Source organism: Vigna unguiculata, chromosome 1, assembly GCF_004118075.2.
Source record: "Vigna unguiculata cultivar IT97K-499-35 chromosome 1, ASM411807v1, whole genome shotgun sequence".
NCBI classification, from domain to species: Eukaryota; Viridiplantae; Streptophyta; class Magnoliopsida; order Fabales; family Fabaceae; genus Vigna; species Vigna unguiculata.
In genome coordinates, this window is record NC_040279.1 from 28,596,481 (window position 1) to 28,668,569 (window position 72,089).

General features: G+C 32.3%; 4 protein-coding genes, 1 long non-coding RNA gene and 1 other non-coding gene across 10 annotated transcripts; 3 read left to right on the top strand and 3 right to left on the bottom strand.

Annotated features, from left to right (window-relative positions):
- The first annotated feature begins 1,459 nt into the window (after positions 1-1,459).
- Positions 1,460-12,389, top strand: LOC114189016 (chromatin-remodeling ATPase INO80). The gene is made up of 23 exons (XM_028077749.1): positions 1,460-1,774; positions 1,979-2,066; positions 2,246-2,642; positions 2,729-3,161; positions 3,251-3,451; positions 3,616-3,726; positions 4,368-4,795; positions 4,963-5,071; positions 5,145-5,225; positions 5,290-5,462; positions 5,871-5,996; positions 6,226-6,387; positions 6,474-6,531; positions 6,907-7,137; positions 7,281-7,427; positions 8,152-8,697; positions 8,826-9,083; positions 9,190-9,297; positions 9,778-9,872; positions 9,988-10,144; positions 10,382-10,579; positions 10,733-10,891; positions 11,704-12,389. Exons 1-23 carry the CDS (start codon positions 1,715-1,717, stop codon positions 11,962-11,964), a joined length of 4,587 nt encoding a protein of 1,528 aa, XP_027933550.1. The 5' UTR covers positions 1,460-1,714; the 3' UTR covers positions 11,965-12,389.
- Positions 12,390-16,912: 4,523 nt separating this feature from the next.
- LOC114178031 (glycerol-3-phosphate dehydrogenase [NAD(+)] GPDHC1, cytosolic) lies at positions 16,913-21,017 on the top strand. Its single transcript, XM_028063744.1, has 5 exons — positions 16,913-18,105; positions 19,185-19,406; positions 19,545-19,792; positions 20,219-20,358; positions 20,526-21,017. The coding sequence occupies exons 1-5, from the start codon at positions 17,457-17,459 to the stop codon at positions 20,647-20,649; spliced, it is 1,383 nt and encodes a 460-aa protein (XP_027919545.1). The 5' UTR covers positions 16,913-17,456; the 3' UTR covers positions 20,650-21,017.
- A 731-nt stretch (positions 21,018-21,748) lies between these two features.
- LOC114173899 lies at positions 21,749-27,791 on the bottom strand. Of its 5 annotated transcripts, none has more exons than XM_028058682.1 (8): positions 27,642-27,791; positions 27,093-27,149; positions 26,078-26,143; positions 25,691-25,989; positions 24,208-24,384; positions 23,279-23,473; positions 22,868-23,177; positions 21,749-22,785 (listed from the first exon to the last, which is right to left on the bottom strand). In XM_028058682.1, exons 2-8 carry the CDS (start codon positions 27,127-27,129, stop codon positions 22,091-22,093), a joined length of 1,779 nt encoding a protein of 592 aa, XP_027914483.1. In that variant the 5' UTR covers positions 27,130-27,149; positions 27,642-27,791; the 3' UTR covers positions 21,749-22,090. The 5 variants fall into 5 exon arrangements, with proteins under 5 accessions (XP_027914483.1, XP_027914565.1, XP_027914407.1 ...); XM_028058764.1 differs by lacking the exon at positions 27,642-27,791 and adding an exon at positions 27,424-27,631; XM_028058606.1 differs by lacking the exon at positions 27,642-27,791 and adding an exon at positions 27,292-27,410.
- A 3,922-nt stretch (positions 27,792-31,713) lies between these two features.
- LOC114183410 lies at positions 31,714-46,546 on the bottom strand. Its single transcript, XR_003604367.1, has 4 exons — positions 46,418-46,546; positions 46,234-46,304; positions 31,890-31,969; positions 31,714-31,788 (listed from the first exon to the last, which is right to left on the bottom strand). It is a non-coding gene; the product is annotated as an uncharacterized LOC114183410 (long non-coding RNA).
- A 671-nt stretch (positions 46,547-47,217) lies between these two features.
- LOC114177561 (UDP-URONIC ACID TRANSPORTER 1-like) lies at positions 47,218-50,863 on the top strand. Its single transcript, XM_028062991.1, has 5 exons — positions 47,218-47,685; positions 47,822-48,301; positions 49,068-49,171; positions 50,220-50,448; positions 50,544-50,863. The coding sequence occupies exons 1-5, from the start codon at positions 47,605-47,607 to the stop codon at positions 50,688-50,690; spliced, it is 1,041 nt and encodes a 346-aa protein (XP_027918792.1). The 5' UTR covers positions 47,218-47,604; the 3' UTR covers positions 50,691-50,863.
- A 14,013-nt stretch (positions 50,864-64,876) lies between these two features.
- Positions 64,877-64,983, bottom strand: LOC114165583. Its single transcript, XR_003599735.1, has one exon. It is a non-coding gene; the product is annotated as a small nucleolar RNA R71 (small nucleolar RNA).
- Between the last annotated feature and the right edge of the window lie 7,106 nt (positions 64,984-72,089).

Consider the following 72,089-nt stretch of genomic DNA (forward strand, 5'->3'; position numbering starts at 1 on the left):
GAACTGTCACAATGTTGATCAAGTTAAGATAATTGATTTTTTATAAATTATTTTTTATTCTTTTAAAACTTACTTTTCTTTTTCAATTTCACCAATTAAAAAATAATTATTTACTTTTGACAAGGAGCAAGTCCATGTAAAACAATACAGTTATAATTTTATATATAAGGACATCTTTTTATCTAATATAAGATATCATTTATATCGAATTTTGTAATGTCCAACATAAATGACCTAATTTATTTATTTTTTATTTTGTGAAAATAGCAAAAACATTACAACGGTTTGGATAGATTATAATTTGACTTTAATATTATATTTAGATGTAAACTTTGAATTTAATTCAATTCTGAAATTGACTTATAAAATATGGTTTATATTTATTTATAAAATTTAAATTATTGGTCTTATATTTAGTTGATGTAAGACTTTCAACACCTCTCATACAAGACATATATATTTTATGTATAAGATTAAATATTAATAAATTGTACGATAGTGGTCCGATCGTAAATAAACAATAGACTTTAATTCATAATTATAATATTATCTTAATAATCAAATATATGTAATAAAATTTATCTTATTGTATTGAAACTTACTGGATTGTATATTACAAACAAAGTACATATAATCGTGTAGAATAAAAATAACAAGAACAAAACAAACCAGTCAATTACATATACATATATGCAAAAGCTACAACCATATTCTATACACAAGAAAACTTATATGCTAATAACTTCACAATTCAAGTTTTGATAATCTTTCCATTTTCAATTGTTACCATATATATATATATATATATATATATATATATATATTTAAGAAACAATTGAACATATGATTTGGTGACCGAAAAAAAGTTGAAATTTTATGAAATAATTGTAATGGTTTATTACTTATTTATGATAAATTAGCAAAATTTAGTCGCTGGATCAAGGAAAGTGCATTTGTTATGATTAAAGAAGTTACATAATGTTGATTTATTTTCTCTTGGTTAAAATTTATTATTATTATTATTTTTATTTTATAACAAATATATATATATATATATATATATATGTTCTGATTGAATTAATTAACTAACCAACCAATATTTTACTATCCAATTTTAGTTTATATTATATTTTAAATTTGTAACTCAATTAAATAAGTTTCCATAAGTTTGTGACTATTATATGCATAAAAAATGGTAAATATTTTAAAATACATAATTGAAATAATTATTATTACGCTGTTGTTATTATTTTTATATTAGGTTACTCATATATTAAAATATATTAAAAAATAATTAGTTTATTGATATCGCAAATTAAAGATTGAATTTCACAAAGAAAATACTAACGGTTAATGTTGTTACTATAAGATTTTTTTTTTTTTTTTACATTCGAAAAAAGATAATTCCATCTCCCTTTCGTTTCATCTCGCCGTCTACACACGGGAAATCCCACCGTCAATCGTAACACACAGGGAAGCGCATTTTAGCGTTAGTGTCACCTGTCCAGCGCACGTTAGTCAACGTCAGTGCTTCCATTCTCGATACTCTTTCTCGTCTCTTTCCTTCGCCTTATCCTGCGCACCACTCCGTTCCCCTTTTTTCTTTTAGGGTTACGCTTCTTCTTCTTCTTCTACTTCATCTTCTTCTTCTTCTTCTCATGCTTCGTCCAAAAACTAGGGTTCCTTCGTTCTCGAAGTAGTCGCGTCGCACCACATGGATCACAGACCGAAATCGAAGGATTCACTCCCTTACTCCACTCTTTTCAATCTCGAGGTCCGTGCCAGTTATCTTCTTCGACGAAACCTTTGCGCTTCTTCTCACCGTTTCTGTCCTAATTACCTTTTCCGGGGTTTCTTATGATTTACTTGTGGAATTTATTTGAATTTAATTTTAACAGTTTGCATTTTCTTTTGAAAAAAGAAATTTGAGGATTTTGCTATTTTTTCTTCTGCTTTTTCTGACTGCATTGTTTTGTAGTCTTTGGTGAACTTTCAACTTCCACAACACGATGATGATTTTGATTATTATGGGAATAGTAGTCAGGATGAGAGCAGAGGCAGCCAAGGTAGACACTATTTCCATATATAATTTTTTTTTTTTTTTCTGTATGAGACACTATTACTTGAATTTTCACTATTGTATATATTACTGTTTGGCTAGTGAGTGGTTGTTTTGTTTGTTGGTTTGAGATTTGGGACTTGAATATAAGTGTGTTCTGTATCTTTGTGATACTTCCATGAGTAGGTGGGGGGATTACAAATCACAGTAATGGGAATGTGCATGGAAGGGAGGCGAGTTTGTTGAAGAAGAGGAGGTGGTCTCTGAACCGTGACAGTGAGGATAGGAGCGGTTTTTATGAGACACACATGACAGAGGACCGATATCGATCAATGTTGGGAGAGCATATTCAGAAATACAAGAGGAGGTTAAAGGATACAATGAGTAGTCCTGCCCAAAATCAAGCTGCTGTTCCACCTGTGAAAAGTAGCACAGGGTTGAAAGCTCGGAAGTCAGGGAATGAGCGCAGGGGAGCATTACATGCTGTGGAGACTACATCAGAATGGATGAATGATTCGAGTTCCCAGAAACCAGGAAACTACCGTGATGCAGATTTCACCCCACAATATGGCACTGCTGATAGGTTTGCCTCTTAATGGTGTTGAAGTTTTTGGAATCACGAATCATTGTTTAACTTGAATTTGCCTTGCGTTTGTGAACTACTTTCAGGATTATGTATGAACCTGCATCTTTGGATATTGGGGATGGAATCATTTACAAGATTCCTCCAATCTATGATAAGTTGGCTGCAGCTCTGAACCTCCCAAGCTTCTCAGATATCCATGTTGAGGATTTTTACTTAAAGGGCACCTTGGATTTGGGTTCATTGGCTGAAATGATGGCAGCTGATAAAAGATTTGGGAATAGAAACCGAGCCGGCATGGGTGAAGCATTACCCCAATATGAATCACTACAGGCACGGCTGAAGATCATGGGAGCTTCAAATTCTGCTCATAAATTCAGTCTGAAAGTGTCTGATGCTGATTTGAATTCCTCAATTCCAGAGGGGGCAGCGGGAAGCATAAGGCGATCTATTTTGTCCGAGGGTGGTGTATTGCAGGTTTATTATGTGAAGGTTTTGGAGAAAGGTGACACCTATGAGGTATCTATCATATATTATGAATATGTTTTTCCCTTTACACTCTCCGTCTATTTCTTTTTATCATTTAGCTTTGTTTTGGATTGTTTTAGATCATTGAAAGAAGCCTACCTAAGAAACAAAAAGTGAAAAAAGATCCTGCTTTGATAGAGAAGGAGGAAATAGAACGATGTGGTAAGATTTGGGTAAATATTGTCAGAAGGGACATACCAAAGCATCATAGGAACTTCACTACTTTTCATCGAAAGCAGCTCATTGATGCCAAGAGAGTCTCAGAGACTTGTCAAAGAGAGGCACGGTCCCTTATTTCACTTCTTTAATACATTTTCTGTTTGTTATATTTTTGTGTTGATTTGTGGTATACCTTGAGTGTTGCTGTCTAGTAAAGATTTTGATGGTAGGCTTTCTACATGACACTTTGTCTACACTAACTTATCTGGACCTTTTGCTCTTTCAGGTTAGAATGAAAGTTAGTAGATCCCTTAAATGGACGAGGGCTGCCGGAATGCGCACCCGGAAACTAGCTAGAGACATGTTGCTGTTCTGGAAACGAATAGATAAAGAGATGGTATATTTTAATTCCTTCCTGAAATTTATTGATTTTACGATGCTGAATATTGAACACTGGAAGCACATGGGTGTCAAGAGATAATATTTTAGTCTGATTGTGGGAACTTTTGTGTGTCATGATGGCTGCATACCTGCCTTGCACACTACCTTCACCTTTGAGGATAGGATTTTGTGGATGATAGTCAAGACTAGTTTTTACCCAATTGTGTATCTCTGCTTGTAATTGAGAGATGCGTGTTTTTGTCTAATGGATAATAATAGTCTTGTAGTCTCTTGCCATTGGAATGATGTCACTGTATTTTACATGTAGTGGTAATGATTGTTGAAGGTGGCAGTATTGTACACTTCTTTCAAACCAAATTATTTAATTTTGGCTCTAAGATACTGAATTTAGATGTTTTTGGTTCATCTGAGATACAGAAGATGAATTGGGATGTTTTTCAATAGATATCAATCAGACCACGTTGTTGGTCTTGACACTTGATATAAAATGGGTGGTCCATTTGGTGGAGACATGCAGATATGGCAACATTTACCTGTATTTATTTTTCGAATCCTAATATGTTGTGCTAGTGTACATTTGTAACTCGTACATTAGACTTGGATTTGCTGTAAATATTTTATTTCTTTATTTGGCAGGCAGAAGTAAGGAAGAGGGAGGAAAAAGAAGCTGCAGAAGCTTTGAGACGCGAACAGGAGCTACGAGAGGCAAAGAGGCAACAACAAAGGCTTAACTTTCTTATACAACAAACTGAGCTGTACAGTCACTTTATGCAGAACAAGTCAAACTTGATACCTTCAGAAACTTTACCCACAGTAGATGAAGATGCAAATGACCAAGATGCAATGATTGATGACTCTTCAGATGCTAAGCCTGATGAGGAGGAAGATCCTGAAGAGGCTGAATTGAAGAAGGAAGCTTTGAAGGCTGCACAAGAAGCAGTTTTTAAGCAGAGAAGTTTGACAAGTGCTTTTGACACTGAATGCTTGAGGCTGCGCCAAGCTGGTGAAACAGATTCACTTCCACCAGATGTTGCTGGAGCGAGTAATATTGATTTGCAAACCCCGTGAGTTTCTTCTCTCTTTATCTGTTGCCATTTAAATGTACTTCTAAAGTGCATGTACATTTAACTGTACATGCAAATTTTTCTTGATGTTCATTTGGATAATATTAGGTATGTGTTAAGCATTATTGTATTCATTTGAATTGAGGTTTTGAATTGTTGTGTTGCAGCTCTACCATGCCGGTGGCATCCACAGTTCGGACACCTGAATTGTTTAAAGGGGTTCTTAAAGAATATCAGCTAAAGGGTCTTCAGTGGCTTGTAAATTGTTACGAACAGGTTCGACCAATCCTTAATAAAGTATGATTTATTTCATTTGGTTGTGAATTTGAAGGATTTTGGTTACTTTCAGGGTTTAAATGGTATTCTAGCAGATGAAATGGGACTTGGAAAGACTATTCAGGCCATGGCATTCTTGGCCCATTTAGCTGAGGTAGCTATTCACCACCTTTTTTCTGTACATTTTTGTGACTTTATTGTAACCTTGTCCTTATCAGGAAAAAAACATATGGGGACCTTTTCTGGTTGTTGCACCTGCTTCAGTATTAAATAATTGGAATGAGGAACTTGAACGCTTCTGCCCGGAACTGAAAAGACTTCCGTACTGGGGCGGACTCTCAGAGCGGACAGTACTTAGGAAAAGTATTAACCCAAAGGATCTTTACCGTAGGTAATGTTAATTTCTTATGCCGAAATTTACCAATCTTTAATTTAAAAATTGAAATCTGAAAATAAAAGCTGGTGTAAAACTGCAAAATAGTTTGTAAATTTTGAAGTTCATTAAAATTTGAGCTTTATGGAATGGGTGATATTTTGTGATTGACATGGAATAATGGTTCTCACTTTTAAGTTATTGTTAAAAAAACAATTGGTTTTTAACAAGGTAAAAAAAAAAAGGATGTCAATGGTGAAATTCCTTTTTATTTTAGTAAGTATAATCATCTTGTTTTTCAACCTTTGGGACTGTGTGATTGATCTAATCTATATTTTGTCCCTCATCTACCATTATAAGCTCCATTTTAATTTATTTGCTTGGTCTTTAATTTTCATTTTTTTTGTATTGTAATTGTTTTACCAGGGAAGCTAAATTTCACATTCTCATCACAAGCTACCAGCTATTAGTATCTGATGAGAAGTATTTTCGTCGAGTAAAATGGCAGTATATGGTTTTAGATGAAGCCCAGGCAATCAAAAGTTCGACAAGGTTTGTTGATATCTTGTTTCTGTGGTGCATTAGTTAGTGAAATCTATTGTTAATTGATCATTATTCCATCCTTTTAACCGAAAAATAGATCTGATTAATTGTTTTATATTTTGCATTTTTAGGGATTGTATCTTCACCAGTTTTGCATGTATTGTGTTGATTATGTAGTCAGTGAAGAAGTTATATTAACATCTTATGATTTCCCCTTTAATTTTCTTTTATTTCACAGTATAAGATGGAAGACACTTCTCAGTTTTAATTGTCGGAATCGCCTACTGCTGACTGGTACCCCCATTCAGAATAACATGGCTGAGTTATGGGCTCTTCTTCACTTCATCATGCCAACTTTATTTGACAGCCATGAGCAGTTTAATGAGTGGTTTTCTAAAGGGTATATATTCCACCTTAAAGTCCTTGGATATGTTAGGTAGTTATTTAACTATGGTCTAACAATCTTTTATGATCTACCCATGTCAGAATTGAGAACCATGCCGAACATGGAGGTACTTTGAATGAGCACCAACTTAATCGATTGGTAAGTTTCTTGTTGATTGCACTACGAAATGACCAGGACGTGTATTATAATTTACATTATACTGGATTTTTTGTACAAGAAATTTTATGGGCATTTAAATAGCCTATTTTTTGGAATGTAGGTTAATTGCTTGGTGTTTCACAATAGGGGAAGTTGTTGGTGCCATTCATCAAGTTCTTATTTTAATTGTTGTAGGAATTGTATGTTATATTCACAACTTATAGAATTCTGTCTGGATATAATAATTAAAATTACAACAAGATTTGTTATGTGGTGACTATTATTTTATTATTGTGCTCACTGCCTCTCATTAACTTATTTTTTTATCATTTTAAATCCTTATCTTAGAGCTCTAATTATTGCTTCTCCTCACAGCATTCGATTCTAAAGCCTTTCATGCTGCGGCGTGTTAAAAAGGATGTGGTTTCTGAGCTGACAAGAAAAACTGAGGTTACTGTGCACTGTAAGCTCAGTTCTCGGCAGCAGGCTTTTTATCAAGCAATTAAGAACAAGATCTCTCTTTCCGAATTGTTTGACAGTAATCGTGGGCAGCTCAATGAGAAGAGAATTCTGAATTTAATGAACATTGTTATTCAACTAAGGAAGGTAGACAATCCATAATATTTCTGGCTTTCTTTTCTTTTGTTCATAATTTTTATTGTGAGTTTTGTATTAATTCATTTTGAAATAAGGATTGCTTTTCCACCAAGAGAGCCTGTAAAAAATATTGCTCTTTGCACATATGATAGGTTTGCAACCATCCAGAGTTGTTTGAAAGGAGCGAGGGAAGCACATACCTTTACTTTGCAGAGATTCCGAATTCCCTTCCACCTCCTCCATTTGGGGAATTGGAGGATATTTATTATTCTGGTGGTCACAACCCCATATCATATGAGGTATTTCCTCATCATGCTTTATTCATTATGCCAAAACTTTCAATTTTATTTGGTTGTGTTTTGTACTGCTTAAACTATCCTTGATGCTATAGTAGTTTAGACCAAAAAAGCTAATGTGATCCATGAATACATGCAAGTTCGTTTAGGACTCTGGACAATGTTGAAATGTTGCAGTTCAGTTTCCTATTCATTTAGAAGGCTACCAATTAAAATTTTAGTGTGTTTTGTAGTTTATACACTTGAGTTGGTAACTTTTATGGTCTATAATAAGTGGTTGTTGTAAAGAAGGTTTTCAATGGTATTGGAGACTGTAACACTGACACTTGTTGACTCAAGGTTGAGATTTGAGATGAACGAAAGAGGATATGGAAGGATAAAGTGATGCTATATCTTTTTAATGTGAGAGCTGATATATAGAAAGAAACAAATAATTTAAAACTGAGGGAAGATAGAGGGTCAATTAATGCTGTAACGAAAAGGTTAGTGGGTTCCATGTGTTTTGAGTTGCTGCCTTAATGGTAAAAATATGATATTGCATGGGACCTGTTGCATTTTTATTGTGAAAGGAAAGTATTTTCAATATTCCATGTCATGCTGATATTTGTTTTTCTTTGGATTAGGGCTTTTTCTTTTCCCTATTAAGTTGCTTCTCTACTATCTAATGTGAACTATGCTTCCTTTAATTCCTTTTACTGCTTTTGTCAATTTCCCTATGATCTTTCAGATGCCAAAACTTGTCTATGAAGAAATTGTACAAAGTTCAGAGATTTTTGGATCAGCTGTTGGTCGTGGTGTCTCCAGAGAATCTTTTCAGAAACATTTTAGTATTTTTAGACCAGAAAACGTTTTTCGATCTGTATTCTCAGAAGACACGTACAGTACAAGCGGAAACCTAGGTTTTACCCATTTGATGGATTTGTCTCCACAAGAGGTGATGTTTCTGGCTACTGCTTCTTTTGTGGAGCGACTACTATTTTCTATTACGAGATGGGAACGTAAATTCATTGATGAAGCTGTAAACTTTCTAACGGAGACCATAGATGATGATCCAGAATGTAGTTACCTTGGGAAAGAAAAAGTCAGAACGGTTACAAGAATGTTATTGGTGCCAACGAAATCCGAGGCTCAGTTTCTGCAGGAAAGATTGCAGACTGGACCCAGCCATGCTCCTTTTGAGGCCTTGATTGTCCCACATGAAGATAGGTTGTTATCAAACGCCAGGCTTGTTCACTCTGCTTACACATATATCCCACAAAGTAGAGCTCCTCCTGTATGTTATGTTTTTCTATTATCTGCTTTTCATTTATGATTTTCCAAAACTTGTTGCCTCGTTTTTAGTTCCTTTTTAAATAGAATGATAATTTATCATTGACCATTTTCTTCTTTTCGTTTTCATAGATTGGTCTTCACTGCTCAAATAGAAACTTCTACTATAAAATGATTGAAGAATTACATGATCCCACGGTTAAAAGGTTATTTGTGGGATTTGCACGTACATCTGATTATAATGGACCTAGAAAGCCGGATGCTCCTCACCATTTAATTCAAGAGATAGATTCTGAATTACCTGTTTCTCACCCTGCGCTTCAGTTAACACATAGCATTTTTGGAACTTCTCCACCAATGCGCAATTTTGACCCTTCGAAGTTGCTCACTGTAAGTGTTGTTTTTAGTTTTGTTGATTCCCTCGCTCATGGAATGTCCTCTCTTCTCTCAACCTTCATGTTGAATAGATAATCTAATTTACATAATTTTCATACAGGACTCCGGAAAGCTCCAAACACTTGATATATTATTAAAACGCTTAAGAGCAGGAAATCATCGTGTACTCTTGTTTGCTCAGATGACCAAAATGTTGAATATTTTGGAGGTACTTTCAACATTTCATAATGTTCAACTTATTGATATTGATTGTGTGCAAATAAATATAAAAATCCAGGATTGTATTTTCTGAGATGTCCAAATCAAAGATGTGAAACATGGTTAAATAATGAATGAACAAAATTAGTTCCTTACTGCTAGAACCCTTTAGCATGAGTTTATTTGCCTTAAATGTAGTGATTACTACTCAAATGAAATCGACATATGAGGAGACCTAGAAGTTGCATGTTTTGTGTGTATACATGTATGTTTTTGTTTTCCTGAAGGTATTAGATGAGTTCGGTTTAATTATGTTTTGAAGAAGTTGGGAACTTGGGATTTCTGGGTAAAGTTCAAATTTTCAGTGATTTGGAATTGGAAACCTTCCTGCCAAGACAGTATACAGAGAACGGGGCAAAATAAGTGTTCAACTTGTCTTTTTTTAACACTCTTTTCTATATATTCTGACTTGTAATTCAATCATATTCAGGACTACATGAACTATAGAAAATATAAATATTTTAGGCTTGATGGATCATCCACTATCCAGGATCGTAGAGATATGGTCAGAGACTTTCAGCATAGGTAATGTCTTCTAGTTTCTTTGTAATCTTTTCATATTGTATTCTAGTTCAACTATTGATCATTACTTATTTTATTATACGTATGTTTTTTAATATTTCTTATTAATTTGTTGCAGGAATGATATTTTTGTGTTCTTATTGAGTACAAGAGCTGGTGGGTTAGGTATCAACTTGACGGCTGCTGACACAGTCATATTTTATGAGAGTGATTGGAATCCAACATTGGATTTACAGGCAATGGACAGAGCTCATCGTTTGGGCCAGACAAAAGATGTTAGTTCCACCTCTCACACCAACTTCTCCCTCAAACTACTTGTTCTATGGATGTTCATGTTACATATTTTTTGTGAATATCAACAATTGGCCTCTAGATTTTCCTTCATTGCATATCTGGAATTGTAGCTTTGCCTTTCTCTGGATCATGCACCTTTTTCTTTCTCAGACATTAAAGCTATTCCTTTTTAGTTTGCAAGTGTTTAACTGATTTTAGATGCATTTTCGAACTTGCAGGTTACTGTTTACCGACTTATATGTAAAGAGACAGTTGAAGAGAAGATTCTTCTTAGAGCGAGTCAGAAAAGTACTGTGCAGAACCTTGTCATGACTGGTGGATCTGTCGGTGGTGATCTTTTAGCTCCCGAGGATGTTGTATCTTTGCTTCTAGATGATGCTCAGTTGGAGCAGAAGTTAAAGGAGATCCCTCTCCAGGTTGGTTGTGAATCTGGTTACCAGACTTCATTAGTTTACTATGTATTGAATATTCCTGACTAACTAAATGAAACAGCTTTTAGAAAAAGTTCTTTAAACCCTAGAACAATTTTGAAAAGTTTTCTGATTGTTTGACCTTGCCTATCCTGCCAGGTAAAGGATAAGCAAAAGAAAAAACAACCTATGAAAGGCATTAGGGTAAATGAAGATGGTGATGCATCACTGGAAGATCTAACAAGCTCTGCAGCTCAGGGTACTTCGGATTATGATGCTGCCGTGGATCCAGAGGGTTCAAAGTCCAGTAATAAAAAGGTATCATCATAAGACTTCAATGTATTTTCTGGAGAGGATTTGACCTCCAAAAGAAGGCTTTTTTGTTGTTGATGATGCTGATTGATTATATCTCTAATTTATTGGTTACAAAAATTCTAGATACTCATTTCCAGTTCGTTGCATGGTAAAGAAAATTGTTAATTTATATTGGAAGTTTGTAGTTTCTTATTGGAATGGAATGATCTGCTGCATGTGGTTGAGCATACTTTTGCTTGCTTTTATGTAAATCTTTTTGGCTGAAAAGAAATCGGAAAACTCCTCTGTGATAACAGTCCTTAGGGTAAGTTTCTTGACATTAAGTTTATCGATAAATTACTGTACTGTTGTTTGAAAATAAATTTAGTAGTCGAAGTGGGAAATTTCAGTGTTTTGTTTATGGAGATGTTGATTATGAGTCTGTTTACCTTTAGAGCAGAACAAGTATGCAATAATTTTGAAAGAGTAGTCTGTTTATATACAATGCACAAATGTCACAAAGTAACTATCCTTAAAACTAGTTAACCCATAACTCTTCACTGTACCATGACAGAAAAAAGATAGACAATTTATTTTCAATAAAACTAATTGACCATTTAATCGATCGTGGTACCCATAATGGTGGCTTCATACGCAACAGAACATCTCTTTCCAACACGGTGATTTTTTTAAAATCTCTTATACTTTTGCTAGTTTGATCATTTGTGTGAATTTTAGTGACTTGCATTTTTAGGTGTACTCATGTTCATGGAATCCAATTTTCTGTATTTTGAATGTTATGTGAATTTGGTAAACATAACAATGTCACTGTGCAGAGAAAAGCTGCCTCGGATAAGCCGAGGCCAAAGAATTCTCAAAAGATGAGTGAATTTAGTACTTCAGTCATGGACAGCGAATTGGATGATGTCGATCCAGTGGGTCAGAAACCCAAGAGACCGAAGAGGGCAAAGAAGAATGTGAACGCTGAAGATGCTTTTACTGGGACTGCTACCACTGTCTCAGAGCAGAGCCAATTTCCACCTCCACGTGATTTTAGTGTCGGAGGTTCTAAACCAGAATCAGGGCAAGACAACTAAAGATTTTGTAACTAATGTCTCTCATTTCCAGCCCTGTGGATTGACATTTTTGTGGATCAACAGTTTCTAGTTCCCAATTTCTTGGGTCTCGTCTAACTACAAATATTGGTGGCAAAGCTGAGTCAAGACAGAGGAAGGTGTATATCCTAGGTTCAGGTTGTATATAGTAGTCCTTAATGGTATACTCATAGTTTGTACAGATTGAGCCATCCTTACTCAACTTGATTTTTTGTGGCCACATCCAATATTTATTTCACATGAGTAATATACATTTTAATCTCTCTTGACCAAGAAGTGGTGGGATTCATCAAAGTTAGAAGCCGGTGATGGCTAAATGTTATGCTTCAAAAGCATCAGTGTAGGGATAATTTTTGTACTCCCATCTTTTACTATTTGCTTTACAAAAATATCAAACCTTGTGCAAATCATCTCATACAGTGAATGCTATCTTTAATTTTCCGTTCTATTAAATAATGCTATTAATCACCATTAATGCAACTGCAAGGCGTTTATGTGGAGGTGACTGGCCAATCTAATATAAGTTAAAAAAAAGATTGTATTGAGATTAATCATTAGTAGAGTTCTTTAAAATTATTAACAGCCTTCTATCATTTGTTCTCTAAACGTGGTAAAAAGAAATTGTTGCTTACAAATTCTTTGGAGTTGTCAGAAATTATTGAGCATGATGTTGGATGTGATAATATATGAAGGTGACAAATAAAATAACTAGAAGGATCATAACTGTGATTAAAGTATAAAGGGGTGGAGCATTAGCTAGCTTTTCTACATGTCAAGTGAGAAAAACCATAAAAGACAAAAAATTACAAAAAATATTTGGTACGTATTTACACATAGAAACCTTGATCCAATAGACTTGGATTCTTCCAACCGTTGCTAAAAGTATTTCTTCAACACAAAAAACCACACTAGTTAAAACCACGTAAGTTTCAATAAAATTTTGCATGACCTAGTTTCTTACCTGACCCAGCATAATGGTGGTAGATACATCATATAAATTTTTTACAATGAAATAGTATCAAAACCATTTTGTAAAATGAAGAGTTTTCAGTATTTGTATAGTTTAGGAACATCAGGTGTTGGTTGGCTTGTTTGTAATCTTGACCAATCTCTTACATTATAATATGTATTAGAGTTTCATAAACTCTTTCTTTTTTAAACAGAAAAATTTGATTAGATGCAATGCAAAGATTAAGACTGAAACCATAATCAGCAATGGTCCTTATCAAGTAATAATGTCTCCTAATTCATTTCTTATTGAGATTTATTGCCACCTAAGTAATTTGTGAATGCTATTTTTTTATTTATTTTGTTTGGATTCTCAACTGGTGCAAAGACAGAAATTTACCGTTAAAAACATGAAGAGAAACATCAAAGAGAAGACTTCATGATAATCTACAATGTTCTCGGTTGTGCATGATTGAAATTCAGCTAATTAAGTGCACAATATGGTCATTTTCCTACATATAAACGTTAATCAATATTCAATCTAGAAAAGTCCAAGTCCAAGATCATCTCCCAATAACAAAAAAAGCAAGCTACTATTTTAGTCTTTATTACATAACTATACTATTAATTTGCGAAATTTAATTTATTTAGTTATCTTAGTGTTTATCACTAATTTTGTTAGAGATTACAGAATAGTAGATTATTCACGTAAGAAAAACAATAACTTAAGGGTGTGTTCCTTTGTGTAGATGGATATGGGGGAGAGTGTGAAGATGAATTTGTGTAGATTTAGATGGATGGATATTTGTGTTTTTTTGAGTGGATTTAAAGGGTAAAATGAATGGATTTGGAGATATTTTTTATGAAAGTTAGTGAAAGATTTAATTGATGTGATAGATAAAATAAAGAATTATAATAGATAAAATTTTGTAATTACTAAAATACCCTTGATAAAAAACATTAAATAAATTTTAAATTAGTTAAAATATAAAATTTTTAAAACTATCACTTAATAAACTTTAATAAAAATTAATAAAAAATCAATTATTATATTATTATAATTATTTTTAAAAGATTATTATCATTCAATATAAATTATTTATTATTATTGTTAATTACTATATATTATTTATTATTATATATCTTATATTATTAATTATTATAAATCTATATTATTAATTATAATAATTATTACACAATATATATATATATATATATATATATATATATATATATATATATATATATATATATATATATATATATATATATATATATAACCGGTTACATCTTATATGTATAATAAAAATAATCATATATAATTATTAATAATATATATGTAAATTATAATTTAAGAATAATATATTTTATAATTATAAATATTTAAAATATTGTGAGAAGAAAAAGTTTTGAAACTGGTTAAAATTGTCAAAGTGTCTATTATCGTTACAAATCTTCTCATTTTGAAAGGATAAAAATTTAGTGAAATCTCGCAAATCCATCGATGCACATGTTTTTAAATCATCAGAAAGGAACATAAAAATTTTATAAATTCATCCGTGCAAATCAACGGATTTATACAATCTGCGCAAAAGAACACTGCATAAATATTGACGATTTATTTGATATGTTTCTATTAAGCTGGTTGCGTATACTTTGTCTCATATTCTAAATGGTCAATTCTAACATGAAGAACGTGTCTGATATATATATATATATATTTATGTTTTACCTAACAATTTTATTTTTTTATACAATGATTTCATTAATTTGACAACAACAATGCCATATACTGCCAGCTGTACATCTAGGCATGGCATTCACTCATCGCCACACAAAACCTATTGTTGTGGCGTCAAAAATTATACCTATGACATGAAATTTAATGTATTAAATAAAACATTATATTATAAAAAAAAATATTTTTATATTAAAAACATCAATAATTTAATGATTTTAGAGTTAAGTGTGACGCATTTTCATTTATTTATATTTTTTTACTAAAGATATGATAAAATGAATAAGGAGGTTAGATCTATTACAAGAATTATTCTATATTGTCTTAATTTGTTTTTCTAAGTTCCACTTAGTCACATAATTTTTAATACAATTTTGCAACTTCTACTCTGGCATAAACATTTTAACTAATTTTTTATTTGGTTGTTGATGTCTTAAGATAAAAAATAGTTTCACATTCTTATTTAAGACTGATATTATATTGCTATATTATAATGAGATGATCTTAAAATAATAAATTTATATATATATATATATATATATATATATATATATATATATATATATATATATATATATATATATAACTCTTATACAATGAATAAAGATATCTTAATGATATTTCAAGATATTTAAAATTAATTTTTTTCGATGCATATATTTAATTAAGATTTTTTTAATCAAAAAATGATGCTAAACATTATTATTATTATTATATATGTATTTTAACTAGGAGAATTTGCGTGTAGTTGTCGATGAATGAGACATGTGGCTCCTTTCCCTGCCAAATCTTATTATTAAACTTGTTAAAATAGATTGACATCAGACTACTAAATGTAATTTTCATAGTGCAATAATAATAATAATAATAATAATAATAATAATAATAATAATAATAATAATGATAATAATAATAATAATAATAACTTAATTATGCAAGACTTTTTTTATGAATTTACTTCACCTCCTTAATTAAAACAAGTTCTCTTTTATAATTTTCTTCATAAATGGACTCAGTTTCATTATACTTATAAGGTGTTGCTGATAAAAAAAATTGAACTAAATAATCCAACTTAGGTACGGTGTAACTAAGGGACACCTAATCTCTAACCTGACATAAACTTTCACATCAAAGAGTGATAATCACGTGAACATTAATTATGAATTGTTGCAAAATCAATCAATTGGATCACCTAAATAGTGCTTCAGAATTAGTTATACCTGAATCTAATTACATTAATCCACAACCTAAAACTCCTCCATCAAACAACAAATTCATGAAATCAAACTTAGGCAGAGACATAAAAAGCAGAACATTAAATGTTTGTCCCTTTACACAAAAAAGGACAAATGTATGACTACATGTCATGTTCAAAGATTGGGAAGGAGACTTTACATAAAAAATTGAGCAAAGTCATATATTAATTAATATTAATTACCGTTGGGGAAGTTGGCCTCACCCAAACACTTTTAATGCCAATAGATTCATGTGGGTGGCACCCTTTTCAACATCACTCCACATTAATACGAGACACCCAATTCAATCTTCATTACACTTTTTTTTTTTTAATCCATGTGACATGTTAAAAACGAAAAATATAGAATTTTATTTTTCTTCATTTAGAACTTTATTCAATGCACAAATTCACTTCTTTTACATGGATGATCTTTCTAATGAGGTCTCTCTAAATATGTTTTTTCCTCCATTGAATTTGAGACCTTACTTAGGAAGATTGAGTTTAGTTTTACTCATAGAACATTAAACATGCAATATTTTGTACTTTTTATAATGTTCTATCATTTTAATTACTTTAAAAAAATCAAATAATTTTATTTTTGTCCAATAAATTACCAATTTGAATGAAGGTGAAAGAAGAACTCTCATTAGAGTTGCCATATGCACCTTTGGATGTTATATATACAACCAACACAAATGAACTTATCAATGCTTGAAACATAAGAGATATTTCTAAAACGTTTGAACTTTTATGAAGAGAAGTGTTAATATTTAAAAACAACAACAAAACTTGGTCTAAGTACATTTTTTCGAAGTAGAGAATAAACTAAAAATGCATTTTGATCTGATTTCTATTACAAAATTGATTTTTTATATGTTGTTTGGTTTTAATTAGTGTCTAAATTCTACCGATAGAAAGGTAGAATCATACGCACAGTGGGGTCATGAGATAGATGAGTTGAAGTAACTCAACCCATGGGCGTAGGACCATAAATTTGCAGTTACCAGCACAAAGATTGGTTTTTTATTGGCACTAGCCGCGTCTTATAGTTGGGTAGATCAACTAACAAGAGACGGAGAAAACAAAGTTTTCTTCGTGTTTGGTTTTTTTCCCCATCCCTTATGCCAATTATTTTCGCTTCCCACGTGCCATTCTTGAGAACTAGAAGAAAGATTGAACATCACTACTTTATATGTATGTGTGTATGTAAGTAACCATGATGGTTCATGCATTGCATGCTTCAATTAATTTTAGAGTAGGATAGGCTTCATTTTCTGGTTAGAAATTTCGCTCAGACCAAAATTAATGTTCAGCTTTGGTCAAGCAACACCCACCAGAAGGATTTGATTTCCCATTGCTGTGTGTTTTGTTAACTCAATCTTGTGGTAGAAAGAAAAGTATTCATTGGTCGGTAAGGGGAAAGTGAGAGGCATAAAATTGAGGGAGGTTATATATACAAGAGTCTGAGTTTAGTTTGCAGACAGAGCTATTGAAGTTCATACTTCATTTGTAGTTGTTTTCTGCAAGACTTTGTTGGGGTTTTAGAGCATAATGGGAGTGGTTCATGATGCATACTCAAATGGAAGTGTTGGTGCTCAGAATTGTAATGGGGTGGAGGAAAAGCTTGATACTTTGAGGAGGCTGATTGGGAAGGGTGATGGTGACCCTTTGAGAATTGTGAGTGTTGGAGCTGGTGCTTGGGGCAGTGTGTTTGCAGCTTTGCTGCAAGATTCTTATGGTCAATTCAGGGACAAGATACAGATCAGGATATGGAGAAGAGCAGGAAGAGCAGTGGATAGAGGCACTGCAGAACATCTGTTTGAGGTCATAAACTCAAGGGAAGATGTGCTGAGAAGGTTGATAAGGCGTTGTGCATATCTGAAATATGTGGAGGCAAGGCTTGGTGATAGGACCCTTTATGCAGATGAGATTCTGAAAGATGGTTTTTGCTTGAACATGATTGATACCCCTCTTTGTCCTCTGAAGGTCGTCACAAACTTGCAGGAAGCTGTTTGGGATGCTGATATTGTGGTCAATGGTTTGCCTTCTACAGAAACACGTGAGATCTTTGAAGAGATTAGTAAGTATTGGAAGGAGAGGATCACAGTGCCTATAATTATCTCTTTGTCAAAGGGTATTGAGGCTGCATTGGAGCCTCTACCACATATTATTACTCCCACAAAGATGATTCACCAAGCAAGTAAGACCCTTTCTTTATCTCCTTTTACATGTTAACTTTTTGCCAGAAGTTCAACTTCGACCATAGATAAAACCAATTTACAAAATATATAAGTGAGTACTAATCTCACGTCGATTTTGTGAGGTTGAGTTAGACTTGAAGTTTATTTTTTATCACTCTTCTTCTCCATGCTGTTTTTGCTTCTTTCTAATGAGTAAAAATTAAGTATCCATCCACATCATGACTTTGCCAGAATAGAATAACCTGAAAAGTGTGATGATTACATTTTTGTCACTTGTGCTTCTTCTTCCCTCTTCTAATTTGTGCTCCTTTAGAGAGTTGAGGGAAATAAATTATTTAACTATCTATCATAAATGTAATCTATTAATGTTGTAATTGATTACATGAAACAAGTTTTACATTTGAGTATATTAGGTAAAAAGTGGTTCTGAGATAGGTTATTTTGGTTGACTTATTCAATAGAGCATTTTATGACAAATTTAGAAAGAGGGTAAGAAGAAGTTAGTTGAAGTAATTACAAAAAACGAACACATCTGTATAGTATAGTAACACCAATATTGTTTGCTATCAAGCAGATATAATCTTGAAGAAGAATATAATCCAAACATGCTTCATTATCAGTGAGAACTGAGCAATTTATGGGAATGAAATCATCTCATGAAATCTTGATGAGGAATAAAATAACTATAATGTTCAATTTTCCTTTTAAGTATGAAATGATTAAAAAATAACTATAATCTTTTAGTCCATATTGTTATAGTTAATCCTCCATGTTTGTACATATGAAAATTTATCAATAATCTTGGGAGTTGTTCTTGACTCAACCTTCCTGTACTCTCTTAACACATTCAATCTACAAAAATCTATCTTGTTCATATTCATGCCGAATTACATCTAGTTTTAACCAAGCAAAAAAGTTTCATGCTAGAGTTATTACTCCACATCCTTGTTTTCTAGCAGTTACTCTTTTCTTCCTTCAACTGATATTGTACTATCATAGGTCATAGCCTTCTTTCTTACTATGCAATAATGTTTAGTTCTTCACCCATTCACTACTCTCTGCACTTCAAACTTGACAGCTAGAGTACCAATGGAGAACATACTCTATCTTGGGGGTCCAAATATTGCCTCAGAAATCTACAACAAAGAGTATGCCAATGCAAGAATATGTGGAGCTGAGAAATGGAGAAAACCTCTGGCAAAGTTTCTTCGACAACCACAATTTATTGTCTGGGATAACAGTGACCTCGTCACACATGAGGTCATGGGTGGTTTGAAAAACGTCTATGCAATTGGAGCTGGTAAGTTTCTAAATAATTCTCATCACTTCACATCTAATATCAAACTAGAAGTAGTCCATATCATCATGTTGTCTACACTTGCTTTCTGATTTGCAATCTATATATATAAATCATGTTTTTCATTTTTAATGTTGTCAGGAATGGTAGCTGCCCTTACTAATGAGAGTGCCACAAGCAAATCTGTGTACTTTGCACACTGCACATCAGAAATGATATTCATCACTCACTTGTTGGCTGAAGAACCTGAGAAACTTGCAGGGCCCTTACTGGCTGACACTTATGTAACCTTGTTGAAAGGCCGTAACGCTTGGTATGGCCAGATGTTAGCCAAGGGTCAATTAAGACCAGACATGGGTGACAGCATCAGTGGCAAAGGAATGATTCAGGTATGTTTTGTATTTTTTTCTTGTTCTTGTTTCTTCCAAATCAATGCTACGTTCTTGAGGAGTTCCAATTGCATCTTTCAAATGTGAAAGTTCAATGATTATGCATTACAGAGAATTTAGCAGCATCCTGTGGCAAAAAACACAATTGTATTCATAGTTTAGTAGTAGTTGTTTGTTTTTAACTTATAAGGAAAAAACACAACAATGCTATGTAGCATTCAAAGGTTTATGTGGTCATTCTTAGATGGATGGATGAATATGATGTTACAAGTTTTACTTGACATAAGCCACACCAGATTTTGAACTAATATCATTCACATAAGAAATAGAAATCATCATCATCCTTGTGTATTCCTCCTTAGAGTCATGTTTCTTCCTTCAATCAAATTCCAATAACTAAACAAAATGCTTCCCTTCCATTTATAGGGTGTTTCTGCAGTTGAGGCATTCTTTGAACTTCTGAGCCAATCTAGCCTGAATGTGTTGCATCCTGAAGAAAACAAGCCTGTTGCTCCTGTAGAGCTTTGTCCCATTTTGAAGACACTCTACAAAATTTTGATATCAAGGTAAATATCCTGCAATACTTGACTCATGCCTGGGTTCTCTGTTGTTTACCTTATTATGCTTGTTAGCTTTAGACACTCTAATTCTGCGTACTGTATTTGCAAATCTTTCATCTTGCCAATTTACTAAATAAGTTTCTGTTGCTTCTGGTGCTTGATGTATTTCTCAGGGAACAGTCATCACAAGCTATTCTGAAAGCCTTGAGGGATGAAAATCTGAATGATCCTCGCGAACGAATTGAGATAGCACAAAGCCATGTTTTCTACAAGCCTTCACTTCTTGGACAATCCTAAGTGTTTACTCTTGAAAAAAACAAAAGTCCAGATCGTCTGCCGAGTTTTTGGTGTTTCTCCGTTGAACCTTCAAAATATACTAATATTAGTATTTTAAAAAAGTTTTTAATATATTTTAAAATATCAAAATTAGTGTTCATTAGAGTACTTTGAAGGTTCAGCAGAGTAATAGTGCAATGTATTGTTTTGTGAAGGATTTTGCTTTATAATGTTGCATGTACATATGTTAAAATATAAGCCACTGTGCAATTGTACTGATTACTCCCAAAAACACTACACACTACCTTACCCAACAAGAGTTTATCTTTATGTTGCAAATTTGGTAGAGAATTCACTAGTGCCTGATGGGAACTACAACATTGTGGACAGAATGAGAGAAACACTGTTTTTGGATTATTTTTTGTTTTTCATTAATGGAATGAATAAGTAGGGACTGAAAGGAATGAAACAAAGCTTCCGTTTTTCTTGTTTGGAAAAGAGTAGAACCAAATTATTTTATTATGTTTGTTTTCTTACGAAGTTACCCAATTTAGTTGGGACACAACCTTCATATATAAGTGGGATAGATCCAAGAATCCAATTCAACTATCTTCGTTTGAAAACCTGTCAGGTCCTTAAGCATTAGTGTTTTTGCTTATACCGTCCTTTTCTTTCCTTTGGAGATAATAGAGTCATGGAGCACCGACGATATAAGTTGCCTGAATAAGGCATGGCGATATCCAGGTAAGAATTTTGAAAATTGATGTTGTTGAAGAACATGGCTAGATCTGATTCCATTGGAATTTTAGATACTGACCTATTTTATTTTATTTAAAAATAATATTCACTAAAATTAATAATTCAATTATCAAAAACTTGCTCACATGTTTCTCAAAAAATCGATTCATGTAATTTTCAGTACAGTGACAATTATAATTACGAAAGGGATTAGTCTCGTTCTTCCTTTAGTCGGGAAAATTTCAAAGCAAAGATATTAAAACATCATTTGAGTCCATTGGTCTGTGGTCGAATACTCCAAAAACACAATGAACGAATTGATGTATCGAAAGTGATAAGGATTTCTCCCATTAAAATTGTTTTCTATGTACAAGAAAATATAAAAAAGAATTGGGGAAAAAGTAGAAACTGAATGGTGCACTTCATATTTCACGATGGATCTCAGCAGCACAGTGAATGGTGCACAACGTTAAGTTTTAAGTCTCCTATAGGAGTAACTAGCTTCAAGGAAGAAAACCTATACTTCCTTTCATTTACAAAGTACCCTAAGAATTCTATCTATAGGCTGTACAATATCCTATTGCAAAAACCATTTTTGATGCCTATCTATCATTCATGACTATGTCAGGATCCTATACCAAATTACAGGGAAGCCCTGGACCTAACCAACCAAGAGAAACCCAAACAAGTAAGGCAGAACAGAAATGGGTTAATACCAGTAAGTTCAGCAGCTACTCAGTCGCTGAGATAACTGTTCAACCAAATCTACTTTTCGAAGCTTATAGTACTTTCTTACATTGTGTTCCTTTCCCATGGCCCTCAAATCAGTCAATGACAAGCTATTCAAAGATGAGGTCTCATCATGGGAATCCACCAAGGAATGTGACTTGTGAGTACGAGGAGCTAACTTGCTTTTTTTGTCCATAGAAACCTCGTCCGAATTTGGTACGTCCAAATTAACACTTGAATTTTGAATGTCCACGGTGATAGGCAACTTTTTAACTCTTTTTTTCTTTTGTAATTCAGAAAATTTACTGTCGTAAAGAACAATAGCACGACCTTCACTCTCATGCTTGTCTGGTTGCACTGCCCCTTTAGTAATAATTTTCCGCTTCATTGACTCGTTTAAAATGGTAACATCAGTACAGGATTTGGATCTTCGCTGCCTCTTGCTTGATACAGCTATGGATGCAGTTGGAATAACTTCCGTACAACTGTCAAATGGTTCTCCGGAAGAAAATGCCTCTAGTTCCAGTTCCTGCTTTTCCGAAGCTTTAAGCTTTGAAGGGAAACTCATGTTGGACTTTCTGAGGTTAGTAGTAAGTTGGGATTTAAGGTCTTGTTCATGTTCTTCCCCTTTATCTTCATCTACATCCATCAGTTGTAACCCAGCATACAATGAACTCTTGGTATGCATCCCTAGCAGTGAAATCAATGCAGAATTTTCAGCATTAATAAGGGGTGGTGTTTTCAATGTTGAGCACTAGTCCAGAATTATTACCGTTGCTATCTTTAACGGAGCAAAATTCTGTATCAGTGATACATAATGTTTTAGGATAAACAACTTGTAAAGGGAAATTCAGGGAGTTCAAATCTTCGTCCGGAGCAACCTTGGGTTCTTTCTTGCAGTCTCTCTGTGCAGCTTTTGGAGAAAAATCACATGGCTCTTTGTCTAAATTAGATTTTGCTCGTTTTTGTCGTTGTGAAGTATCTAATATGGAATGTGGACCCGTTTTCTTTCCATTGATGTCAATTGCAGGTCTAAATTCATCCGGGCTAACATCTTTTTCTCTGACAAGTTCATTTTCTTTCTGCACAATTTAAGAAGAATATGCACTAAAAACCTTGTCTAAAATGCTAACTGATACATATAAGTTTAAATTCATTAGAAGGAGAACAGCACTTCCTGCACCTTGGCTTCACTTTTGGCCGAAATCAAATCCAACATTTGACCTGTATTTGTATTAATGAGCTGGCTTTTTCTGACTTCATTTCCAGCAACTTGATCATCAAATGTTTCTGATAATTTCATACCACCAGAGTGGCAGGATGCAAGGATAATGCCCCCCAAACCAGGATTTCTAACAAGTGTTTCTTCAGACAATTCCTTAAAAGAAAAAAAAAAAAAAAACTATTCAAATTTATCATGCGTAAAAATGGATACCAAGGTTAGACCTAAAAAAAATGGTAAAAATAAAGCAATACGGATTGTCATCGCATGCTCAATGTACAGTCAGAAACCTGCTATCAGCCTACCACTTACTGGGATTTACTCCATATACCTTAGGTTTCAATGCCAAACAAGTTCACACTGTCATATGTATCCCTTCTTAAAAGCTCCTTAAAAGTTAAAGCTCTAAAGAAAAGCTTAAAAATAAAAAGCTGTTTGACAATGACAGTCTAAAAGCTCCTTTGAAACAAAACCTTTTTCTTTGTCCTATATTGATTAGTTCAACATGAGAAGGAGGCTTAAGTGTGAAGCTGTTTAAAAGCTACTTACTTACTCCCCTTTTCTCTTATAGAAAATAATGTCGTTAATTTTTAAGAGTTATCCTCTAAATGTGTTTGGTACAGCTCCTTACAAAGAATCACTGCACATTATGTTAAACTTGTACGATTAAAAGCAATTGCATATGAAATGTCAAGCAATCAATCATCACACGAATAGATAAATAATTATTCTTAAACAATGTCTATTACACGTTCCATATACTAAAAAAAAAAAAAAAAAAGCATTGGTGTAGCAATTAACAATTTAAAAGAATTGTTTTTTAATTCGATTAAGGCATGCAGGAATAAAAAAAATGTTTTTAAATTAAATTCAGTAACATCTTTCTCTACCTCAATCTTTTCAGGATTATCTGACTTCTTTTGAAGCTCCAAAAGAAGTTCCAAGCTTCCATGGAGATCTTTTCCTTCCTCCTTAATGATCATATTAGAATCAACGGTGCTAGAATCTTTGTCTGGTGCATGTTCAGTAACATTCACAACTGGACTCAAGACATTCACATCTAGATACTGTTGTCAAATCGAAAACCAATTGTTAACAGTTAAATACTTATACTACCACAAGATACACAAAAAAAGAGACGGGAGTAAAATATATTTCTTAAATAGCAAGCAGGGGATAAATTAATATGTATTGCTCGATTATCCAGTAAATGCAGGACCGAGAAAATTCATCCTTAAATTAAAAATTACAGTTGTACAATGCATAATTTATTATATATAGTAGTATAAATTAAAATCAATAGTATGAAAGTCAAATGATCCTGCATAAATATTTGAATAATAGAAATTAGCAATATATGGCAGTGTCTCATGCTTCCAAAGAGCCAACTACTTTTAATCTTCCCTCTACCTTCTCTCACAGCTCCTAATACAAGTAGATGAACTTTCAAGAGGCATAAAGGGTTCATAGATCAGTCAATATCCACAACTTCAATAATTACTTTGAAGCTTCTGTCTTTGATTAGACTCTAAAAGACCAGTTAGGTTTTCTGCATCTTCCTGGGTAAGACCATTCTTAAAACATTCACAGGCTTATTCTTGTAAAGGACAAAACACCAAACATCATCAACCAAGCTTATTGAATTATTGTAGGAACAAAATTGTTCTGAGACTGAAGTCCTAAGATAAACTACTTAGATTTAGATTCCAGAAGGGTTCGTTGCATTAGGTGTCTTATTTATTAGTAGTATCCTGTATAACCTCTTTTGATATGCATATAATTTTTCATGCTTATGCGTAGTTTAAAAGGGACTTGGGAATGTTTGGTTCCCAAAACATATTCTGTTTTCATTTTTTAATCATAAAAATGCCATCTTATTTTCATATTTTCAAAATTTTACGAGAGAAAAATTAAAAACAATATTTAATTTTACTGATTTTGTAATGCTATATCTCCTACAGTATCTGGAACCTTTTAAACCGTTCAATATTATCTTTATCTAGTAAGTAACAAGAACTAATAGAAATATTTTGCAAAAAAATTTAGAATTGTCCTCTTTATTTCATTCACTTTTCCGAAAAATTATTGCAGAAAATGCTTTACAGATCAAATTAACCCTTAAGTCTCTCCCTCTGCTACCAAAAAAGAAAAAAACTTTAGAAGATAAACTGTTCACGGTAAAGCTTTTAACTATCAACAGAAACTCAAAGCCAAAGACTACATATCATTTTGCAGGGAAAATATTAAAGACAATAATCCCTAATATGGCTGGCGAATACCCAGTTTGCATGTAAAACTGGTAAATGTAGCAGCCTCTTTCTCAATCATCAGAATAAAACAATTGAATTCCATACAGGATTCCAAATTCCAAACCTGGGCTAGTATTTCATGAAGTGTCCCAGCAGGTTCACTATCTAGCAGTAACTGCACTTCAGCCTCATCAGCACAATCATTCTTTAAAGTCCTGATCGCCACATCAAGCTGGTTGATTCTCTCACTGAGAACACCACAGCATATATCAGGCCATTTTTCATGCTCAAAACAGGCCAACTCTTTCTGAAGTAACAAGAGATCTCTTTCAAGTTCCTCAATCTCAGTATCCGCCTTGGTGACCAATATTCTCAAAACCCGAATACAGGATTCCATGTTCAACGCGTCCTCCTCTATAACATCTACAAAATTAACAGAAAGCCAGAGTAAAAACAACACAAGGAGAACACAAAAACTGCACAGCGTCAGGGAGTAAGAAACAATGATTACCTGGGCCACACCCAAAGTAGAAGTCACATTCATGTTGCGGTGACCAGTAATTACTACCAGTTGCATCTGATCAAAGTAAATAAATAAATTATCCCAGTACCAGTAATTACTACCAGTTGCATCTGATCAAAGTAAATAAATAAATTATCCCAGTAATTACTACCAGTCGCAGAGTAAATAAATAAATTATACGTCGAAAGCAATTTGATTTGTTCGAATAAACCTGTCGTCCCCCAATCATTTACAGGAAACAAGGGAATAAGAGGGGATCAAGTTACCATGTATTACTCCTGGTGAAGTTACCCCTTCAAAAGCTCCACAACTCTATACTAAATTTTATTAATTCAATCCAATAAATTAAAAAATTGACTTCATTACACTGTGTCCCAAAGTTTCCACAGAACTTTGTCCGACTCTGAAAAATCACCACAACTGAGACAATTTTGTGGTTACTTTTCCTTTAACTTGTGTAGTGATTTTTGCTTTAAATTATTAAGACAGACTACTTTTCCTCAAGATAAAGACAAATTGCAAATATTTTTTGGAAATTAGGTTCAAAATTTGCAGAAAAAAACATACGACCAACGAATTTGGGAAATTGAGGGCAAATAGTGCAATTAAGCCTTAAAATTTTCATTGATTATATGAAATCAACGATTTTTCATTAAATTCTAAATCTATTCGATACCTCATTAAATAAATTCAAGATATAATATGCAACACTTTTTAAAAATATAAGTAAATGTTAAATTTAAGATTACATAACCACAAAGACCTGTATGCATAAAAAAAAAAAAAAAAATCAGCTGATAGATTAATATAATCTAATAAAATAAATACACGGAGTCATTAAAGAAATTCGTCACAAAAAATTAAAACAAGCCCTTTTCACAGAATGATTCTAACGCCACATTCAGATAACTTATCAACCAATAAAACGATCAATTAATTACATCACAGATACCAGCACTACAAACTAATGCGCATAGCAATAGAAAGAGGGAGAAACAGAAACCTTGGTCATACGTCGAACTCCACAGATCCCACTCCATGAACAGCAAGTCCCTATAACCTGAAGAAAATTTGATTCCTTTAAGAGGTGGCATTGAAGAAAACAAAAAGCAGGGTCCTCAGAAGCGGAATGGTAAGAAATAAATTAGACAACATGCAAGCACAGAAATTGAAGGAAGAAATGCTATAATAATGAAACGAACATGCGGTTGTTTTCGTTACTAGTGCTGTTGAGTTGGAACGACGAAGGCATCAGTGGCGTGGAAGGAGGGTAGGGGATTGGAAGAAGAGAAAGAGTGAGAGAGGAATTTAAAAGGGGTGGAATTAGTGCTTACCAACCACGCTAAGTGCATGGCATTAATTGATAATGAATGAAGAGAGAAGGAAGCATTAAGAATGATCGTCACATCACACACCGCAACGCACTCTCTCTCCGCATCCACCGAGTCACGCTCATAAATGCAATGCAGCTATGAAAACGAAGGTGCCAAAAGGGGACAAAACCAGAGTAAATCGGTAGAGTGCAAAACGAGGAACCGCATTTTGACTTCACCTGGAAAACGAGTCCGCGAAATGCGACGAAAGTGAATGAACACCTAGGGTTTCGCAATCCCCATAAATTCAGAGCCTCGCCATAGATAAAAGCAGCCGAAGAAGAGATTGGAGTGTGTGATTCTCTGTGCGTGCGCCTTCTGTGCAGCAAAAAAGCTGCAACTGAAAATGAAAGCGGTGAGAGAGGGTTATCTTGTAAATTCTCGGACTGTGACGTGGGCCCAGCCTTGGGTGGGCCCCTGTGTTGACTGGGCCCGTGATGGGCCGTCAATTTTTTTTCAGGTGCTATTTTTATCGGCTAACCGGTCTCTAATAGGGTCCACACGTCTATTTATTTTTCTATTACATGCAGAAAAAATATTATATTTTAAATATATTATATTTATTTTTCATAAGATATAATATTAAAAATTATTTTATTTAAAATAAAATTGTTATCATTGTTCAATTTTTAAATAAATAAACAAATATTTATGAATGACTTGGTCTTCCCGTCTTCTTTGTCAAATATAGAATGTCTATCTATTTAAGTTAGATTTAAAATACAGTAAAGTTTCTATTTTATATTCTTCTTACCTAAGGTTATTGATTATATTCAATTGCGTACTTTTTCTTCTTTATTTGTCCAGTGTAGGAGTTGTTTTCCTTTATATTAACTTATACTTTTATTATATTTTTCTTGTTTTAAGATTTCTTTTGTCTTGTCTTCTTTTTATTTTTTAAAATATTGAAAATGTTAATTGTTTTCCGATGCAACTCTTTTTTTAACGTTTCTAATATATTATACATATTACTAAATTTTTTTTTGTAAATTTATTAAAAAGATTTGCAAAAATAAGACTTTTTTATGTTGTTTTTTTTAAAAATTTTAATTGATAGATAATTTTTTCATAGATAATTATTTATGACAAAATTATAAAATTCGTAGTATTTTCTATAAAATTTTATGTGAAAAATATTTTATATAAAATATTTTACAAAAATATTGACAGTAAATTTTTGCGAATTTTTTTCATAAAATATAAATTTTTTAATAATAACATTAATCATCACGTTACTTTCAAATATAATTTCTATAGCATTTTAAAAAGTTTATTTGGTATCTGTTACTTTAAACATAATCCTAGATAAAAAGATTTATTGTTTAATACTAAAGGAAAAGGGTATGTCACTTTATACTTACTTTTTAATATGTCCTTGTTATTAATTAAATAAAACTAACCAATAATTTAGTAAATCATTTTTCTGTATAAAACTATTTTAAAGTTGAAACAGTTTTGTACATTAAAAAAAATAAGTAAATTATTAACTTTAATTATCAGATGAATTTGCCACGAATTTTTTTTATTTGCCTTGCCATGTAAGTTTGTAGGTACGTTTTACGTCCATGTTTTGTTTTGAAGTGTTCCAATTGATTATTGCACTCAGTTTCCATCAGAGTATATTATAATAAATCTTAATATTTTTTTCATGATATAATCTTTTTAATTCTCATATTCGATATTATTTGCTTTGAAGTTGTTTTTTTCATAGTTTTGGTGTTGTTTTTAAAAAGTTTCGATGGATGAAGGGAGAATTTTTTTTTAAATGAACACTTAGTATGTGAGATTATTAAAAGTGATAGGAACATTAATTATTAATAAATTATAATTATTGTTGAGTTAAATATGTTTTTAACTTTTAACAAAAAAATTAGAATTAGATTTTTTTTGAAAGTTCGGTTCAATTTAGTATTCTAATATTAGAAATATATGATTCAGTTTTAACTAAATTTTATTAAATTTATTTGATGTTTAAGATGTGTTTTATGATATTATTTAAGTAAAACATATTTTTCCTTTAATATTAATTGAAAAACACTTAAAACATAAATAATTTTAACAAAATTTATTAAACGAACTAAATTCACATATTTTTTAAAAAAATATTAAATTAAAATAAAATAAAATAAAATTTTCAGTAGAATCCGAAGGAAAAAAAACATAAATAATCCATTATTTTCTTTTAATAATACAAACACAGATATTCATAATATTTAATAAGAAAAAAATTATAATTACCGAAAAAAGCACTCTAATCTCGTTGTCCAAACACTTTATGATGTGATAAATCATCAAAACCAAACATGTTTGTGTATTGGAAAAGGTGTCTATGGTCCAATGATAAAACACACTTACATATGGTGACAGATGGTAATTAACTTTTGAAATAAATATACTAACAGTTCTCAAATTTACAATAGTTATGAAGTTACACTAAGTTGCGTTGAGTTTCTCATATTCTAGTTCCCTTTTGATGATTAAAGTACAGAACTTGAAATGATGCTGTAGCCATGGTTATGATGTTCTCTAATTTTCCGTATCATTTTTAGCAGCAGACATGTCTGATGTTGCCAATTCACTTTGCAAAACTTGAACAGAGGAGAAGGAAGCCTCAACCACTCTGAGATTTGTCACATGCACTTCTTCACTTGTTTTGGTGCTACACTGCAACACACATGCATTTTAAATTCAAAGCTCTATATCAAATTTGGCAATTCCATCCTTTTACTCATTTTTCTATTTCTTGCCTTCTTCTTCGTTTTGCAATTCCAATTCTTGTTTTGACTCAACTATTCAAGCTAGACACTTACACTACTTTCCCTTCATAATGAAGCATATATTACCATTGAATTTTAAGTAAGCACTCACATTATTGCTTTTAACTTCTGATTATGCAAGGTTCTTGGCCACTTAATTTTGTATCATTATTATCGAAATGGGTAAATTTCGAAAATGGATAAATTTAACTAAAAAACACAACTTCACCAAAAAGAAGACATGTTTCTAAAATTCTTTTTTAGAAGAACATTTATTTTTGTTCTATTGAAAGTCATATTTCGCTAAACGAATTTAACATATCGGTATTTTTTATATATATATTTTTATTAACGCCGTGTATGTAATCACGATTTTTTATTTTTTATATCTTTTATTGATTGTATTTTTTAATTTTCTTTTTCTATTTTGATGAAGTCCTTATTAGATACACAATTTTTTACACCTTTGGACGTTACTTTTAAGTGAGATTTCTATTATTATTCATTTTCTTTATTTATTATCTCATTTTAATAATTTTATGGTTATGTGCACATATATTTTTATAAATTTACTATTTATTTCTTAAGTATTAATGTTGATTCTTTCAATGTAAAAAACAAAACTAAATACATTTTCATAAAAATCATAAAAAGTATATATCTTTTATTTTTTTTGTGTTTGTTTTGCGCTAACATCTCATAACACTTGTTTTCAAATAATTATAAAATATCAAAATAACATAAAATTTTAAAAAATTAAAAATAAACATTCTATCTAATAGTTTTTTTTTAAGAACGTGAATCCTGATTGCTGACTGTTTTTAAGACTGGTTTTTAGTAAATGAGAATATATAGAAGCAGGGTAAATCCTTGTTAGATTTACCAAAAAAATCATTGTCTCGAATAATTTTTTTAACAATGTGATCCTTGTTTTTTTATTGTGAATAAAAATACTTAAGAGGATATTATTCATTGTCTAGTTCACTTTCAATAAATAAATAAAATTTCAAAAATCATTTTTCAAAAAGAATTACGAAATCATGATTTTCATACGAATGGCAAATGGAAATATGTAGGGCAGAAATAAATTTAAATGTTTTTTATTTTTATTTTTTGTACATGCATTGTTTTGTTTTAATTTTTTGAGAAATATGAATATCGTAAATTTTTGTTGCACACCTTGTTAAAGTGAAACGTTTTAAAATGAATATTATGGTGTGCTAATACCTTTGTCGTATGTAACCGATTCTTGAACATAAATTTAATTTTAAAAACTATTATTTAAAGGTTTTCTAATAAATTATCGTGAGGACTTTTTTGTATTTTTAGATTATTTTTCTCACCTCTTTGCAATTTCGGTGGTAACAAAAACGAAAATAAATTTCCTAATATAAGATAAAATCATATAAAAACGAATTAATAGTGTCACCAATGATGCTAAGATATGCGCAGATCCTAGCAAACTCTTACCATCTTAATAGATGTATGATAATCATATTTTGCCACCATCAAATAGGCTTCCTCTCAACATCCATCAACCATAACACAAAATGAGAAATCTTGTCTAGCACTGTAAGACAAAACCAAATACAAATACAAAAAGGAAAACCGTTAGCATACCAAAACCAACTCATAAAATTAAAAAAAAAATCTGGAAAAATGAAAATGTACCCGAGTCTTGAAAAGTGAAGGCCACAATATCACCATGGTGATCAACTTCGGTGGTAGTACTATCATCATTGTTGACACATCTGAGCACATTAGTCATGGTATGGAGGTCCATACCCAAGTAGAGGTTGTCATGACAAAGGTAATGATAAAAACCCCTTGCATGAAGGAGAAGCACTACAGTCTTAGAATGGTTGAAATCTATCGCCTCAAGTGAAAATCTAGCAGAGGAATAATCAAAGGTTGCCCCATTGGAGAGCATTTTTATCAATTTCGTTATGTGTTTCAACGGTGAACCTTATACCAGTATGAGTTTTAACATTATTGATATGATTCACAAAAATGTACTAGGATTGGGTATTGAGAAGGTTTGAAATTTGAAATTAAAATTTAAAGAAAAAAAAATGAAGGGAAGCGATTTATATAAAAAAAAAAGTTGCTAAAACTGAGGTGTTGCAGGAGTGGGAAGGAGGAAGGGAAATGGTGGAAGAGGCAGGAACTCCTGACACTTTGTAATAGAGAGGTGGCAGAGGATGAAAGATGATAGTATTTTGAGGTTGTAAAAGGAATGGTTGATGGGATAGAGAAAATTGTGGAAATAGTAAAATGTGGAAGTTGTAGTTTGAAGAAGTGTATTTTGTAGTTGAGAGCACTTGTATTGAATGTTGTGTTAGTTGTTCTTGATGTTACAAATTGTAGGATACATGGGGTATTTATAGACCCATAGATTATTCTAGAAATTTCTAGCTAGAACTTGAGCAAATAGTTCTAGATTTTTCTACATAGTAGAATGTTCTTGACTTTTCTTTCTATCCTACGCTTTTCTCCAATACTCTAGAAGTTTCATTACATTTCAATAACTTTATCTTAGATTTTTCTAGATTGTTCTAGAATTTGCATTATACTTTAATACTCCTCCTTGATGCAAATTCGGTAACTCCATGCATAGCGCGTAGTAGTTCAAACCTTGGTCTTGGTAGTGCCTTTGTAAAAATATTTGCAATTTGGTCTTCTATTGTGCAGTACTTGAGTTGGATCTTCATATTTGTCTCTGCTTCTCTGATGAAATGATATTTAATTGCTACGTGTTTTGTTCTACTGTGATGTACTGGGTTCTTCGTCATTGCGATAGCTGATTTATTGTCATAGTTGATTGTAGTAGGTCCACTTTGTTTCTCTCCCATATCTTTGAATATCTTTCGAAGCCATATAGCTTGACTTGTTGCTTCAACAGCAGCCACGTATTCTGCTTCACCTATTGATTGTGCCACAGTTGCTTGCTTCTTTGATGCCCAAGAAAATATTCTCGATCCAAGCGAGAAAGCATAGCCTGAGGTGCTCTTCATGTCATCTATTGATCTTGCCCAATCACTATCGGTGTAGCCGATCATCCTTGAGTTAGTCATGGTTTTGTACCATATTCCAAAATCCTTTGTGCCTTGTATATATCTTAAAATTCTTTTTCCTACTCCATAATGAATCTAACTTGGTTTTTGCATGAATCTTGATAGAAGACTTGTAGCATACATAATGTCTGGTCGTGTGGCTGTGAGATAGAAGAGACTTCCAATCAAACTTCTGTAGCGTGATGCATCTGTTTCTTGTGCTCCATCATCTTTTTGTAGCTTCTCATTTACCACCAATGGAGTAGCGACAGGTTTACAATCATACATCTTGAACTTCTTCAATAAGGCTTCAATATATTTCTTTTGAGAGATAAATATGCTATCTTCTTGTTGTTTCACCTCTATACCAAGGAAATAGTTCATCAACCCAAGGTCGGTCATCTCAAATGTCTTCATCATGTTTTCTTTAAATTCTTGCATCATCTCCAAATTGTTTCATGTATAGATAAGATCATCGACATATAAGGAGACAATGATGTGGTAATGACCTTGTGCTTTAATATATAGTGTTGGCTCACTTTTGCTCCTCCTGAATCCTTGATCGATGAAGTATTGATCAATCTTGCTATACCATGCTCGAGGAGCTTGCTTCAGGTCGTATAAGGCTTTTTTTAGTCTTAGCACTTTGCCTTCATTGCCTTTATTGATGAAGCCTTGAGGTTGTTCAACATAAATCTCTTCTTCGAGCACTTCATTTAGGAAGGTTGATTTGACATCTAGTTGATAGATGTTCCATCCTTTTTGTGCTGCTAGGGCTATTAGAGCTCTTATTGTATCTAGTCGTGCGACTGGAGCAAATGTCTCATTGTAGTCGATTCTTGGTTGTTGTGAGTAGCCTTTTGCGACCAATATGGCCTTGTGCTTTTGTATAGTTCCATCAGGATTGAGCTTTGTTTTATATACCCATTTCACTCCAATGATGTCTTTTCCTTTAGGACAGTTTACGAGCTCCCAAGTGTTATTCTTCTCAATCATTTTAACCTCTTCTTCCATAGCCTTGACCCATACTTCTTGCTTTGATGCTTCCTCATAGCAGTTAGGCTCAATCATGGCCATATTGCAGGTTTCGTATACGTCTACCAAAGATCTTACTCATCTTGGAGTGGACTCTGGTGAAGAATCTTCTAATGGAGGTGGAGAAGGCGTACCTGAAGGTTCTACCTCTTCTTGAATTTCCTCTTGATATTGTTGCATTGGGACTAAAGTGTTGCTTTTAACGACTTTTTCTTCTTCCCAATTCCAAGAAGCATTTTCATCAATTTCAACATCTCGACTAATGACGAGTTTTTTTGTTTATAGGTTGTAAACTCGATAGCCTTTTGATTGTGTGCTATATCCCAAGAATATTCCTCGTATAGTCTTGTCTTCAAGCTTGTGCCTCCTTTGATCAGGAACTTGTATGTAGCAAATAGATCCAAATACTCATTGGTGTTTGGCTGATGGCTTTCTTCCACTCCAAGCTTCAATAGGAGTCTTGTCTTGGACTGCCTTAGTTGGACATCTGTTTAAAATGTAAACTGCAGTGTAGACCGCTTCAGCCCAAAAAGTGTTAGGCATACCTTTCTCTTTTAGCATTGATCTTGCCATCTCCATGACTGTGCGATTTTTTCTTTTTGACACACCATTTTGTTGTGGAGTATATGCGACTGTGAGTTGTCTCTCTATGCCTTCATCTTCACAGAATTTGTCAAACTCACGAGATGTGTATTCCTTTCCACGATCACTTCTTATTACTTTTTATTTGTTTTCCACTTTGCTTCTCGACAAGGGCCTTGAATTTCTTGAATATTCCAAAGACTTCTGACTTTGCCTTTAAGAAATAGACCCATGTCATTCTAGAGAAGTCATCAATGAAAAGGATGAAATACCTATTGTTGTGATGTGAAGGCGTCCTCATTGGTCCGCAAACATCAGTATGAATCAACTTTAGTAAGTCTTTTTCCCTCCATGCTTTGTCCGTCGAGAATGGTAATCGATGTTGTTTACCAAGGACACATCCTTCGCATGATTCATTATTCTCCTTCAAGCATGGAAGATCTCTCATCATGTTTTTCTGATATAGAAGCTTTAAGGCACATGTGTTGAAGTGGTCAAATCTCCTATGCCAAAGCCACGAGTCATCAACTTCTACCTTCATGGCAATATTAGTTCTAGGTTTGAAGCTTATGTGAAAGCTTCTATTTCTCTTCTCCATTTTTACTTGGCCAATTTCTATCTTTCTATTGTCATAAATTTTGCATGTATCTTTCTCAAAGTGAAGAGAATATCCATTCTCCATCATTTGGCCAATACTTAAAATATTTTCTTTAAGATTGGGAACCAGTAAAACATCCTTGATGAATTTTGTATCTTTCTTTGTCTCCACCATGACAGTTCCTTTGTCTTGAGACTCCACTGTGGCACCGTTTCCTAGTCAAACTTTGACATTGACAGATTTATCAATGTCTTTGAAGATGCTTTGATCTTTGGCCATGTGATTGTTGCATCCACTATCCAAGTACCAAGTTTCTCCTCTGCTAAAAGATTCTTGATTGGCATAAAATAAGCGTTGCTCCTGATTATGTTCTTCAGCAAAGTTTGCTTGATGCTTATTTTTATTACGACAATACTTCTCTACATGGCCAAATTTCTTGTAGTACTGACATTGAGGTTTTCCATAATGCCAACAATCTTTTTCCATGTGACTTGTCTTTTTACATATGCCACATGAGGGATATTTTCCTTGACGGGTCATAGAGAAGCTTCTAGATTTTTCTTTATTTCTAGAAATTTCTCATCTACTTTTATTTCCTTCATATTCTTTACTTTGAGACCGTAATTTTAGTTTTGATTAAAAAGCATTTTCGACCGAGTCTTCTTCATGCCTTTTTGATCTTTGTTCATAAGCTTCAAGAGAGCCTATTAGTTGTGTTACTGACAATGTGGCCAAATCTTTTGTTTGTTCAATCGCTGTTGCGATTGCATCATATTTTTGGAGAATAGAAATTAAAATTTTCTCAACGATTTTTTTGTCAAGAATAGTTTCCCCATAGGCTCTCATCTGATTAATTATTTCCTTTATTCTAGAATAGTAGCCTTTAATGGTCTCAGATTCTTTCATTCTTATTAATTCAAACTCTCGTCTTAGAGAATGAAGTTTAACATTGCGTACCTCATCACTTCCTTGAAACGCTTCTTCTATTGTGTTCCAAGCTTGCTTTGCACTTGTGGCACCTATTATTCTCGGAAAGATTGTGTCATCAACTGCTTGATGAAGAGCAAAAAAGCCCTTGAATCCTTCTATTTGTTTTCCTTAAACTCCTTCTTCTGAGCTGCAGTAAAAGTGGAAGTGTCTTCTGGAATAATGAATCCCTCTTCTATAATGTCCCATAAGTCTTGGGAGCGAAAGAATGTCTTCATTTTGACACTCCAAAAAAATCATAATTTTCTCCTGTGAAAATAGGTATTGGAATTGATGATGTTTGATTGGTAGTGGTCATGGGTTGAGAAAATATTTTGGAAGTCGTATAGAATGGAGTTCTAGTATTTTTTTTTTGAAGTAGTTAAAAAATTTATCTACGCCCAGTAGATAACCGAACGTAGCTCCGGTACCGCTGATAGTATTTTGAGGTTGTGAAAGGAATAGTCGATGGGATAGAGAAAATTGTGGAAATAGTAGAATGTGGAAGTTGTAGTTTGAAGAAGTGTATTTTGTAGTTGAGAGTAGTTGTATTTGATGTTGTGTTAGTTGTTCTTGAGAATTATAAATGGTAGGATACATGGGGTATTTATAGACCCATAGATTATTCTAGAAACTTCTAGCTAAAACTTGAGCAAATAGTTCTAGATTTTTCTACATAGTAGAATGTTTTTGACTTTTCTTTCTATCTTAAGCTTTTCTCCAATACTCTAGAAGTTTCATTACATTTCAATAACTCTATCTTAGATTTTTCTAGATTGTTCTAGAATTTGCATTATACTTTAATAAGAGAAAATGAAGCTGCGTAAGAACCAATGTGACTTGTAATGCAAGAGTGTGATTTTAGAGGATTCAACTAACAATGTTAGACCACACCTAAATTTCATTTCATGCTATGAGATGAATGGTAAAGGTGGCGTGAATGTTGAGTTTGGGAGGTGATGAATCATTATTTTCTCCTATTTTGTTATCTTTCTCTACCTATCTTGATCGTTTATTTGTGTTTAAGTGTTTATTGTTAGTGTATTTTTATCAAATGAGCTTCATTGTCCTAAGAATTCAAATTTAAAATAATTTGAATTCACTTAGTCTAATTTTAGTTTGTTAATTATTTCCAATTGTGAAACATTTTAGGCTTGGACATTATATTTTAGGTTAAAGGGAAGAAAGCCACATCTGCCTTTCGCCACATCAGTTTCTGATTTGGCTAGATTTCCACCTCAGTTGCCCATTATGATTAGTTTTCATTTCACTTTATTTTCTTTTTTTGCTAGTGTAATTGTGGATCAGGTTGGGCCCAAACCAAGGGGAAGTTTAAGATTTTAGTGTATGTTGATGTGACCACGTGGGGGTTTTAGAGAGCCTCCATTTAGTGTTTAGAGGAGGGGAACCTGGTCATTTACGTTTTGAGTTTGAGACAGCCACCTAGAAGGAGGGTTTTAGGTTTTCTCTCAACACAATTCACGTTTTTAGTCCCTTTTCTCCTCTAGATCACATTTGTCTTTTCCTTCTCTACACTTCAATGATGTCTTTTGTTTTATTATCCTGTTGTAACTCCATTTCCATGGAGTGCTAAATTCTGTATTGATTCCCTAAAGAGTGTGGGTGGGGTTTTGAGGTGTTTGTTCACTCATCTTTTGTACAATTCTTGTTTGTTCTTCATCATTAAACCTATGTGTTTAATGAACATGAATATGTGCATGCTTAATCTCAATTTGGTGTGTTTGTGTTTAAACAACCTTTGTTCATGCTTAATGGGTGTGGTTGTTGTTTCACTATTGTTTAATCAGTGGGTTAGGCTAAATGATGTATGTTTTGCTTAATTACATGTTGTCTCGATGAGCTTTAAGGATGAAAAATACATAATAATAGTGTTGGTAAGAGATTTATCAAATATGATGAATTGTTCATCAATAACCTTTAGCAAATCTCTTACATTGTCATGCTGATCAATAGAACCCCAAATACTAGCAAAAAAAGTTGGTCTTTATTAGTGTCACAAAGAGATAATTTAACCTCTCCCACTTTTCATATAGATCAATAACATTTGGAGTGCATGTTGGTCTTAGTAATGAATATAAGAAATATTCACAGATTGAGAATCTATAATTTTTTTTAAAATACATGCTCATTATCATAATTTGAGACTATAAAAAAATAATGTTTTGTCAATGCAAACATGTCTTAATGAATGAATCTAGTGACATAAAACTTGTGTATGAGCCAAAGTCATACTCAATTAGACTCACATAACCAATTATGTTTTACCGATGTAAACACACATGTTAATGAATCTAGTGACATAAAACTTGTCAGTGGACTAAATTCTTACTCAATTAGACTCAGATCACCAAATAATAAAATTATTAACTATTATGTTTTACTTATACATCTATGCATTTTGATGAATGAATCTAGTGACATAAAACTTTTCTATGAGCTAAGGTCTTACTCAATTAGACTCACATCACCAAATGATAAAACTATTATCTATTATGTTTTACCGATGTAATCACACGTCTTAATAAATGAATCTAGTGACATAAAACTTGTCTATGGGCTAAAGTCTTACTCAATTAAACTCATATAATCAAATGATAAAATTATTAAACTATGTTCCTTCTCTCAATTCATGTACTCTTATGGGCAAGTTGAGAAATATAATCCAATATTTCATCCTAATTAATTTTACATATGTAAGAATCATCTGACAGAATAAAACCATCTATATCAAGATGATAGACCCATTTTATGTTTTGTACTTTTAAGAGAACCAATTAAAACAAGTCACACACTCATACTCCAGAAATACATAAACAAATAAATTCTACGATCAAACTACCACATCAAAATGGAATAGACTAAGAAACAATAAGAAACTTAAACGCTTCACTTCTTTAAACTAATTACTCGATTCTTGTAAATCTAATTGATAGAAATTTCGTCCAATAAAATGGGCGAATTATAAATCTCCAAAATAAATGATGAAAATATCGTAATTATAGTCATTGCAACACCCATCAAAGGAGTAGTTCCCCACCTCGAGCTACTTTACCATATTTTGAATTTAAAGGTTTCAATAAATTCCCTACAATAGTTCATCTTGGACCAGATCTAGAGTTATCCTCAACAATTTGCGTAGCCATAAATACTCTTTTTTATTCATTTAGATATGTTGACTTTGTATATCATTCTGTTGTAAATATAAGGATCTTATCCTATAAATCTATTGTGATATGGAAACTTTATAATTAAAATAATGGAAACAATAACTCAATCAGACTCACATCACCAAATGATAAAACTATTAACTATTATGTTTTACTGATGTAAACATGCGTCCTGATGAATAAATCTAGTGACATAAAACTTACTTGTGGGCTGAAATCTAACTCAAGTAGACTCATCTAACCAAATGATGAACTATTAGATTGTGTTCCTTCTCTCGTCTCGATTCTTGTGGACAAGTTGAGAAATATAATCCAATATTTCATCATAATTAATCATACAAATGTATGAAGATCCTTGTAGGTAGAAATGCATCACATCACATATAATTAATTACAAGATTACAATTAATGTTTATTACGTGATTATAAATATCAATCCATCAGACATCAGAGATGTTGTGGCCACTCTCTAATTTATTAGAAATATATCCACCATTCAAACATTTAAAATAAATATTTGCATCAACATTATTTATATTGCAACCAAAATAAATAATAATATTCACGTATATAAATTAATCATACAACATATAATTCATATTATCTCCTCTTATAGTGTAGAAGGAATGAGTCTAAAGCTTCACAAAATAATTATGTCAAACCATATGGTTTTATACTCCATTATTGGTTTCGTACAAGAACATATATTACGTACAAAACATATAATAAGTAGAAAATCTTATAGTACGTATAAAACATTATAGTACATACCAAAACATATATTACGTACAAAAACTTATAGTATGTGGAACCTTACAGTATGTATAAAAACCTATATTTCATATAAAGATTTATTGTACGTAATAGTACGATTTTCTTCAGATTTACATGGAAGAGTTCTTTTATCATAATATTTAAAAGTAACAATCATATGTCAATCCTTTAATGAAGTTATACAGTAATTCAAATAGAAGCATTACTTAACCATCACACCATACACCATAAAATATTTCAGGTCAAAATATAGGTATAAAATAAAGTTATATACTCCTCATTATAATTTTCTTTTAAAAAAAATTAAAATTGCCACGTGTCAATATGACATTGTGCCACGTGGTAGAGACAGTGTGATGTAGTAGTGACAATGCCACTTGTTACTATTGGATGTGAAAAGTCTCAATGTAGTCACTGTATTTGTTATTTTGTCTCAATTTGATCCCAATTTTTTTAAAACTGAATCAATTTCATCCCTAAATCAAATTTAATTTTTATATCAATTTTACAATGGTATTTTTATTATAGTTGATATTTTTAACAAAATTAAGTTTATTTAAATGTATATTTTGCACTGATATTTATTTAAATTTTGTTTTAAATATTTATATATCTATAATTTATGGATAAATGTTAGAATTGCTTTAAAAATAAAAAATTTATAAATTCAAATATAAAATTTTAAAAAAATTTTATAACAATTCTAACATTTGTCTATAAATTATTGATATATAAATATTTGAAACAATATTAAAATAAAGTTAAATACAAAATATACATTTAAATAAACTTAATTTTGTTAAAAATATCAATAATAATAAAATATCATTGTAAATTTATATAAAAATTAAATTTTATATAGGGATACAATTGATTCAGTTTTTAAAATATTAGGATCAAATTGAGACAAAATAACAAATACAGGGACTACATTGAGATTTTTCACATCCAATAGTGACACGTGGCACTATCACTGCCACATCATATTGTCTCTGCCACGTGTCACAATGTCAGATTGACACATGGCAATTTTTATTTTTAAAAAAAATTAAAAATTAAAAAAAATTAAAAAAAAATTAAAAATACAAAAAAAAATTAAAAATTAAAAAATTAAGAAAAACCACGTGCTGACATGTGACCCATAATTAACACTGTTATTGTATAACTAATGGAAAAGAACTAATTGTAACGAATTTTTTAAAATAGGGACTCAATTGAGTCAAATAAAAATGAGGATCCTATTTGACATTTAATTACAAAAATGTAAACCTCTAAAATGATTTAACTTTTTTAATTGAAAAATTAAGAGAATCGATCTTCCCATAAGAAAAGGAAAGAGTTAATATGTTTAAACGGAAAGGCAAACGTCTAAGTGTACATAGAATTTCCAAATAATACCTTAGGCAAAAAAATTCACATATACATTACTTACTCTCTTCCGATAATCAAATTCTACATTTCAGCATTTTCATCGTCTTATTTGCTCGTTTGGATGTGTTTGTGAGTTTTATATAACTCAACAATCGATCCTTCATTATGATATATAGGTACGCCCTCAATATTTTTATCTTTACATAAATTAATATATAGACTGTTTTTCTTTAATTTAATATATTTTGTATATTTAACATCCTAATTTTTTTTATATATCTGTATAAAAGTCTTGGCAACCGCAACCGCAACCTGAACATGCGCAAAACATTATTATTATTATTATTATTATTATTATTATTATTATTATTATTATTATTATTATAGAGAATCAATAAAGATAAAGAATGAGTGTAGATTGTTGGTAAGTGTTGGAAGTTTCACATAGAGATAAGTTTAGAACCTATCCTAGCAAACTTTTTTAAATATTTTGTTCCATCCGATATCAGATCGTTAACAAATCATCCACTAATTTTTTATGAATATAATAAGTGAAAACCCAATTTGAGACAAACGGCATAAAAAAATAAGAATAAAAAAAATATGAGAAATAAAGTATGAAAACTAAAATGAAGGTCCATCCCAACTTTTTTCCTATTTGCATACAATATCTCTTTTTCAGGGCTTCAAGTCCACGCTAAATATGTTTCTTATCCTTTTCCATTGTCAAGTTAGATATTCATATACATAGATAACTTACAATGGAATTCAAAACCTAGAGAATAGCACACAGAAAGATAATATAACAAATACAAAACATCAATATAAATAGGGAAAAAGAACACAAATAATAACATATTATATGAGTGACTTATAATAAAAAGTATATTAAATGTGAATAAATAATAATTTGCATAACTGGTTAAACAAAGTATAAAACTTAAATTTTAATAATAAAAATTGTAAGAATGGAACCGGTGTGAATTTCTCACCAACTAATCATAAGAATGAAAAAAAAAAGTATTCATATGTATTTATAGATATATTTACTTTTAGATGTGTTATGATATCAAGTTTGATGATAGAATCGTTATCATTATACATCTTAGGTATTGTCTGTTTTGGAGCATGTGTTTTGTCATAATTTTGTTCTTAAGAGGCGCATCAGAGATGAAGGAAGAAAGAATATTTAAATTGCCTTAAACTTCAACTTTTAAGTTATTTGAGATTATTGGACGTGATAGGATAAGATGTAATAGAAATAAAGAGTGATGTTTAAATTAAGTTTTAACTTTTACTATAAAGAAGATGTTGTGTGTGTGCATATTATATATATATAGTATTGGATGGACCAGTTGATCAGGTCAACAATGGTCGACTGGTCAAGTTAACATAAGCTAATCGAGGAGATTACTACGAAAAAGAATTTTACATATGTTATCGACTTTGAAGAAGGGTCGTGATCAGGCAAACTCTAATCACGAACCCATGAAAAAAAAACTATAAATACAAGTCAAACGTATGCTTGTTTAGACTTGTATCTCACATTAAAAATTTAAACATTTATTACTTTAATGTATCCATCTTGCATTGGCTTTAATATCAGAATATCTCTGACATGATCTTTAACATATACCCTCCTATTGGTTAAATAGGAACGCCTAAAGAATAAAAACAAAGACTTCAAAAATATTTAACTAGACGTTTGACCCTATTCCCAAATAAATAAATATATATATATATATATATATATATATATTTATTTATTTATTTATTTATAAACTTTAAGAGCTCGGAAAAAAAATTAATCATCAAGTATAATGTGATCAGTTTTGACTAAAATAAAAATATTAGTTAAATATTTATTGTTCTTCCTTTTAATTTTTGTAGCCATTGAAACACGTACTACATGTATTGATTACAAAACCGAATTATTAATTGTTAATGGTACGTATTAAATTATTTTAGGTATCGATGACTTTAGCCATTCGTTGACTTTGGGCAGTAAAGTAAATGTTTCAAAAAAAAACATTTATTGGTAGTGAATATACGAATAAAATGTTAATACGTGTCATTAAGACATTGGTTAAAATATAATAATTGATTATTTATTTTATTTTTATATTAAAATTATGAATAATTAATTCTATTAATTAATTATATTATAAATTTACGTAATAAATTTTATAAAGAAAAAATACTTTTTGAAATATTTAAATAATATTTTTTTTATATAAAATAAATATTTTTAATTTTTTAATATCTTTATTAAAAAATTTAAAAAAATATTTACAGTTTTTAATTATTAAATTTAATCTAATAATTATATATATATATATATATATATATATATATATATATTATAATATAAAATAGGGTTAAGTATTTAAAAGCTGTTGAGTAATATTTTTTTAAAAGAAAAGTTAACAAAATTTTTGCAAAAGAATTAAAAAGTGAAGTTAAAAGTGATGTATTTTAGTATAAGAAGAGAAAATAGTCACATCTTTAAAAAGGAAAGATGTGAATTTGAATAAAAGAAGTGGTTAAATATGCATGGTCAAACGAGAATTGAAATTAGTTTTTCTTTTTTATAATTTTAAATTAAATTATATATATATATATATATATATATATATATATATATATATATATATATATATATATATATATATATGTGAATTTAGTTTTTTTAATAAATTTTGTTAAGTATATTTAATATTTAGATATGTTTTATGATAACATTTGATTTATACATGCATGAACTTATATTTTTTAATCAAATAAACTTAACAAAATTTGATTATTTTGTTAAGTTTATTTGATTTTTTAGATATGTTTTATGATAGTGTAATGTCCCAATTGAATAGAATAATTCTAATAAATAGAACTTCAAATAGAGCATCGACAGAAAGTATATAAGAATTAACCTTTACATTTATCCTTAATATATTGAACAAGAAACTAAGGCACAAAACATATGTCATAACTAAAAACTAAACACAGATTAGGCTAGACTGGAAATTTGCTCAGATTAGACTGAAAATTTGCTCATAGAGCAAGAAACTTACAAAATAAAATAGTTCAACAAGAAGGTACTCAAAAGAGCATTAGCTACCTGAACCAAAACTAGACAGTATCACTACCACCATCTAAACGATCCCTAGGAATCTCCACGTCTGCTCACACCAAGTACTCGGCGATTTGGTGATCATTGCAATAAGGAAAAACCAAACAGATAACACAAACACGAAGAGAAAGGGTAAGCTAATTGCAAAAAGAATTGCAAAACAACACACCAATTACACCAAGCTAAACAATATCAGCTAACTTATCACACAAAATGACACTCTAGACTCAATTATCCAGATCTAGACATTGATGTATGATTGTTGGTGGTTTTTGCACTTGTGATGACCTCTACTACCTACATAGTCATTGTCAATGGGTTTCACCCTACCACACAAGGTTAGTCCCTTTAACCGTTATAAAAACCCAGGGACTATTCTTAAAGACAGGATCTCCTGCCCCTCTCACCACATGACTCATTCCACTCTACATGAGTCTTCAATGAACATTGGAATATCAGGATAAACCTCCAGTACTGACTCCTTACATTAATGAACACATTACTAATTAAATCAAATAGGATCTCCCCCATGGGATCTCCTATATTCTCACACAAGCATTTGAAAACACATATTGAAAACCATATATGTCTCTCTTGGAAAATAACTAATTCTTATGATTTTTATCCAATCCAACTTAACAATGCAAACGATTTGGGATTTTAGAAATAAAACTTCAGCTTGTGTAAAGCTCCAAAATTTTTGTATTTATATTCAAATTAAAGATGATTGAATCAAGAACCAAATGCAACAAGAACCAACTTAATTGAATAACTATAGAGAGAGTTATGCACCAAACAAGTAACAAAGGTCAATGTTGTCAACAACCAAACTACAAGGACCTTGCGATAAAAAATTGCTTTCACTACAGAGCTTCGATTCAAGATCCGACCGGTAAAAGTCAAGAACTAGGTGTTAAGGATCGACTGTTAAAATTTCAGCTCGATCCAATTATTAACGACGTAGAAACCTTCATTTTACGATAAGTGTGCAGTGTAGGAAAATGGGTAGTGCCACACCATATGCTTCTTGGTTGTGAGATTTTGACTTGTTTCATTGCAAAATTTGGTATCTTGCACTTTTATCTTCTCAAAATCATTTAAAAGTGGTTATAGATGATATCAAACTGAACAATTGCAACAATCAATATCTCTCATTCCAATTGCAATATAAACTACCTAAAATTCTCTAACCCATAGATACCCAAACATGAAATTCATCTCAATTGAATGCAATCATCAATTAAGCATACTCAGCACATTCCAAAACGAAAGTAAGTACACTTTATTTCAAAGAAAAAGAAAAAGTTCTAGCTTCCTTTACCTGGACAGAGATTAACTCAGCAAAACGAGCTCCAACAGTAGAGCACCACGACACGACAACTACTTAAGGAGCTGACAACCAAGATAAGGAAAGGAATAGTGAGGTCGTGACCACAAACAGAATCAGGCCAAAACTGCGAAACAGATGCGAAAAGGAAAAGAGATGGAGGTTTTGCTCAACTTACATGAAGAAAAACAAGTTTCCGGTAGCACTGAAGAGGGTTTCTTAGCTGCCCTAGCACAACTCTTACTTTAGAACTAGAAAGAAGAAGGTGAACTATTTATGGAAAATAAAACGACATGAGAGTGAGTGTCTGAAAATGGGTTCTGGAAATAGTAAATGGGTTGACTATGGATCCTTACTCATTAAAGTTAAGCCTATTTACTTAAAACATAAATGAATCTTACAAATAGTATTTAAGTTATATATATCTTTTGACACTTTAATTAAAGTAGAAATATAAATAATTTTAATACTACTATTAAAATACGTTTAAAATATTAAATAAATTTAATAAAAAAAATTAAATTCATGTATTTATAAGGATAAAGATGAAAACTAGATTGGTGCGAAGATTAATTTCATTTTCAAGGGAAGAAAAACATTAATACAAAAAATTTGATATTTGCATAATTTTTGGATGAAAATCCCTTAGCATGAGTGTCGGTGGAGACTTGTATAGCAAATGGAAGAGTTTGCGTTTGGAATACAAATCAAAGAAAGATTACATCAGACGACACTGTCAGATCTTTGTCGTTTTATTCCCAACGTGTCGTTTGCCACCGCTCCTCGCATTCGCATGGCAATTTTTTATTTTCGATATTAGGGTTGTATTTTTTTATTTTGTCACTCATTATTCAAAGAGATTAAAAAAAAGCTTACTTTTCCTACGATCGCATTAACTTATATTAAATTCAGTTGAAATATGCAACAAAATTAAAAGCTTTATATTTGAAGCAATCGGAATTCACTAGAAAATATCTTAAAATTGTGCAAAGATTTTTGTTGGATGGTATTTTGTTAGTTTTTATAATGTGAGCACAATGATCGGTTAAGGGAGAGTGTTAATAGCCCTTGGTGCATAAGATAGTTGAGTGGTTCCTTGAAAGTGTCAAACAAAAACCTTTCTATAAATGGTCCTTCCCCTCTAATTTGGAACAACACCATTACAAATAACGTTACCAAAATCCCACTCAATTCTATTCCACAAGCTTTCAACCAACGTTGATGATCGCCAATGCTGAATGGGATGGAAGAGAAGAATTGAAATTTAAGACCCCATTGTTGTTTTTGTTGTAGTTAGTCCACAAAACAAAAATAAAAGCAGGGTGCGTGACCCATCCACAGGGAACATACCAACAAAAAGTTTCAATGAGCACACATGGTTCTTACAGCATGAGATCCAAAGCCTCATTTGAAAATGAAGCCAAGGCCACGGTGAAAGAGAGTGGGGTAAGTCGATAAATAAAGAAAAGCACAAAAAGAGATTAAAAAAATAAAAAAGTGCATTTTTTTAATTATTGTTGTTTTGAGTGTTGTGAATGTAATGATGAAAGGTTGTTGATATTGTGAAAAATTGGAAATCCAGGGAGGAGGGAGTGGAGGGAAGAGCGGGAAGACAATGTCGTCCAACAGCAAGGAGAATCTGTTCATATGTTTTCTGGTGACACTTTGGTACTCTTCAAACATTGGTGTGATTCTTCTCAACAAGTACCTGCTTTCAAACTATGGCTTCAAGTTCCCCATCTTCCTCACAATGTGCCACATGTCAGCCTGTGCTGTTTTCAGCTATATCTCCATTGTGTTCTTCAAGGTGGTGCCTCAGCAGATGATCAAATCAAGGTCCCAGTTCATGAAGATTGCAACTTTGAGCCTTGTCTTCTGTGCCTCTGTGGTGGGTGGCAACATCTCCCTCAGGTACCTCGCCGTGTCCTTCAACCAGGCGGTTGGGGCAACCACGCCCTTTTTCACTGCTGTCTTTGCCTATTTGGCTACCCTTAAGAGAGAGGCTTGGGTTACGTATGCTGCCCTTGTTCCTGTTGTTGCTGGGGTTGTCATTGCAAGTGGGGTATGCTCGCTTCTCCCTAATCTCAGTGATTTCGATTGTTTTGTTAGTATTTGAATGTTGTGACTAATCATGAGTGTGAGTGTGTGTGTTTCCTTTTGAGATTGGGATAGGGGAATTGATTATTGATTTGTGAAGGGTGTTTTGTGTAACTATGGAGACATGTCAATACTGCATCATGTTTCATGTGCCACTCCAGATCTGGAGTGATGTTGGGCAGATTGTGTTGTGATTGTTTATGTGATGTAGTTTATCTGTGATTGTTTGAAATTACAAGGAAATTGTTTGTCATGAATTGCTACCGGATTGGAAGTTAATTAGATCTCAACTTTTCAAGAACTTCAAATCAATGATAAGGGGAGGGTTCTTCTTTTTCTTTTCCTGTTTTCTCTCTCTCACATGAAATAGATGGTGAAATTTCAGGACACTGGGAAAACGGTGCTTCTTGACATTATTCTCTGTTATGTTTTTCTTTCTTCTTTTTGGATCTGCACCGTTCTAGTTTATTAGCTTATATCAGATAGCTACAGTTTTGTTTCATTTAATCAGGTTATATATATGATTATGATATCTCCCTCAATTAGGCTCTTCTTAGTTATCTGCTTCTCAATTGTTGTGACATTCTGTGTGTTATAATATGTTAATTTGATGAATGACTGGCTATTGATAGTAGTTCCTTTGGATCTGTGTGGTGCATATTTCCCTTTCTGTTTTCCGTGTTTATTCATTTTGCTTGTATGGAGCTTCAAGATTTTCTTGGTGATTACAGGGTGAGCCAGGGTTTCACTTATTTGGATTCATTATGTGCCTAAGTGCTACCGCTGCAAGAGCTTTCAAGTCTGTCCTTCAGGGCCTTTTACTTTCTTCTGAAGGGTAAATTATTCTACACCATAGCTAGTATTTCTGACTCTCTCTTTTTCATCTAACTTCAACAGCTATCCAGCTGAAAATTACATCTAAGATTACTGAAATCTGCAACCATATGGTCCCCTTCACCTTGCTTATTTGAAACCGTAATTTGTGCATTGGTAAGGAGCTAACTGTCTAAGTAAACTTACTTTTCTTGGAAAACAACCATTGAAGGATGTATCTGTGCGTTGAAGATATGATGTCACGACTCATAATTCATACAATATCTTAGTTTTTTGGAATAAAAGTGCTGGAAAGTTTAATCGGTGTTGTTATAGATAAACATACATCAATCATTGTATTTTTAACTAATGATTGACCATTACCGAAGGTTGTGGAGTGATAAGTACCTTAATCATATTTGCGGAAAACATTCAGTTATATGAATTGTTGATTCAGGAACTCATGTTATAACATTGCTTTAATGGATAGTGTTTATTCTTCAGCTACTTATAGATATTGTAACTGTTCAATGGAAAATTGTGTAGCTGATGCTGCTTTCTAAGTTTAAAACTAGAAAAAAGTAGCTAACCTTCTCATCTGGGATATGTGATAAAAAAGAAAACTTGTTCAAATTCGCTTTTTTTTATTCCTGCAAACTACTACACTTTCAGGAACCAAAATAGATTTGGTAAAACAAGGGCCTCTTTACAAACTTGTGTAACTAAGCATGTTTGGACTTGTTTTGATACAGTTAGAAGTGCTGTTGTGAGCTTTTCTACTAGAAATATAGAGCTTTTTCTAGTAGAGAGGCTCTTCTAACTCTGTTTCCAAAACAGACTCTCTCATATATCATTGTTACCTTCCAGAGAAGCGTGCGTTTCTTTTCTATCTCTTTCTGTTCCTCTCCACTGCTCTTATACAACTGAAAACGAAAAATGGAACTTCTATACCATGATATTTCTTGCTTAAAACGTTTCATTATTTTTTATGCTTTCTACTTATGATAAGCCATTTTCTTAGCTGGTACCAAATGCTTATAATAATGATGATTCTACTTGAACTTTAACAGGGAAAAGTTGAACTCAATGAATTTGCTATTGTACATGTCTCCAATCGCAATCCTAGTTTTGTTACCTGCAGCTCTTATCATGGAACCGAATGTGGTAGATGTGACACTGACGCTTGCAAAGGACCATAAATCGATGTGGCTTCTTCTTTTGCTTAACTCTACCACAGCATATGCAGCAAACTTAACAAACTTCTTGGTGACTAAACATACTAGTGCTCTCACACTCCAGGTTTGCCTCCTCTTTCTGACTACTACAAATTGTGAAACATGTTTAGTTAAAAGTTATTTTAACCATTAAAAGCATGAATGAATGATGTTAAGCAGGTGTTGGGCAATGCAAAAGGTGCAGTGGCTGTTGTAATCTCAATACTGCTATTCAGAAACCCTGTGACTATTGTTGGGATGGGTGGGTACACAATTACTGTGATGGGAGTAGCTGCATATGGGGAAACAAAAAGAAGGTTTAGATGAAGATGCCACACCATTCACCATTGTCTTATTTGTGTATTTTATTGTAGTTATTTATGATATGAACAAGATTCGTTGTAACGTGAGTAGGAGTAGAGGGAAGTGATTTTATACGATCATATGCTGTTGTATCTACCACATAAATATTTATCTATCGCTAGTACATTTTCTCCCAACTCATCGTCCCATTTTTTACGCTATGTTAGAGCACACAACAAATTCTGCATATCAATGTGTCAGAACCTACTTCTTTCTCAAAACTTTGTAATAATAACCTAATTTAACACCTCCAAATTTGATTCTTAAACTTTAATGGTAAATCTGCAGGCATCTGATCATGAAATTGAATAATTAGTCAAATGCATAAAAACTATTGGTTAGCATTATGTAGACATTAATACAAGTCCACTTCAAAACTGATTAATCCAATTTCTAATTCTGGATATGAGTAAGAGTTGCTTGTTTTAAATGTACAAACTGATTGGTTTGTATTTTCTTTCATGAAACAAAGAATTTAAATTTGATTTCTTTGCATAAAAGAATGAAGAGAACTTAATTGACTATGATTCATGCTTCATGTTTTCAGACTCCTTGAACTCAGTTTTCTTCTATTCACTATTTTTGTTGATTTAGCAATTCAATTCCATTTGCTAAACTCTGTTTTTAATAACTTCTTTTCATCTTTTGTATGTGCATGCCAATTTAATTTACACTGCATTTTATTTTTCAATTCTACAAATATTCAGATTTGGTATATAATTAGGTTTTCCTGTTTTTTAGTTATTTGAATTTCCAGTTTTCATTTGTCTTTACCATTTTTGTTGTTTACAATTCCAGTTTTACTTACTTAAATTTCTTTTACCGTTTTGAATTTAGTTTTTTTCAAATTTACTTTTATTGTGTTCCATTTTCGATTTGAGTTTTTAGTTGTTTATGCTTTAACAGGTAAAACCTTTAATTGTTTCTTCTAATTCTGCATTTCAATTTCCTATTACTGCATTTTAATTTCGGTTTACATTTCTTTCTTGTCATTTTCATTTCAGTCTTTACATTTTAATTTCACCAACCCTTAATCTATTAAGAAAGAAATCATCTAATGGACTTAACCCGTTTCTATCTCTTGAATTGACTTAGGTAAACCTCCATTTACCCTTATATTATCTTAGGATTTTCCTTTATTTTCATAAAATTTGCATATAATAATATGGGAATTTTTTTTCTTCGTTTTTAATGTAAAACTAGTTTTACTTTAGTAACTTATGTTTATCTTCAACTCAATCTTTAATATGTTAATTTTAAATAAACCCACATGTTATTTTAATTATGATAAAAAAAAGTAGATAGAAAACAAAATGCTATCTTTTGATGTTTATTTAATAGATTAATCATTAATAATCAAATATCTGAAAGAAAAAAAAAACTAATTAAGTGTTTATATAAACATGTTTTAATTATGTTTAAAATGTTTTATAGACTAATTTTCAAATAAGGTTAAGTTAGACATTACTATTAACTTTGATTTCTCAATTGATACTTTGAAGTTTATCAATCATGGGCTTGAAGCCTTCGAAAAACCTTGATGCTCTTTTCTTCCTATCGAGTCAACCGGACTGAAAAAAAGAATAGCTTATCGAGCTCTTTGGTACGCGGCTCACCTTTTAAATTGAGCTGTTCTTGCTACTCCCATAAACTAAAAAAATGGGGTGGGTAGGATAAGGACTCTTATCATACAACTCTTTTTCTTGCTCTTCTCTTCTGGTGTCCTTTTATTCTCTCTTGGCCCGTTGCGCCTGTTTGACCAATGAGAGTCCAGACTGGAGCTCATCTGATTAATTCTTCCGTTTACTCATTCGTCAGTATTGTCATCATTTGAAAACTTATTAAAAAATAATAATAAAATAACACAAAGCATATTGGGACCACACCAAATTAATGAATAAAAAAAACATTGAGGTAAAATATTAAACTACTTATATTCTTATTTGTGAATCAAGGTTAAATATTAGTGTCATTTCCCTCCAAGATTCTAAGAAACCATTCTTTGATCCAAAAACCCACGACAGACTAAAGAATATCTCCCTCTAAGACTCCAAGGAACAACTCCTTTATCCAAAAACAAAAAAAATCACGAGAGACTAAAGAAGAATCACTTTCTAATCAAAGTTTCTAAAATCTCTCCCTCAAAGTATACTCGAGAGCATAAATGACTCCTATAAATTTAGCATAAATAAAAGTTTGCACTCCTAAAAAAGCTTAAACTACCTACATGTGCACCCTTACTTCCTCTAAAAATAAAAATACATGAAATGAAACCAAGGTCACTCTTAGTTGCACTATCCTTATTCACCTTGAGTCAATTACTAAGTAAACCTTGTCATATTAAGTCCATAAATAAAACCACCATATCCTCCCTAATTTGAATATTGAAAAATATTCAACACCAAAAAATCATAAACGTATTGCTCATATGTTTCTTAGATTAATTATGGAATCATAGGCACTAACTCCTCAATATGAAAAATAGGAGAAGGAAACACAATTAAATCATAAAATTTAGTATGATTTCTCATCCTTCAAATCATCTAGATAACTATAATAATGATAGTGATTTTAATCACTTTCAGCAAATGACAACAATAGAAACTTCATAGACAACTAAATTCAAAGAAAAAAAAATTAAATTCTGAAAAAAAATCTCTTCAATCATTTCCATAACCGTATAGTAGCACACGTAAAAAAAAATAATAAGAAAAAGATTTAACATTATTTATACACGAAGATATATCCATCCTATCACTATTGCATTATAAAAATCTAAAATACATTATTAAAGTTAAGTTGTTCATGTTTCTTTATAAAAGTTAATGGGTGGGTTACCACCTTTTTTTTTCTTTTTTTTTTACGTGACCTCTCTTTTGGTCTCCCTTTCTCCAACTTCTTTCTTAATTTTTGTCTTCATTCACAATATTTGTTTTACGAATAGATTTACAAACTAAGATGAATGATTAGAGAACTTTTAATTTTTCTCTATGCTTTTTCTTCTTTTAATTTTTTACTCTAAATCCTAGACCTATATCTTAAACATATAAATTTCATTGTTATCCCGGTCAATGAAAACATGTTATCCTTTTAAATCGTTCATCCGTTAATTTGTATTAACAGTGATACTTTGTGATATGAAATAATTAAAAACGAATATTATGGAGAATAATATCAATAAAAATTTGTTTTTTAACCCACCATGATAAATGACACCACGTGATCCAAGCCTCGCCTAGTGAAAAACCAAGGTGAGATAAAGTAATTGATATAGTATAATATTAACAATAAAGAAAAGAAATAATTTTTAAAAGCTTAATTTGATATTTTGTAAAGTACTTAATAAATTTTTGTAGTTATCAAGTAATTAAAGTTATATATTTTTTAATTGAATTTTTATGATTATTTAAATTTTGATGTGATTATTACATTATCTTATAATCATCTGTTTACTTGTTTTTAATATATAAAAGATTAATTTTGAAAAGGTTAAATATGTTTTTAGTCCGTGTATTAACATGCAAAATTAGAATTTGTCCATTTTTTAAAGTTCATATAAAATCTGTTCTTATACTTTAACAATGCATGAAATTTGTCCTCCAAAACATAGTGTAAATATCTTATACTTTAATTAACATGAATCTAAAGATCGTGTAAATAAAAAGACAAAATGAACAAATAATATAGTCATTTAAATTCAGGTTAAGTATGTTTAAATTTAAATTATTATAAAATTAAATTAATTCAAGTTAAATTAAATTTAAAATAATAAATAGTTCAAACAATTATTTATATTTTTAATTTCTATGTTTACATCCGAAATTAGAATTTGACGCTTTTTCTTAAAATTCATATAAAATTTGTTTTTATATTTTAATAATGTATATATCTTTTATAGTGAAAAGCACAATTTTTTTGTTGAAATTATATGTATCAGTCACGTGACAGACTTGTGGTAGCCACATTATTTAACATCTCAGTTCAGTCAACATGTCTAGTAATCACATTAGTTAAAAGTTATGTGAACGAATTTTTTATAAACTTTGAAAGAGAAATAAGTTTCAATTTCACGTATAAGTATAATGAGTAAAAATATACTTAACCCAATTTTAAAATATTATAATTTTAAATTATTATAATTAATGTAAATAATAAATAATTTCTATTAATTTGATTGAAAAAGTATAGATAATAAGTACAATACATGATAAGAATGAAAGATGCTCTGAAATGCAAATTGGACTCGACTGACATCAACTTAAAAGTTCCTAACAATTTTAGAGAGCCATCAGTCGTGTAACACGAGATAGCACACAATAACAGAAAAACAAGAATTTGAAAAAAAAATCAATAATAAACTAAAAAATTAAAGGAATTATTGATAAAAACTAAATTTTATTAGTTAACAATACAATATTTAAAAGAATTAAGTTATATTAACCACTTAATTAATAATGTAAATATAAATTAACTATAATTCATGAAATTCTTTGAGATCTTACTATTACCTGCTTAAAAAAAATTGTTTATTTAAAATGTAAGATACTTTTGCTACGGTAGAATAAAATTAAGCTTAAGTTTTAATAAGTTTCTATAAATTCAGATGAAGTTTTATTAAGATACTTTTGATCTAGCTACTTCAATATTCACAAAATATTTGAGATTTCCAAGTTGTTTCATCTCAAATTCAGATGCAAGGTATTGTTGTAAACTAGAAATCTCATCTTGGTCATTTCCTGTAACAATCATGTCATCTACGTATATAATCAAAGTTGTAATTCTTCCCTTTCCTCTATTCAAAAATAAGGTGTGATCAGAGTTACTAGCTCTATAGCCAAAAGCCTTCATAGACTTGGTAAACCTTCCAAACCATGCTCTTGGGGATTGTTTTAATCCATATAGAACCTTCTTTAATTTGCAAACCTTCATTCCAATTGAATCTGTCATGCCTGATGGAGAATCCACATAAATTTCTTCTAAAATTTTTCCATGTAGAAAAGCATTTTTCACATCAAATTATAAAAGAGGCCAATCTTGATTTTCTGCTAGTGACAGAAGTATTCTCACAGTATTGAGCTTGGCTATCGGTGCGAACGTCTCTTGGTAATCTACACTATAAGACTGAGTGTAACCTTTAGCCACAAGTTCTGCTTTATACCTCTCAATAGTTCCATCAGCTCTATGCTTAATTGTATATACCCATTTGTAGCTCACAATTTTCTTCCCTCTTGGTAAAGACACAAGATCCCAAGTGTTATTTTTTTTTCTAAAGTTGTCGTTTCATCAACCATTGCTTTGGTCCATCTAGAATCTGCCAAAGCTTCCTATATATTACTAGGAATAAAAATTGAAGATAATTAAGATACAAATGATGCAAATGACTGGGATAAATTGTGAGATGACACATATTTACTAATGGGATATTTAACTTTGGCTTGGAGATCTGGTTCATATTTAGCTGGAGGTTGACCATGATTAGAACGGGGTGGAAGATTATATTAGACAATAGTAGACTCAATGTTTGGTGTGTTAGTGGTCTCATGCAAACAAGGATCAATTTCATGATGTTAGTGGTCTAAATTAGTATTATCAAGGGTAGGATCAAGAGAAAAAATTTCATGATTAGTTTCAACTACATTAGTATTATCAAAGATAGGATCAGAAGGTACCTCTAAAGACTCAAGTCGAACCTGTGGAGAAGATTGAACCAATTGGTTAGGATCAGAAGACATTGTATTATCCAAAGGAAAAGTTTCCATATTTAGGATTGGCTCACTTCCTACAAAATGATCCTCACACGATAATTTATCTTTACAGCATAATTTTATATTTGGGATATCAAACATACTAACATCATGATTATGCACTTCACTTTCATTGCCGCTTTGAAGCGTATAATCAAAATAAATAAAAAACAATGCTCATTAAATGTCACATCTATATAGATATAAAATTTCTTTGATGGTGGATGGTAAGCACGATAACCTTTTTGAGTTGATCCATACCCAACAGAAACACATTTTAAAGCTCATTCTTCAGGTTGATGTGGGTGTAAGTGAACATATATAACGCATCCAAAAATATGATGTGGTAAATAAACCATGGAAGGAAGGATACAATGATCAGACAATACATCTAAAGGCCAGATTTTGTCGTTTAAATAATGATGGACAATTTTGTCGTTTAAATAAAATAAAATTGCATTAATAATTATTAGACCTGATTTCATTTAATATCACAATTAATTATAAATTTTCATAAAATTCAGTGCATATTAATTATCCTTAACCAGCAATATCCTTATTTTTGTTGTGTTCCATTTTCGATTTGATTTTTTAGTTGTTTATTTTTTAACATATAAAACCTTTAATTGTTTCTTCTAATTCTGCATTTCAATTTCCTATTACTGCATTTTAATTTCGGTTTACATCTCTTTCTTGTCATTTTCATTTCAGTCTTTACATTTTAATTTCACCAACTCTTAATCTATTAAGAAAGAAATCATCTAATGGACTTAACATTTTTGTATTTCTTGAAATGATTTGGGTAAACCTCCCTTTATCCTTATATTATCTGAGGATTTTTCTTTATTTTCATAAAATTTACATATAATAATATGAGATTTTACTTTAGTAACTTATGTTTATCCTCAACTCAATTTTTAATATGTTAATTTTAAATAAACCCACATGTTATTTATGATAAAAAAACTAAAAATGTAGATAGATAACAAAATGCTATCTTTTGATGTTTATTTAATAGATTAATCATTAATAATCAAATATCCGAAAGGAAAAAAATCTGATTAAGTGTTTATGTAAAACATGTTTTAATTATGTTTTACATGTTTTGTAGACTATTTTTCAAATAAGATTATATTAGATATTACTGACATCTCTGTTGATACTTTGAAGTTGATCAAACATGCGGAAACCACACCAAATTAATGAAAAAAATATAAATAAATACAGAGTTAAAATACTAACTACTTATATTGTTTTCTATGAATTAAAGTTAAACATATAAATTTCATTGTTATCCCGGTCAATGAAAACATGTTATCCTCTTAAATCGTTCATCCGTTAATTTGTATTAACAGTGATACTTTGTGATATGAAATAATTAAAAACGAATATTATGGAGAATAATATCAATAAAAATTTGTTTTTTAACCCACCATGATAAATGACACCACGTGATCCAAGCCTCGCCTAGTGAAAAACCAAGGTGAGATAAAGTAATTGATATAGTATAATATTAACAATAAAGAAAAGAAATAATTTTTAAAAGCTTAATTTGATTTTTTGTAAAGTACTTAATAAATTTTTGTAGTTATCAAGTAATTAAAGTTATATATTTTTTAAAAGCTTAATTAGATTTTTTGTAAAGTACTTAATACATTTTTGTAGTTATCAAGTAATTAAAGCTATATATTTTTTAATTGAATTTTTATGATTATTTAAATTTTGATGTGATTATTACATTATCTTATAACCATATGTTTACTTGTTTTTAATATATAAAAGATTTAAAATTTGAAAAGGTTAAATATATTTTTAGTCCGTGTATTAACATGCAAAATTAGAATTCTTCCATTTCTTAAAGTTAGTATAAAATTCGTTCTTATACTTTAACAATGCATGAAATTTGTCCTTAACATAGGATATTAACTTTTAGCTGACCTGACTAACAACATGTTGACTAAACTATCATGTCAGAACACATGACAACCATGTGGCTGACACGTGTAATTTAAAAAAGAAAAAATATTTGTTAATTTTTTTTTCTTTTAGCTATGGAAGACGCACTGGTGCAAAATGAGAATATAACAACAACATATGACATCATTTATTAAAAAAACGATATAATATATAATGCGGTGGCAGTTTCCTAAATACTTGAAACAATATAACATCAGTTGCGCAAATAACCGATGTAATATCAGTTTTTATTCAAAGAACGCGTCTTTCCCTTCTTCTCTTTCAGTTCGAATCCTCTTTTCTCTCGTGCCTGGCTTCAACAGTTCATCACCCACTCCCGCCTAGTTCACACCACATTCACCATTGTTTTGTGCCTTGTTCACTTCTAAAAGTCGCTCTCCATTTGAAATGTCGAACAAGAGCTATTTTTGGGTCTCCATTGTTGTCGTTCAACCCTAGCCCTAGGCCACAACTGCATTGCGCTCAACCTGCGCATCTCTAACTTCGTTCCCAGCCACCACCAGTGATGCCATTCTTCCCACCCGTCACCAGCGAGAGGGGTTTTTGTCTTCAAGTGTTTTGGGTTGAAGTGTGGTGGTGTAAGACGACAAGCTTTCCAGTGTTTGTGGCATTTGTTGGGGTCTAGGGTTTGTTTCAAGCCAACGTAACCCTAGCTTCCCTTTCTTTATTCTTTTCTCGCTGATTAGTTCACTAAAAAATAGAGCACCAGATCATGGAAGGGGTTTCTAGGAAAGCCCAAATGTCGATTGTTGCTTCTTCCATGTTTCCTAGCTTCAGATTATGTGATAGCGAGGAGGTTAAGCTAAACAAGAATGCGAAAATGAAGGAGGGCGTGGATTTCCATTTTTTTCGTGAAAGAGATCGTGGTGGGTTGGGAATACACAACGACACTGTTTTTTTGGTGAGTTTCCTCTCCATTGCTTCTGAATATATGAAGTAGAAGGCACTTGTGAAGCAATGATGATACCAATTTTTAATCAAGCCTTCTAAATATTGGGTTCACTTATGAATATATGAATTAGATTGTTTACTCTCAATGGGTTTTAAATATAGCTTGCACACATTTTGGGTTATAATAGGTTCACAGGGGTGAAACGCTAGTGCCCTATTGATGAGGTTTGATGACTTCACACATTTCATATCTTTTGTTCAGTTTCATTTTTTATGAAATATTACTACATTTTCTTTAAGTTTTTATTTCTAGGGAGAAACGTCTATAATTGGTGCTCTTTGCTTGTTTTTTCTCATTTGGCTACTAACTTTAATAGGGTTTTGGCTTGTGAAACTTTTGGATTGTGGTATTATATAGTTTATGATGAACTATGAACCTATTTTAGCCTGCAGAAGTAAGAAATTGAAGTTGAAGAGAATGATGTTATTGTTTGTAATATGTTAGTGCACATGATTTATATCATCAAGTACTTCAATTGTGTGTTATGGAATCTATTTAAATTTGCAGATTTTGGATTAGAAGCTAGAAAAATCGGTACTATATTTGAAAAAAAAAACAGTACAAGATATTACATCAGTTCTCACGAACAACCGATGTAATATCTATTTTCTATATTACATCGGTTCTACCAACCGTTCTAATATGTCTTCTACTTATTACATCATCTGATATAACATCGATTATAAAACCAATGTAATATGCCCAAAAAACCCGATGTAATATCCTTTTACTGTACTAGTGACGTATTCTATGTATTACTAAAGTATATCGACGAATTTTATATGAATTTCGAGAGAGAGATGAATTCCAATTTCACATGTAAATTAAGAAACAAAAAACATACTAAAAACATGTGAAATAATTGATTATGTTATATAAGTGTTAAATAACACTTATATAAATTAACATTGAAATTTTTACATTTTTCTAAATTTAGTATAAGTTGGTTGAATAAGTATTTATTAAAATAATGTATTTTTTAAATTAAAAAATAAATTTATTATAAGTTAATATCTTATTATATATAATTAATATATTACAAAAATTATATGATAAATTAATTAATTTTCCATTAGTGTAGATTAAACTAAAAATAGTATATATCAAAGTATAATAAAGTCACTAAATTATTTAAATAATTTATGATAAAACTATAAATAAAAATTAATTAACATGAATCTAAAGATCATGTAAATAAAAAGACAAAATGAACAAATAATATAGTAATTTAAATTCAGGTTAAGTATGTTTAAATTTAAAGTTAAATTTAAATTATTATAAAATTAAATTAATTTAAGTTAAATTAAATTTAAAATAATAAATAGTTCAAACAATTACTTATATTTTTAATTTCTATGTTTACATCCGAAATTAGAATTTGATGCTTTTTCTTAAAATTCATATAAAATTTGCCTCTATATTTTAGTAATGTATACATCATTTATAGTTAAAAGCACAATTTTTTTTTGTTGAAATTATATGTATCAGTCACGTGACAGACTTGTGGTAGCCACATTATTTAACATCTCAGTTCAGTCAACATGTCTATTAGTCACATTAGTCAAAAGTTATGTGAACGAATTTTCTATAAACTTTGAAAGTTTCAATTTCACGTATAAGTATAACGAGTAAAAATATACTTAACCCAATTTTAAAATATTATAATTAATGTAAATAATAAATAATTTCTATTAATTTGATTGAAAAAGTATAGATAATAAGTACAATACATGATAAGAATGAAAGATGCTCTGAAATGCAAATTGGACTCGACTGACATCAACTTAAAAGTTCCTAACAATTTTAGAGAACCATCAGTCGTGTAACACGAGATAGCACACAATAACAGAAAAACAAGAATTTGAAAAAAAAATCAATAATAAACTAAAAAATTAAAGGAATTATTGATAAAAACTAAATTTTATTAGTTAACAATACAATATTTAAAAGAATTAAGTTATATTAACCACTTAATTAATAATGTAAATATAAATTAACTATAATTCATGAAATTCTTTGAGATCTTACTATTACCTGCTTAAAAAAAATTGTTTATTTAAAATGTAAGATACTTTTGCTACGGTAGAATAAAATTAAGCTTAAGTTTTAATAAGTTTCTATAAATTCAGATGAAGTTTTATTAAGATACTTTTGATCTAGCTACTTCAATATTCACAAAATATTTGAGATTTCTAAGTTGTTTCATCTCAAATTCAGATGCAAGGTATTGTTGTAAACTAGAAATCTCATCTTGGTCATTTCCTGTAACAATCATGTCATCTACGTATATAATCAAAGTTGTAATTCTTCCTTTTCCTCTATTCAAAAATAAGGTGTGATCAGAGTTACTAGCTTTATAGCCAAAAGCCTTCATAGACTTGGTAAACCTTCCAAACCATGCTCTTGGGGATTGTTTTAATCCATATAGAACCTTCTTTAATTTGCAAACCTTCATTCCAATTGAATCTGTCATGCCTGGTGGAGAATCCACATAAATTTCTTCTAAAATTTTTCCATGTAGGAAAGCATTTTTCACATCAAATTATAAAAGAGGCCAATCTTGGTTTTCTGCTAGTGACAGAAGTATTCTCACAGTATTGAGCTTGGCTACTGGTCCGAACGTCTCTTGGTAATCTACACTATAAGACTGAGTGTAACCTTTAGCCATAAGTCCTGCTTTATACCTCTCAATAGTTCCATCAACTCTATGTTTAATTGTAAATACCCATTTGTAGCTCACAATTTCTTTCCTCTTGGTAAAGACATAAGATCCTAAGTGTTATTTTTTTCTAAAGCTGCCATTTCATCAACCATTGCTTTGGTCCATCTAGAATCTGTCAAAGCTTCCTGTATATTACTAGGAATAAAAATTGAAGATAATTAAGATACAAATGATGCATATGACTGAGATAACTAGTGAGATGACACATATTTACTAATGGGATATTTAACTTTGGCTTGGAGATCTGGTTCATATTTAATTGGAGGTTGACCACGATTAGAACGGGGTGGAAGATTATATTAGACAGTAGTAGACTCAATGTTTGGTGTGTTAGTGGTCTCATGCAAACTAGGATCAATTTCATGATGTTAGTGGTCTAAATTAGTATTATCAAGGGTAAGATCAAGAGAAATAATTTCATGATTAGTTTCAACTACATTAGTATTATCAAAGATAGGATTAGAAGGTACCTCTAAAGAGTCAAGTCGAACCTGTGGAGAAGATTGAACCAATTGGTTAGGATCAGAAGACATTGTATTATCCAAAGGAAAAGTTTCCATATTTAGAATTGACTCACTTCCTACAGAATGATTCTCACACGATAATTTATCTTTACAGTATAATTTTATATTTGGGATATCAAACATACTAACATCATGATTATGCACTTCACTTTCATTGCCGCCTTGAAGCATATAATCAAAAAAAAAAAAAAAAAACTATGCTCATTAAATGTCAAATCTATAGAGATACAAAATTTCTTTGATGGTGGATGGTAAGGACGATAACCTTTTTGAGTTGATGATCCATACCCAACAAAAACACATTTTAAAGCTCATTCTTCAAGTTTTGTACGTTGATGTGGGTGTAAGTAAACTTATATAACGCATCCAAAGATATGAGGTGGTAAATAAACCATGGAAGGAAGGATACAATGATCAGACAACACATCTAAAGGCCTTCGAAAGTTAAGCACACTAGAAGGTGTTCGATTAATCAAATAAACTGCTGAACTCACAATCTCACCCCATAAATGAGATGGGTGATAAGTGCCAAAATTCAGTAAAGATTCATAACAAACTCTGGCACTTATGCTTTAAATTGGTGTTCATTCCATATTGATTCTCCCTAAATCTAAGTTTCAATCACAGGCTTCCAAGTTTTGAATTAAAGAAATCATTTGATCTTATTTTGTGTGTTTTTCAGGAGAGATTAAAGAGAACTCAAGAAGAGTGAAGGAGAAGCAAGAAATAGAGAAGAAAAGGAGGAAAATCTGCTACAGGTCGCTCAGAACTAAGGTGTTTCGCTCAAGCTAGGACATGCTCGCCCAAAAGTTAAAGTCTTCTCGCCTAAGCGAGACACTTGCCGCCTTTCTCGCTCAAGCGAGCTTGATCTCGCTTAAGCGAGATTTCGTGAAGAAGCCATGCCCAGTTTTTCAATTCTCGCCTAAGCAAGGACATGGTCGCTCAAGCGAGACATTCCTTCAACGTGAAGAACTCTATCTCGCCTAAGCGAGAATGAGTGGCCCAAGCGAGACCCTTCCTTCATGCTGAAGTACTCTATCTCGCCCAAGCGAGACTCAGTAGCCCAAGCGAGAGTTCGGGCTGTATATATATTTTGGAGGTTCAGAACTGCAGGTAGCTTGGAATTTTGGGGAGAGAAGAGGTCCGTGCTGCAGAGCTGCTACCAGGAGAAGCATCACAGTTTCTCATTTTCTTCTTCTTCTTCTTAGCTCATAGGATTTTGTTGGCTACTATGAGTGGCTAATCTTCTCCTTTGGGATTGAATGTAATCTACTTGAACTTGGATGTAATCTGGTGATATTTATATAGCATTTCTGTTTTACTCAGTATTGGTATCATTGTTTTGCTCTTAATGCTTACTTCTATCTGATCAATAGATGTTTTGATTTTGATTTTTAGATCTGACTGGAAAGTATTTCTGAAAATCTGATTTGAACAATGATACTTGATATACTGTGATGCTAGGAATAGATCTCAATATATCAATTGCTTTTAACACTCGACCGTAATGCTGGATAGTTTGTTGAATATGTGAGGAATCAATATTCAGGAAACTAATCTTATGAATTTTATACGCGAGGGATCGGTATAAATGATTTTTGAGTGTGCATCAATATTGGTATTTTCAGATGTTATATATTATATTCATCCAGATTATAGACAAGGGAGATAGATGAAATTGAATCCCAGTTTCTTTTACTGTATTCTTCTAAACTTTTCCGCTTTTACTGTATTAATTTTATGCAAAAGTTAATGTCAAATCAATTAAAATCTTTGTATATATATGCTGATCGAGATAATTAGTTATTTTAACTGAATCCGTTCCTCGTGGGTTCGACACTCCTACTTTAAATCATTATACTACAATTGACTTTTGGTACGCTTGCCATGATATGCAACAAGGGCCGAGATATTTTTCTAGCATAGCAATACCATCCACCACTAAAACTCTGGAGATGAAGCCAGCTTTCCTCAGCTTGATCAGTTCTCATCAATTCACTAGAATGGATAATGAAGATCCATACACTCACCTTTCTACATTCTATGAATTGATAGGAACCATGGGCTTTCAAGAAGGAGATCTTGAGCATGTATACATGCGTTTGTTTCCTTTTTCTTTGGCAGGTAAAGCAAAGGAATGGCTTAAGTCACATCCAAATCAGAGTTTGAACAGTTGGAAGGATGTTGAGGAGAAATTCTTGAACAGATTCTTTCCACCATCTCGCTGCATCAAAGCCAAAGCTGATATTTCGACGTTTAGGCAAGGACCAGATGAGCCATTCTGTGAAGCTTGGGAGCGGTTCAATTCCTTATTGAGGAAATGCCCAAATCACGGATTGGAGGATATTGCTCAGTTGAACATATTCTGCAATGGTCTGAGGCCTGACACCAAGATGATATTAGATGCAGCAGCAGGTGGAACAATGATGAGTGTAGATGCGGAGCAAGCAACAAGAATAATTGAGGCATTGGCATCCACAGATCATCAAGCTCAGCATAATAGGCAAACTGTTCAGAGGAAGGGAGTGCTTGATCTTAGTACTACAGATGCGATCTTAGCTCAGAATAAGATTCTGACTCAACAGATTGAAGCACTGACGAAGCAAATGTCTAAATTACCAGAGCAGTTGCAAGTTGTGCAATCTTCTCCTAGTCAACAACCCATGAGATGTGACTTCTGTGGAGGAGATCATCCAAATGGTCATTATTCTTATCAGAGTAGCTCACAAGGAGAAGTTCAATATGTGAGCAACCAAGGAAGACCAGGAAATTTCTCCAACAATAACAACTTTTCACAGGGGTGGAGAAACAATCCAAATCAGAATTTTGGATGGAAGCAAGATGCTGGTCCTTCAAACAGACAACCTCCTTATCAACAACAGCAACAACATTATCCTTCGGTGCATGACAGAACATCTAAACTGGAGGATACTTTAGAAAAGTTTATGCAAGCTTCTTTGACTAATCAGAAAAATACAGAAGCTTCAATTAGAAATCTCGAAACACAGGTTGGACAGTTGGCGAAACAATTATCAGATCAGCAGACAAGTCAATTTTCAGCCAACACACAGACTAATCCCAAGGAGCATTGTAAATCTATTACCACCCGAAGTGGTAAAGTTGTGGGAAGAGGGATTGGAGACAACCTGGGTGTAGAGGAGGAGGTGTTGGAGGAAAAAGAGAGAGAGAATGAAAAAAAATGAGTGTGAGGGAGAGGAAGAACAAAATAAAAGAGAGTTTGTAAATAAAAGAGAAGAAAAGGAAGAAAAAAATAAAAGTGAGGAGAAAAAGAGGGAGAAGGGTGAGAAACAGGTGCCTCAATTGAAGAGCCTACCATACCCTCAAAATCCCTCCAAAAAAGACAAGGAAAGGCAGTTTGCAAGATTCATGGACATTTTCAAGCGACTGCAGATTAACATCCCTTTCGTGGAAGCTATGGAGCAGATGCCGACATATGCAAAATTCATGAAAGAGCTCCTGACAAAAAAGAGAAGATTCTCTGAAGAGACAGTGGAGCTTGAAGCAGGGTGTAGTGCTATAATTCAGAAATCATTACCTCAGAAATCTAAAGACCTTGGGAGCTTCACTATTCCAGTTACAATCGGGACATTACCAGTGGGAAAGGCATTGCTTGATCTGGGTGCCAGTATAAATCTGATGCCTTTGTCCATGCTAAAAAGAATAGGAGATCTGGAAGTGAGGCCTACACGGATGACATTACAGCTAGTTGACAGATCCATGAAGTATCCCTATGATGTGGCAGAGGATGTCTTGGTTAAGGTTGACAAATTCATGTTCCCAGTTGATTTTGTAGTAATGGATATTGAGGAAGACACTGAAGTTCCTCTAATACTGGGAAGACCTTTCATGAAGACGACCAAGGTCATTATTGACGTCGATGATGGCAAATTGAAGGTCAGGGTGCAAGATGATGAAGTCAACTTTAATGTATTTGAAGCAATGCAGCACCCGAAGGACAAGCAACAATGCTTCAAGATGGATGTGATAGATGAACTTTTTCTATCATCCAGGAAGCAATTGACAAAGGCAAGCCCATTGGAAAAAGCTTTGATTGGTGCTCGTGATGATCTGGAGGAAGATGAAGAAAAGGAAGTTGATGAATACCTAACACATCTGAATTCAGCAAAAGAAATTGAATCGAATGATATACAACTTGAGAAATTGCAGCAAGAAAATAGAACTGAAAGTCAGAAGCTGGAGCTAAAGGTATTACCTCCTCATTTAAAATATGTTTTTCTTGCAGATGGAGGTAACAAACCAGTTGTGATTAGTAGTGCTTTAACGGCTTCTGAAGAAGAAAAGCTGATTTCAGTTCTTAAAGCCAACGAGGGTGCAATAGGTTGGACTTTATCTGATCTTAAAGGAATTAGTCCATGCTACTGTATGCACAAAATTCATATGGAGCAAGACTACAGACGATTCATCAAAGATTTTTCCAGAATTGCCAAACCACTCAGCAATCTGCTCAACAAGGATACACCTTTTAATTTTGATGTTGAATGTTTGCATGCATTTGAGTTGTTAAAACAGAAATTGTTTCAGCTCCTGTGATAATTGCTCCTGATTGGAATTTAGGCTTTGAGTTAATGTGTGATGCAAGTGACTATGCCATAGGAGCAGTTTTAGGACAGAGAAAATCCAAAGTTTTTCATGCTATACACTATGCTAGCAAAGTCCTTAATGAAGCTCAAATTAATTATGCAACAACTGAAAAGGAATTGCTAGCTATAGTTTATGCATTGGAAAAATTTAGAGCATATTTGATTGGTTCATCTGTCACTGTATATACTGATCATGCTGCAATTAAATATTTGTTAACCAAATCTGATTCAAAACCAAGACTAATTAGATGGATCTTATTGTTGCAGGAATTTGATTTGGTGATCAAGGACAAAAAGGGAAGTGAAAACTTTGTAGTTGATCATTTGTCAAGATTGGTGAATACTGAGGTGACCAACACTCAATCAGAGGTGCAGGAGGAGTTTCCTGATGAAAAATTGATGATGGTGCAAGAAAGGCCATGGTTTGCTGACATGGCAAATTTCAAAGCTGCAGGGGTTATACTTGAAGATCTTAATTGGCATCAGAAGAGGAAATTCCTGAGAGATGCACACCAATATGTGTGGGATGATCCTCATTTGTTCAAAATCGGAGCTGATCAACTGTTGAGAAGGTGTGTATCCAATGATGAAGCAAAGAGCATTTTGTGGCACTGTCATAGTTCCCCATATGGAGGGCATTTTAATGGAGAGAGGACAACTGCAAAAGTCCTCCAATCTGGATTTTATTGGCCCACCTTATTCAAAGACGCACACAAATATGTGCAACACTGCAATAGCTGTCAGAGAATAGGGGGAATCTCAAAAAGACATGAAATGCCACTGAATATCATTTTAGAGGTTGAGGTTTTTGATTGTTGGGGAATCGACTTTGTGGGACCACTGCCATCTTCTTTCTCAAATGAATACATTTTGGTGGCAGTTGATTATGTGACAAAGTGGGTTGAAGCAGTAGCAGCTCCTAAGGCCGATGCCAAAACTGTAATCAAATTTCTCAAGCGGAACATCTTTTGCAGGTTTGGTACTCCAAGAGTGTTGATTAGTGATGGTGGTTCACACTTTTGCAATGCTCAACTTCAGAAATGTTTGGAACATTATGGAGTGCGGCATAAAATTGCATCACCTTATCATCCACAGACCAATGGACAAGCGGAGGTGTCAAACAGGGAAATCAAGCGTATTCTAGAGAAGACTGTGGCATCTTCAAGAAAAGATTGGTCAATGAAGTTGGATGATGCACTTTGGGCCTACAGAACTGCTTATAAATCTCCCACAGGTTTATCCCCATTCCAGCTGGTATATGGTAAGTCATGTCACTTACCGATTGAACTGGAATACAAGGCATTCTGGGCCTTGAAATTCTTGAATTTTGATCCAAAGGCAGCAGGAGAAAAGAGAAAATTACAGCTGCAAGAATTGGAAGAAATGAGACTCAGCGCTTATGAGTCCTCTAAGCTCTACAAGGAAAAGATGAAAGCGTATCATGACAAGAAAATTCTCAAAAGAGAATTTTATCCTAGTCAATCAGTGTTATTGTTCAATTCCAGGTTGAGGCTATTCCCTGGAAAGCTAAAATCAAAGTGGTCAGGACCATTTCTTGTCAAAAATGTGAGACCTTATGGAGCCATTGAACTAGAGGATCCTGAATCTAAAAGGAGCTGGGTTGTAAACGGGCAAAGGTTGAAGCCCTATCTTGGTGGTGAGATTGATAGGCTCGCCACAATCATTCAACTGGATGAACCTTAAATGAAACAGGCGTCAGGCTCGTGACGTTAAACAAGCGCTTCCTGGGAGGCAACCCAGTGTTTTAATTATGTTTTTGCACTTTAATTTCATCTTGTGTGATTAAATGTGTTTGTGTATGTAAGTATGTGTTTGTGTTTAAAGTTCGATGTTTGTGTGTAAAAAGGTGAATTTTAGCATCCAATCATCTCAATAAGGCAAACCATGCACTTTTAGTGTTTTCAAGCAAAACTAGTATTTTAAGCATGAGAATGAGTTTTGGTGCCAGAATTGAGATCATCAAATGCTAAAAATTGCCTTGTTTTGGCCAAATTGTGAAATTTGAGTTTGATAGCTTGATTTTTAGTTTGTTGATGTGAAACCTCTTGGAATGATAGAGAATTGATTGAAGCATAGTTTGGTGTGTGTTTCTGAGTTATTTGAACTCAAAGGATCATGAATTGAGTGTGTGAAAGTTGAACCAAAAACTGAAAAGTGGCAAAATCAGTATGTGTCAAAACTGCACGAAAATCTCGCCCAAGCTAAACATGTCTCGCCTGGGCGAGATATGCAGAACCTAAGCCAACCAGTTTTGCTGATGTACTCGCTTAAGCGAGTCATGGCTCGCCTGGGCGAGAATGCCCTGTACCAGGGGTGTTTTGGGCGACACAGTCTCGCCTGCGCGAGATTTTTTAATTTTCTTCTCACGCGCATCTCGCTTAAGCGAGAATGAGTCGCTTAAGCGAGAAATCGCGTTTAAGTAGGTAACAGGGACTGAACTGACGCAGTTTCTTTCCCCCAAACCCTCGCTCCCAATTCTCGCTCAGGTTCTTCTTTCTCAGTTTTGAGCGCACCATTCACTCACTCAATTCTTTGAATTTCAACTCACAAATTTCGTCTCCCTGTGCTAATTTCCCTTCAAGGTCCATGGCTAGAACAAAGACCACAGTTAGACTTCCCACTACTGAACCCAGCAAAGGGAAGAGGAGAAGACGTGCAAGTAGCTCTTCTCTTGAAAGGCCAATAATCAACCGTTTTAGGGACCCCGAAAGAGAAGAACGGTATGAGAAGATAAAGAACTAGGTCTTTATCAAAGAAAGAAAGGTGGTCCTACTTCCAGATGAATATGATCCATTCTTGAATGGCCTTATCAGGAGGAATTGGATGAAGTTGGCTGACCCGCTTCCCAAATTTGATCCAGAGATTGTGAGGGAGTTCTATGCAAATGCTTATTCTGAGGACAATCCTGGTGAAAAGAGATCTAAAGTTAGAGGGAGGTGGGTAAACTATGATCGAGCTGCCATCAGTGAATTCCTTGGTAATCCACTACCTCTACAACCAGGGCAACGCTGTGACTTCACAACAAGAAGGAGGAGTCATGAACCTTATGATGAAAATGAAGTACCACTCCTTATATGCGCTGCCAACCGATCTTATCAAGTCGGACCCACTGGAAATCCTCTCAGAATTCTAAGAGGGGATATGAAAACCTTAGCCCAAGTCTGGACCACATTCTTACTTGCAAACATAGTGCCCATTGGTCACGTGTCAGACTTGAATGTTCCTAGATGTCATCTCCTTTATTGCATAATGAGGGAGAATCTGACTGTTGACGTCGCCACAATTATCTCTGAAGAAATCCACAAATTTGTGAGATACGAAGTCAACACTAGGAATGACAAGGCAAAAGGTGCTTTGGGTTTTCCGGCTTTGATCACAGCTCTTTGCCAAGAACAAGGGGTGGAGGTAGAACTAACTGAAAAGATACGACCTTCAATTACCAAGAGATTCATTGAACACTTTTGTACCCACCCAGAGGACTTGGAGCAGCTAGAAGAGCCCCAGCTGGACCAACAAGCTGAAGACCAACCAGCTGAAGACCAACCAGCAATGGAAGAACAACAAACAGTGCCCACACAGCAACCTCAACTCAACATGAATAATGAATTGCTTGAGCAGATGGGATATCTGAGGTTGCAGATGGAGCACACTCATCAGCAAAATGCTTCCATTCATAGAGGACAACTCCATCTTCAGGAGTACCTCTATCAGAATGTCCGCGGACCATACCCAGGCATGACTCCACCAGAATTCTTCACTTATCTACAGTGGCCTGGGGACAGTCCTATTTTCCCAGGGGGAGGTGGACCTGATGCAGGTGAGGGACCATCAGGAGCTGCTGACGCAGATGGAGCAAACATTGAGGATGAGATTGATTTTGGAGGAGATTGATTCACAACACCATTCCACCCTTCAAACTCTATAAATACGGTTTCATTGTTCTTTTTCTTTTAGTATTTTGTAGTATTTATGTAATTACTACTATTTTGCTTTAGTTGTTTTGGCTAGAATATTATATTTTCTAGTTAATTAACTGTTTAACTTTACCTTTTGGCTTAATATTCTGTGCATAATACTTTGAGACAACTAAATTTTTTTGGGAATCATTTTAAAAATCTTTCTTGAGGAAGTTGGTTAAAGAGAAATCTGATTTCAGTAAGCTAGAACAACTGAGTGAACTGAACACAGAGGTGAAAAAGGGAAATTTTGGTTGAATTCATAATTAAACAGAATTAGGATATTAGTGCTGCATAGTTAGTCAAGATAATCAGTTGTAACAACAAGTGAGATACCAAGGAAATAAACCAGAAAACCCAGGGAGTGTGTGAATCCTTAAACAGTTTGAGTGTTTCCACTGTTTGTTGACAAATTGATATTGCTTGAGTTTTCATTTGATAACATCACATTTGAAGCATGGAAATGATTAAGGCAATTTTGTTGAATTTATAACTCAATGCCAAATAGCCAACCTGTAAATAATCCTCTTTTGTTGATAGCCCATTTGAGCCTAATTGTTTGAAGTATGCACCTTAACCTTAACTTGAATTATTATCCTTTCCCTTTGCACACTTAGGGATAGAGAGCATAGGTGTATTTTTCAACTGTAAGGGTAATTGGTTGGTAGAATTGCACTTAAGGAAGAAAAGGGCTGAGTATCATCATTCACTCTCTAGTATTGTGTAGGAATGTATATATTTACTCTTAAAAAAAAGGGAAAGAAAAGAAAAGAACAAAAAGAGATAATAGTGAATTATGAATGAAAAAGAAACTTGGTGTATTGAGGTCTGAATTGTGAGGAATG

What these genes read in the sequence shown, in the direction of transcription:
- LOC114189016 (XM_028077749.1), top strand. Translation starts at nt 1,715, where the DNA reads ATGGATCACAGACCGAAATCGAAGGATTCACTCCCTTACTCCACTCTT. An exon ending in CAATATGGCACTGCTGATAG is followed by an intron (nt 2,643 to 2,728) that starts GTTTGCCTCTTA and finishes AACTACTTTCAG; the next exon opens with GATTATGTATGAACCTGCAT. An exon ending in GTCAGAGACTTTCAGCATAG is followed by an intron (nt 9,873 to 9,987) that starts GTAATGTCTTCT and finishes AATTTGTTGCAG; the next exon opens with GAATGATATTTTTGTGTTCT.
- LOC114178031 (XM_028063744.1), top strand. Translation starts at nt 17,457, where the DNA reads ATGGGAGTGGTTCATGATGCATACTCAAATGGAAGTGTTGGTGCTCAG. An exon ending in AAAGATGATTCACCAAGCAA is followed by an intron (nt 18,106 to 19,184) that starts GTAAGACCCTTT and finishes CAAACTTGACAG; the next exon opens with CTAGAGTACCAATGGAGAAC. An exon ending in GTGGCAAAGGAATGATTCAG is followed by an intron (nt 19,793 to 20,218) that starts GTATGTTTTGTA and finishes TTCCATTTATAG; the next exon opens with GGTGTTTCTGCAGTTGAGGC.
- LOC114173899 (XM_028058682.1), bottom strand. Translation starts at nt 27,129, where the DNA reads ATGGAGTGGGATCTGTGGAGTTCGACGTATGACCAAG. An exon ending in CGGCCAAAAGTGAAGCCAAG is followed by an intron (nt 23,178 to 23,278) that starts GTGCAGGAAGTG and finishes TAAATTGTGCAG; the next exon opens with AAAGAAAATGAACTTGTCAG. An exon ending in CTCCGTTAAAGATAGCAACG is followed by an intron (nt 22,786 to 22,867) that starts GTAATAATTCTG and finishes TTTCACTGCTAG; the next exon opens with GGATGCATACCAAGAGTTCA.
- LOC114177561 (XM_028062991.1), top strand. Translation starts at nt 47,605, where the DNA reads ATGAGCACACATGGTTCTTACAGCATGAGATCCAAAGCCTCATTTGAA. An exon ending in CCACGGTGAAAGAGAGTGGG is followed by an intron (nt 47,686 to 47,821) that starts GTAAGTCGATAA and finishes TTGGAAATCCAG; the next exon opens with GGAGGAGGGAGTGGAGGGAA. An exon ending in GGGTTGTCATTGCAAGTGGG is followed by an intron (nt 48,302 to 49,067) that starts GTATGCTCGCTT and finishes TGGTGATTACAG; the next exon opens with GGTGAGCCAGGGTTTCACTT.